The sequence below is a fragment of the Drosophila teissieri genome, unplaced genomic scaffold (assembly GCF_016746235.2).
Source record: "Drosophila teissieri strain GT53w unplaced genomic scaffold, Prin_Dtei_1.1 Segkk125_quiver_pilon_scaf, whole genome shotgun sequence".
Classification (NCBI taxonomy): Eukaryota; Metazoa; Arthropoda; class Insecta; order Diptera; family Drosophilidae; genus Drosophila; species Drosophila teissieri.
Window position 1 is genome coordinate 201,135 of NW_025224991.1, and position 72,089 is coordinate 273,223.

At 37.0% G+C, this 72,089-nt stretch overlaps 1 protein-coding gene across 2 annotated transcripts; it reads right to left on the reverse strand.

Annotated features, from left to right (window-relative positions):
- Positions 1-22,621: 22,621 nt before the first annotated feature.
- On the reverse strand, positions 22,622-57,426 carry LOC122625584 (eIF-2-alpha kinase activator GCN1). Of its 2 annotated transcripts, XM_043805670.1 has the most exons (4): positions 57,317-57,426; positions 57,162-57,264; positions 32,043-33,007; positions 22,622-29,494 (listed from the first exon to the last, which is right to left on the reverse strand). In XM_043805670.1, the coding sequence occupies exons 1-4, from the start codon at positions 57,329-57,331 to the stop codon at positions 22,679-22,681; spliced, it is 7,899 nt and encodes a 2,632-aa protein (XP_043661605.1). In that variant the 5' UTR covers positions 57,332-57,426; the 3' UTR covers positions 22,622-22,678. The 2 variants fall into 2 exon arrangements, with proteins under 2 accessions (XP_043661605.1, XP_043661606.1); XM_043805671.1 differs by lacking the exon at positions 32,043-33,007 and having other exon boundaries at positions 29,340-29,494.
- Positions 57,427-72,089: the final 14,663 nt, after the last annotated feature.

Consider the following 72,089-nt stretch of genomic DNA (forward strand, 5'->3'; position numbering starts at 1 on the left):
GCGGGTGCGGCTCTTTGGGTTAAAATAGGCAAGATTAGGAACATGTGCCAAATGACATTTTAAGTTTTGAAAAGCCTTTTCCTCGGTATCGCCCCATTGAAATTTGTTTTTTCGTAATAATTGGCGTAGGGGTTCCGTGTTCTCGGCCAAATCAGGAATAAATTTCCCAACATAGGTAATGAGACCGAGAAAAGGATTCAAAAATGGGTAAAGGGTATTTCTCTCGCTGAATTGCCCTATTTGCCAATCGCATATCCACGCATAGCCGAATGTCTCCATTCTCTTTAAATGCCAGTACGATGGGAGAGATCCATGAACTTGGACCCATAACTGGTTCGATTATGTCACGTTTAAGGGCTTCCTCCAGCTTAGCATGAACTTGGTCCTCAAAGGCTACCGGAATTCTTCTTACCGGCTGTTGCACCGGTCTAATCTCGGGATCTACGCACAGCTTTACTTTGACGCCTTTCCACTTCGGGAACGGTGTAGGCTCTTCAATGCGGTTGACATCCCAACCCAGGCGAAGGACATTGAGTTTTATAGCTGTGTCTCGCCCCAATAATGATTGTCGACCATTTTTTATAACGTAAAGTGTCGCAATCACTTCATTATATCTTCCAGCCGAAATGGGTGCCTTAAAAACACGAATTACCTCAAGCAATTGTTCAGAAGCATAGCCTCGAAACTGTTTTTCAGAATGTGATATTTCTTTGAATATTATAGTGCCTTTCTTTTGTAGCAGTTGCCAATCCGAGCTGCTGATGAGGTTGAATCTTGATCCTGAGTCAATAACTAGGGGAATTTTCTGGCCTCCTACCCGGCAGTATATAAGCTCTTCTTCCTCATCACTTGCTATTTTGAAACAGTTTGTGTTCTCCTTTTCCAATTTGAGGTCTGTGTTCTCGCCTTCCACACAACGAACATTCGTCTTACGTTTCTTAACATTTTCAAAATTACACTGAGAATTCCGTCTCTTCCGACCATATAAAGTATATATATTCTTGATCATGATCAATAGCCTAGTCGATCTGACCATGTCCGTCTGTCCGTCCGTCTGTCTGTCTGTCCGTCTGTCTGTCCGTCCGTATGAACGTCGAAATCTCAGGAACTATAAAAGCTAGAAAGTTGAGAATAAGCATACAGACTCCAGAGACATAGACGCAGCGCAAGTTTGTCGATTCATGTTGCCACGCCCCCTATAACGCCCACAAACCGCCTAAAACTGCCACGCCCACGCTTTAGAAAAATGTTTTAATATTTTTTCATTTTTGTATTAGTCTTGTAAATTTCTATCGATTTGCCAAAAAACTTTTTGCCACGCCCACTCTAACGCCCACAAACCGCATAAAACTGTTACGCCCACACTTTAAAAAAATGTTTTAAAATTTTTTCATTTTTGTATTTTTTTTTTTTTTAATAATTCTTTCTATTCCACTCGGGAACTTAGGGCTTCTACGAGAGCTTTCCATCTAACTCTATTTTGAGCTGTCTGTTTTGCACTTTCCCATGTAGTGTTTATTTGGGCTAGTTCTTGGTGAGCGGTTCTTCTCCAGGTTGCTCTTGGCCTTCCTACTCGCCTGCTTCCTTGGGGGTTCCAGTCTAGTGCCATCCTCACAATGCTACTCGGGTTTCTTCTGAGAGCGTGCCCTATCCACATCCATTTTTTCTTCCTTATTTGTATATGGATCGGGGACTCGTCTATAACGCGCCACAGTTCTGTGTTGGCTATTCTGTTTGGCCAGAATACCCCACATATGACTCTCAGGCATTTGTTTGCTGAAAGCCTGTAGCTTCTGCGTTATTTTCTTCGTGGCGAGCCATGTCTCACTTCCGTATAGCAGTATGGATTTCACACACGCATTGTAGATCCTGAGCTTTGTTCGTCGACTGATTTTTCGGTCTCTCCATATAGTCTCCCAAATGCTGAGCGGGCTTTGCCAAGACGACTGGAGACATCATCATCCACTCCACCACTGTTGGATATGATGGTGCCAAGGTATGGGAAACTCGTAATGAACTCGATTGGGTTCCCATTTATGTTGATGTTTCCTTGGCTGGAGTGGTTGAAGCGCATAGCTTTTGTTTTCGCTATGTTTATCTCGAGCCCAACGCTGCTGGCTATCCTGACGAGGTCGTCAGTTTTCCTCTGTATGTCGCCGAGTCTGTGCGATATGAGACATATGTCGTCTGCGTAGTCCAAGTCCTCAAGGTGTCTGGTGAGGTTCCACGAAATTCCGCGCTTGGAAGAGCATACTTCGCTCATTAACTCGTCGACTACGATGTTGAAGAGGAGTGGTGACAACGGGCATCCTTGCCGAATTCCGGTGTTCGTCTGGAAAGGTGCACTAGTTTTACCATTGTGCAGTACCGCCAGGTTGGCATCGTCATACATCGATTTGATGATGGCGATGAGGTTTGCAGGTACTCCTTTTCTTGCAAGTGCTCACCATATTGCTGCTCTTTCAACTGAGTCGAATGCCTTCTTGAAGTCGATGAACAGGAGGTAAAGCGGGGCTCTCCATTCCACAGCTTGCTCGGTTATTATGCGTAGTGTATTTGCCTGGTCTACGCAACTCCTGTGTGGTCTGAAGCCTGCCTGTTCGTCTCGTATTGTTGGCTCAATTTTTTCCTGGAGGCGTTCGTTCAGAAGTGTAGCTAAGATCTTGTAGCTGGTGTTGAGCAGTGTTATCCCTCTCCAGTTGTTGCAGTCACTAAGGTCGCCTTTTTTGGGAAGCTTCACAATGATTCCGTTTTTCCAGGAGTCTGGCACAACACTCCTGTAGTCTATGGCCACGTTTGGTGATGTGGTGTGGCTAATTCCCATGAAGTGTTGGCGCCATCTTCGGATTTGTGCGTCATCATTGGATAAGAGGTTACCTTCTAGATCTCTGACTGGTTTGTTCTGTCTGTGATGGGTTCCTGTGATCCGTGAGATCTGCTGGTATAACGAGCGCATGTTGTTCTCGCCGGCTGCTCGTTCTGCGTCTGCCGCAAGTCTATCCAGCTGTGCTCTTTTGTCCTTTCTGACCGACCTTTTCACCGCTCTGCATAGTCCGCGATACTCCTCACGGTACTGCGTGAGCTGGTCCGCCAGAGGCTTCAGGTGGTTCCTCCTTCTAATTAGGTCCCAGGTCCCTTCAGATATCCAGTCCGTTCTTCCGCGTTGTTGCAGGCCAAGTATTTCCTCCGCCGTGGTCCTTAGTTGCCTGCAGGTGTACTCCCATGGGTGGTCTTCTAGGGGGATCAGCTCTTCTCGCAGCGTGGACGTCATTCTCGTCTTCAGAGTAGAGTCGCTAAGGAGGTGCAGGTTCAGGGGGGGCGCACGCCGGTGTTGACTGTTGCCAGTGTTCCTTGAGTGGTAGCGGTTGAGCTTTATTGAAAGTTCTCCAATGACCAACTCATGATCACTGTCTATGGCTGCTCCCCTTTTGTTCCGTACGTCCAGTAGCGAGTGTCTCCATTTCCTGCTAATGCATATGTGGTCGATCTGGTTGCGCGTATTACCACTTGGAGTGTCCCGGAGTATTTGTGGACATCTTTGTGTGGAAATAATGTGCCACCGATGACCAGTTGGAATAGCTGGCAGAGTTCCACTAATCTCTCTCCGTTATCGTTGCGAGTCCCAGTTCCATGCTGGCCCATGACAGATCTTAGTCCGGTGTTGTTGGGGCCAATTTTTGCATTGAAGTCACCCATGAGGATGTTGATGTCACTTTGCCGTAACTTGTTGAGGGTTGCTGTAAGGGCAGTATAGAAGTCGTCCTTGGTGTCGTCGTTTGCGTCTTCCGTCGGGGCATAGCATTGAGTGATGTTAATATATCTAGCTCTACATCTGAACCTGGCGGTCATGATTCTATCAGAAATGGGTTCCCAGGAAACCAGTGCCTTCTTTATGCGCTTGGACACGAAAATTCCCACTCCATATCTGCTGCCGTCACTGTTGCCACTGTGTAGGACTAGATTGCTATCTGATGTTGTTGTTTCCCCACTGCCAGTCCACCTCATCTCGCTGATTCCAGCTATTGCAATGTGGAGTTTCTCCATCTCCGCCTCGAACTGTGCTAACCTAGATGGTTCTCTTAGAGTTCTAACGTTCCATTGTCCAATTCGTGTCCGTTTTGAAATGCCTATGGTCGTCATCGAATTTGGGGATCCGTTTATGTTTAAATTTCTCGTATTAGTTTCAGTAATCGTTGTAAGTTTTTCGACCGATCTGGTGATTGGCCAGATGCGGCTTATCCCAGTGGTGGGGCTGCCACCTGTCGCCATCGGGAAGTGGCGCCTACGGTGTTGTGTTGTTATTCGTAGAAAAGCGAACAGTCTGGTAACGCGATCGCCCTGCTGGGTGTTGTTGCTGTTCGCAGAAAAACAAAGGGTGCGCTTGGTACTATGTGGGTGCCCCCCGTTTTTTCTCCCATGTAATGAGGAGGGGGGTGGGACGGTGTGGCAAGTGGAAGTTGCCGAAGATTGTTGTAATAGGCAGTTATGTGGAAGAATACTTTCTAAAAGTTAGAAAAGCATTTTCAGAGAGGAAGTTTATGTATGGCCATGCTCTCGTCATGGGTGGGGTTTGAACCCACGACCCCGTGGCTAGCAGGTAGTTACACTATCCACTACACCACGAGGCCCCACATTTGTATTAGTCTTGTAAATTTTTATCAATTTGCTAAAAAACTTTTTGCCACGCCCTTTCTAACGCCCACAAACCGTCAACAACTGTCAGTGTTCAAATTTCTTCTTCGCACTTCCACTAGCTGAGTAACGGGTATCAGATAGTCGGGGAACTCGACTATAGCGTTCTCTCTTGTTTATAAATATTTTCAGCTCAACGACGGCGTCGCAGGGTGAGTGAGTTTTATTTGATTTTCCCCTATTTTTCTATATAATTTTTATTTAATGGTCGATCATAATTTGTTTTATTTTTTTTTAAACTTAAACCATGCATTATTTCTTATATTTTTTATTATTTAAAATACTATGATTATACCCGTCACTCGTAGAGTAAAAGGGTATACTAAATTCGTTGAAAAGTATGTAACGGGCAGAAGGAAGCATTTTCGACCATATAAAGTATATATATTCTTGATCAGGATCAATAGCCAAGTCAATAGCCGTCTGTCCGTCCGTATGAACGTCGAGATCTCAGGAACTACAAAAGCTAGAAAGTTGAGACTAAGCATACAGACTCCAGAGACATAGACGCACGCAAGTTTGTCGATTCATGTTGCCACGTCCAATCTAACGCCCACAAACGTCCCAAAACTGCCACGCCCACACTTTTGAAAAATATTTTGATATTTTTTCATTCTTGTATTAGTCTTGTAAATTTCTAACGATTTGCCAAAAAACTTTTTGCCACGTCCACTCTAACGCCCACAAACCGCCCAAAGCTGCTACGCCCACACTTTTGAAAAATGTTTTGATATTTTTTCATTTTTGTATTAATCTTGTAAATTTCTATTGATTTGCCAAAAAACTTTTTGCCACGCCCACTCTAGCGCCCACAAACCGCTAAAAACTGTCAGTGCTGAAGACTCTTCTTCGTACTTTCACTAGCTGAGTAACGGGTATCAGATAGTCGGGGAACTTGACTATAGCGTTCTCTCTTGTTTTTTTTTCTTTTGGGTCTGTCGCCGAACACCATGCCGATCCTAGAACATAAATAGTAGCTACCTTAACGTTAGCTTAAGGGACAACCCATATATTATATTTTCTCCGGTGTTGTCAAGGTAGGGAGGGTGTAGAATAGGGTAAAATTAACACCTCATACCCTAGAGTCAATCGGAACCGAATGTTTCTGTCAATAATCAGGTATCTATCTTTTTATTGGGACTTACAATATTTATTTCATTTTTTTTATACATGTCCTGTTGATTTTTGTTCAGTTGAAACCGTGCACTTAAAGTATTGTGAAAATTGCCGAGCTCTGTCATGGCCCTGGCTGCTCAGCTAGGAAGAATTTAAAGGGCTGCACACTACAGACTTAAAATCATGGGGAGCTCGCAATTGAAGTTTCACAAAAGGTGTTATTTACTCAAATAATTTACGCCCCCTTACTGAAGAAGAAATCAAAAAGGAAATAAAGGCATAAAACATATGTGACGTCAAAAAAATATAAAAACAAGAGAGAACGCTATAGTCGAGTTCCCCGACTATTAGATACCCGTTACTCAGCAGCTAAATTTAAAAAACAATAAATATGCCTTTATATATGTACGTAATTTTTCGCCGCTCGAATTAGCTTCCGATTAAAATTTTTAAATCGGTACCCAGGGAACACCACGTGGAGGCCGTTGAGTTACAACGGGGTCGTTCAAACCAAAATCAGTTTTGGGGACCTACGAGTCGACTTGAGTTTTAAAACTTTGAACAAATTATAAAACTCCATGTTCCCCAAAAATTTTGTTTGTCCGTAGCATACGGAGGCATAGATATTGTTATTATTAAATAAAATAATTAAAAAAGAAATTAAATTAAATTAAATTAGCAAACTTATTTAAAATATTAATTATTTTTTTAGGTTTTTTTGTTTTTACTTATTTTTTTGTGAGTTTTTTTTTGTTTTTGTTTTAAATTAAATTAAATTAAATTATCAGACTTATTTAAAAATATTAATTATTTTTTTAGGTTTTTTTTTTGTGGTTTTTATTTTTTTTTGGTTTTTTTTTTATTTAATAATAAATACATCTAATAACTAAAAAATTCAATAATTTTTTTTTTGGGGTTTTTCTTGTTTTTTTTTAATTAAATTAAATTATCAGACTTATACAATAATATAAATTTTTTTTTGTTTTTTTTTTTTTTAATTTAATAATGAATACTTATAATGAAAATAAATACTTATTTAGTTTATATTTAATAAAATAACTACAATACCTAATCTGCCTCCCTAACGCTAACTAATATACCACTGTGGTAACTATATGTGGTCTCAAATGTGCGCGCAGTGGCCCTATTATCGAAAATATTTGAAAACGCCCAATCAATATGCGTATTGCAATTGGTTGTAGACAAATCCAAATCTAGCAAAGAACTAAAACCCTTTACATCTACTAAGAAATCGAAAATTTGCTTGAGGCAGCCAGAGATGGAGTGGAGGCACAAGTTAAAATCTCCTAACACTAAACAATTACTATTTAAAAATGTGTGGTTCTGAAATAACTCCTTAAATTCAGTTTCAAACTTCTTTATGGGATAGGTCGGACTTTTATATAAAACTAGAATCCCTAAAGATCGGTACTTAAAGATAGCAAACTCAAACACTGGAGAGGCTAAATTTAAAGGATTTGAAAAAAAATCGACCACTTGAGCAAAGACTAACATTCTCAAATAGTTCGTTTCGAATAAAAACGAGAATGCCTCTTTTTGGTCGGGCTCCGCTAGCTACTGACTGGCAATCTAATCTCACTGCTGTGGTAAAGCCAGGAATTTCATATACTTCATTTGAGTATGTGGATGCTTCAACGAAGCACAAAATAGAAGACCTAAGCATTAGCCGATCGGAACAAACATCGCTAATGTGGCAGTGTAAACTTTCCGTATTATGGAAAAAAAAATGAAGGTTCGGACTATTGATTAAACAATCGAAATGGGTATTTCAGAAGCTCTGCTTCTGAAGCTGAATCCTGAGCGGATCTTGGGGGGACAAAAGGTCCAATAATGAAGAGACCTGCCGCAGTTGTTGCTCTACTACAGGCTACATACAGCGCAGCTCTCTGCATGCTGGAGTTAGTGTGAACTACCACTTTACTGTACGTAGCTCCTTGACTTTTATGAATAGTAATTGCTTCTGCAGGAACCACTGGAAACTGCTTTCGGTCAATTGTAGTTGCCTGATTAGAATTAATTTGAAAACTTTTTATTATTTTCATAATCGGCGTCCATAAAGCCTCCTCACAATGTCTGCGCTTGGAACGCGCATTTACTCCTATGCTTTCATCTAAAAATTGTATCCAAAGAAGATCTGGAGTGTTGGACGTACTGAAGCCTATCTCCCTAAGGACACCAGTGGCTCCGTTTACGAGACCATCTGATGTATCTACATTGACCGTCATCATATATTTGGCAGTGGTTTTTAAAGTCAGAGAGGTACACAATCCTTGTGTCTCAGATGTTTTTAGGGACCTAGCTTGTTCCAGACATCTGTTCCTCTGCTCTAAGCTTATTTGAGCGGACTTAACTGAGTCTATAGCTTCCAAGAGAAATTGAGCAGTGGGAATCGAGTTAAGCTTCTCCCTATTGTACCGATCTGTGTCCTGATTACTTGTAAAAAGGTGAATTGAGTCATTTGGAATTTGACTTTCATCGGAAATTCTAGATCTAAGCAAGCTAATATCATCAGACGTCATTTGGCCGGATGCCATGTTATTGAGTGCAATAGCAAACGGTTGGTCATCTCGCTGTCGCATTATTTCTGTGAGTTCAAAAAACCTAAAAGGACTCCACAGATACGATCCAAATATAGCACTGTATGGATCATGCGCCGGGGGCTGAAAAATCCAGCGATCACATACGGGCCGCAACTGTCTAAGATCGCCGAACACGATAACCGAAATACCTCCGAAAGGAGTTTCAACATTAGAAAATATTTGCTTTAGGCGAGAGTCTAAATGAGAAAACATTGTTGGACTTAAACTTCTAAATGCGGACCCAGCCTGATTTACAGGGAGAGAGAACATGGAATGAAGAGTGGATCCTCCGATTCCGAAAGCAGCTTTGCCTGTGGGAGCACACAGTAAAATTTTTACCGAAGTTGGGTCACATCCTACTCTACCATTATACTCCTTGGATAGGGACTGAAATAACGTTGATATTAATCTACTTTTGCCGACACCTGCTCCGCCACCTATGAACTCATAAAAGGTTCGATTTGACCTTGCATTATGCAAGACATGAGTAGGAAAAGTTTTTTGCTCCAAATTTAGAGATATAACTAAATTGACTATGTTTAAAGGGGATATAAGTGGCGGAAGCTTTATTACCCGGATATTACTATCCGGATCAACATCTAACAAATTGTTGTTCAAGTTTAAAACATTAATTTGAGGAGATATTTCAGGAATAGCTAATGCCCTAAACTCCTCATTAGGTTCGACCACCTCTTCTTCATTTTCTTCTATACTATCTGCTTCCATGGCCCTTCTAAGCGCGTCTTCTAAACTATCTATGGCATTATACTTTTCAAAGTTGGCTTTAATAGCCTCTTCATTCTCCTTATAAAATTCCTCGCAATTTCTTTGAATTAAATCTACCTGTTCGTTTCGCCATGGAGAAAAGAGCATAACTAATGATCTAAAATAGTTAATCCTATCTGTATTAATATTAAATGGCCTATACCTAATAATACTGGCCTTATTTCTTTCCCTAATAAAACCGCTTCCATCTCGGAGCGGAAAATATACATCTCCTAACACTCTCACTATTTGCCCTCTGACGAGTACTTCTACGGCTTTTCGAAAACTCAAAATTTGCTGAAAAATCGGCTAAACACAGGCCTTCATGTAAATCTGGTCTTTGTTCGTATCAATCCAGCAATCCTTTCAGAAATATCTCAGTTGAATTCTGAGCCATATTTTGAAGGTCGCGTGTAGGTCTAAGCATACGAACTCGTTGTTCTGGAGGGAAGGTGTTGATATGAACGCACTTATTACTGGCTTCGGACAACGCCATTCCCAGACAACAATACACGGCTTCCTGAGCAGAAATCTCAGTGCCTGAAATAAACTTGTGACCGAGATACTGTAGCTTTTGTCGAATGCTTGAATTGCCTCTTCTAATGTCATTAGCTGCTTCTCGCATTAACTTCGAAATACCCCGTTGGGATTTGTTAATATAATTAATAATGTAGCTACAGCAAGCAAAAGGGTCCAAAATTAACTGGATATCCATATTTGCCCTTTGCATAGAAAGAATGTGTTTATTATAAGCATTTACTTGAATTTCTGCAAATGTTCTGTGGTTTTTTCAAACTAGACCTAATAGCATAAATGTAGTCCTCGTAACTGAGGCTCACATGGTTGTGAGAAAGAAAATTTTCAAATATGCTTAATTGGCTAGTCATGTCATCTGCATGATTGCAAAGTAGAAAATCTCGAATTTTTTTGAAGTTTTCGTGATGAAAAGAATTTTGAGTTGCTTCGGGAAGTGGATTTAAAATTTCCGTCTGGGGCATTGGAGGGTATGGAATACCGAAACGACAAATAGATTGTCCCCGCACTTTTTTAAGACACGAATGCCCGTGCTTATGCTTTTGGTATTCAATATACGGAGCCAAATCTGGGTTTGTAAGATCCACAGTTACAAACTGATCAATGAAGGCTATTACAGTACGTATAGACTCTTCATTGTTTAAATCCACTTTTGGGGCATCTTTCAGCCAAAACATGCCGTGAATATGAGGCGAACCTCTCTGTTGAAACTCAACTCGCCAGTAATAGGTAGTAACGAAATTACTTCCAAAGACACCCCCTGGCTTTTTCATAAGTTTTAAAACTTCTCTATACCTGTAATCAAAATATCTAGCGCACGTCACTGGGTCTGTTCTTATAAGGCGCGCCTTTTCCCTAAGCTGCAAACTTGAAGCTTCTTCTTCACTTATATTAACCCTATCTACATTGCGCTTGAGCAGTACTAGCAGCTCTGGCCACCTAGTTTCAGCGGCCGATAAAGTTATGAAAAAAGTTGGCAGCCCAAATTGGCGAATCATGGCCATGACCTTTTTCTTCTCATCTTCCCAGTGAGCAGGAGACGTGCGAATGTCCCTAAGGATCCTATATCCCTCATCATGACATATGAGGTTGCCCATAAAATCTTCATTTACGACGTTAGCAGCTGTTATGGCACTGGAGGCACTCCGCTTACGTAAGCAAGTTGAAATATTATTTCGAATTTTTATTAATTCCAACTTCTTATAATTGAAGAATAACTTATCAGTTCGACAACCTCGTCTATCTACATTTCTAAGTTCTGATCTAACTATAGTTGTGTAACTTTCTGAAGATGGTCTTTTAATGCCAGCATATATGCTAGGGAATGCCAGTTCTTCAGAATCCACATCGAGAATTACGTCGAGAGGCTTTTGGCCCTCACCTGGAGCTATTGTAATTCTCGTCATTCCTACAGTATGTGTCTGGTTATTCTCAAGCAAAGTTTCTTGTCCTCCAGGATTTAGTTCTTCGGCTTCTGTATTCTGATCAGAATTACCCGCCTCCGAGTTTTCATCCTCCTGCTGGATGGCTAGTTGTCCCTCTACAAAGGCTACATCAGCTTGAGATGCTATGAACGGAACAGTTTCGGATGTGAAGTCAGAGATCCACTGCTCGTTAACTGACACATTGTGCTTTCTATAAAGCTCTGTATTAACTAAATACCTAATAGCGTCAGCAATTTTGGCAGGCCGTATGGTTTCTGCCATGAAATCATGTCCATATTCCATTCTTCGTTTGAGGTGGAGCTGTATTACCTCAGCCTCATTGAAAGCTCGTGGAAGAGACGTCACGATATTGCTTACCGGAATTGGGACATTGACAACTGCTCCTTTAATAGCACTTTGACGCTCGTGACCTATTGATTTAATTATCATAAATGGAAGGCGAGGTGAAATCAGTCGTTCTTCCAAGGGAGTTAGGCCCCTCAAAGAGTTATGAATTTCTGGGAAATCTAAGCCATTTGAAATGGCCCCTTTGGGCTTTCGGCCGGCTTTAATGTTGCTGTGACAAGTTTTGCAAAACTTGAAAAGATTACCAGTGAAAGCAAGATGTCTTGCATTTTGGTATATCTCTTCCCTGAACTCGCAATGTTCTTCCAAATATGACCTAGAAAGCTTACTTATTTGCTTGGGGAACCACAATCCTTTGCAACAAAAGCAAATCTGATCTGGGCCAAGCTTAACATTCCTATTGAATGTAGCTATGTGAGCTTCTATTTCAATGGGTCTGATTCTAATAGTCTTATTTTCTTGAGCTATATCAAGTCTAATCTCCTGACTTCGAAGTGCATTCCGAAGATTTTCTGCTTCCCTATTTCCACTTAGGCTTCTATACTGACTAACTCTTTGACTTATATTTCTAATTGCATCGATCGTTGCTTGTCGAGCAGCTAATCGCGCGCTACGTCGAGCAAGTATATTTCTCGCCTGCTCGACTGCCCTACGATCCCTACCGGCCCTAGCCCTAGCTCTGTTAGCCCTGTCACGCTCTCTTTCTAATAAGCGTTCCTGTGTATCTCTTGCCAGTGCTCGACGCAGGGTATTTGCTTCTTGCTCACCCGCACGATACACGATATCCAAGCGCCTTCTTCTATGGTTGGCAGTGTTTTGTTCCTGCTCCATAACCCTAAACTCGCTAATTTGTCGCCTTTCAGAACGACGTCGAGTATCGGCTGCTTGCTCAATTGCGCGAAGAGCGGGATCAAAACGTCTAATAGAACGGCGCCGAGTATTGGCTGCTTGCTCAGCTGCGCGAAGAGCAGGATCCAAGCGCCTTTCCCTACGGCCAGCAGTATTTTGAACCTGCTCCACAGCTCGATTCTCGCTGATTCGCCGTCTTATAGAACGGCGCCGAGTATCGGCTGCTTGCTCAGCTGCGCGAAGAGCAGGATCCAAGCGCCTTTCCCTACGGCCAGCAGTATTTTGAACCTGCTCCACAGCTCGATTCTCGCTGATTCGCCGTCTTATAGAACGGCGCCGAGTATCGGCTGCTTGCTCAACTACGCTTATATTGATATTAATGGAAAAATGTAAGAGAATATATAAAGATTAAATGTGAAAAAATAAATAATAATAATAATTTAAGAAGTCTTTAAAAAGACTTAAGACTTAATAATAATAATAATTTAAGAAGTCTTTAAAAAGACTTAAGACTTAAATTATTATTATTTGAATGTAGTATAATAATATAGTATAGTATTAATAGTATTATAAGAGCAAGCAAGCGTGGGCGATATTAGGATAAAGAAAAAACCACAAAAAAATTGATACTTAGCAATGAGCGCAGCGACGAGACAGCAGCGGGCCAAACGGCAGCGACGTCAATCGAAGCAGCAACAGCACTCACGACCGCGTTGCAATTTAAAAATTTAATTTTACGTTAATATATGAAACTTTGTATTCAAAATGTAAAAATGGAGCTTAACACTTATTGGTTGGCAAAAAAACGTTAAGAACTGGAAAAATCAATTAAAAATCGTACTCGGCTCTAAAAAGATGTTGTAATACCCAAATTTAGTCATCGACTGACTCCCTTTTTCTTTATTTTCTTTTACTATTTACTTTTTCAAGAAAAGCGCGGGAAAGCACCGTAAGCTAAGAGCGAGTTCTTCCATATAGATTTTACATTATCTAAGAGCAATGCTCTTATTCAAATTACATTCTATTCAACACTAGATCAATATATATTGTATTATTGAAGAGTACCTGAGAAAAGCCAAATAACCATAACATATGATTAAAGGCTTAATGATTGTAGCGCCTGCCAGCTCATAGGAAAACAAACTTCAAGCTTCTAGAATTTAACTTTTATCTTACCAAAAGGAAATAGTTCATGCATATATTTTACTATAGTAAAAGAAGATAAATAAAAGGTCAGAAAGGAAAAATGGCACATATTGATAATATCATGTTTGTTTAAAAACCGAGTTTCTCTCTTTATAAAGAGTGCGCATCAATTTCTATTTTCAAAATGTCAACAGAGACGTCTCTCTCTCTCTAACATTCACCTGCCACGCACTTGTAAATAACGTGGAAAAGCGCCCTAAGAGAGAGAAACTAAGAGCGAGATTTAACACTAAAATTCTTTTCAACACTAGATCAATATATATTGAATTATTGGGAAGTGGGAAAGAAAAGCAAAACAACATATGATTTCATTAATTTATCATCATATATCAGCTACTCAGATAAAACATTGCTCCCATCAAAATTATATAATAAGATAATATTTAAAAAGATATTGATATTGGGCTTATTTCATAGAGGCAGAACAATGATATTTCAAAGGGTGTATTTAATAATACGAATATTTTATTTGTGCACAAAATAACGCTTGAAGCATTTTTGCAGTTTTGAATATTGTTAGCGTCTGCCAAAAGGTCGCTGCAGCGATCTATTACGTCATCGGCTGGCTGCCTCTGACGGCTAGAACATGCTACTCCTTGAAATCTTACATTCTTAAAAACTTGTAATGTAATGGAGTTTTGGGGAGTCTGTGGGCGTTAGAGTGGACGTGGCAAAAAGTTTTTTTTTAGATCGATAGAAATTTGCAAGACTAATAAAACAATGAATAAATATCAAAACAATTTTCAGAAGTGTGGGCGTGGCAGTTTTTGGCGGTTTGTGGGCGTTAGAGTGGGCGTGGCAAATTTTTTTTTGGCAAATCAATAGAAATTTGCAAGACAAATAAAATTATGAAAAAATATCAAAACAATTTTCAGAAGTGTGGGCGTGACAGTTTTGTGCGGTTTGTGGGCGTTAGAGTGGGCGTGGCAAATTTTTTTTTGGCAAATCAATAGAAATTTGGAAGACAAATAAAATTATGAAAAAATATCAAAACAATTTTCAGAAGTGTGGGCGTGACAGCTTTGTGCGGTTTGTGGGCGTTAGAGTGGGCGCGGCAATTTTTTTTTTGGCAAATCAATAGAAATTTGCAAGACAAATAAAACTATGAAAAAAGATCAAAACAATTTTCAGAAGTGTGGGCGTGACAGTTTTGTGCGGTTTGTGGGCGTTAGAGTGGGCGTGGCAACATGAATCGACAAACTTGCGCTGCTTCTATGTCTCTGGAGTCTGCATGCTGAATCTTAACTTTCTATCTTTTATAGTTCCTGAGATCTCGACGTTCATACGGACGGACAGACGGACAGACGGACGGACAGACGGACATGGCCAAATCGACTCGGCTATTGATCCTGATCAAGAATATATATACTTTATATGGTCGGAAACGCTTCCTTCTGCCTGTTACATACTTTTCAACGAATCTAGTATACCCTTTTACTCTACGAGTAACGGGTATAAAAACAGAATGAAGTTCTAGTCGATACTGGTTTAGTCATCCTTTCGCCTCTGTCTCAACTCCAGAGAACATAACAAGAGAGAACGCTATAGTCGAGTTCCCCGACTATCTGATACCCGTTACTCAGCTAGTGGAAGTGCGAAGGAGAATCTTCAACACTGACAGTTTTTGTCGGTTTGAGGGCGTTAGAGTGGGCGTGGCAAAAAGTTTTTTGGCAAATCGATATAATATTATAAGACTAATACAAAAATGAAAAAATATCAAAACATTTTTCAAAAGTGTGGGCGTGGCAGCTTTGGGCGGTTTGTGGGCGTTACAGTGGGCGTGGCAAAAAGTTTTTTGGCAAATCGTTAGAAATTTACAACACTAATACAAAAATGAAAAAATATCAAAACAATTTTCAAAACTGTGGACGTGGCAGTTTTGGGCGGTTTGTGGGCGTTAGAGTGGGCGTGGCAACATGAATCGACAAACTTGCGCTGCGTCTATGTACCTGGAGTCCGTGTGTTTAATCTCAACTTTCTAGCTTTCGTAGTTCCTGAGATCTCGACGTTCATACGGACAGACGGACGGACAGACGGACAGACGGACGGACAGACGGACGGACAGACGGACATGGCCAGATCGACTCGGCTACTGATCCTGATCAAGAATATATATACTTTATATGGTCGGAATCGCTTCCTTCTGCCTGTTACATACTTTTCAACGAATCTAGTATACCCTTTTACTCTACGAGTAACGGGTATAAAAATCGGCTACGGATCAGATAAAGTCCGTGCCTACATACATACCTTCGCTGCCACAATTGCTTCCGCTTCGGACATATCTCCAACGTATGCCGCCACAGTAAACTCTGCATCAACTGTGCAAGCGATTTTCACACCAATCCAGAAAATGATAAAACTTGTTCTTATGATAAAAGCTGCGTTAACTGCAAAGACGCCAAGATACCCGACAGTAACCACTCTTCAATTTACAGAAGATGCCCGATTTTTGCCAAGCAGCAAGAAATCCAAGCCATAAAAACTCTAGAAAAAGTCGACGTTAAAAAGGCTATTTCAATCTACAACTCTAGGCACGCCCACGACGGATCAATGTACTCCAGTATAGTTAAGACCAACCTATCAACTAATTATAATAAGAAAGACAATCCCACTAACCACGATTCAACGCATTAACCTGATTCAAGCGCATCCACTGCCAGCAATTATTGCTGCTCGAAAACCTATACAATGATATTACACCACTAAATACCACTAGTGAAATCAAACACTTTTCCACCTCTCCTACAACTACCCCTCTCAACTCCCCCGTTAAAATATTTCCCAAACACTTATCTAATCGTGCGAAGACCCTACTTAAGGCGAAAGAAAAAAACACTTTGAACAAGAATTTACCTTCCGACGCACTTACAAGACGATTGATGTCAACTTCTCAGACGTTGACCTGTCACCCGACAACTCATATGTTGACACTTAATGAGCTGCCGTAGTTCACGGAGTCCGCTCCCCTTTCCCCACCGAGCGCTCCTCCCGGTGCCGGCAAATCAATCGATTTGCGCTAGGCGTGGGGACTGAATTACAGACATTTACATACCATCTTAACTCCGTCTCTAATAGCATTTCTCTAATTCCCTACCAATCTTATGTCTGGCTATGTCAATAACTACTGTGAGCTGCAAACACTAATAAAAGAACATCACCCACATATATTAACTTTGCAAGAGACTCATTATACCCGTTACTCGTAGAGTAAAAGGGTATACTAGATTCGTTGAAAAGTATGTAACAGGCAGAAGGAAGCGTTTCCGACCATATAAAGTATATATATTCTTGATCAGGATCAGTAGCCGAGTCGATTTGGCCATGTCCGTCTGTCCGTCCGTATGAACGTCGAGATCTCAGGAACTACAAAAGCTAGATAGTTGAGATTAAGCATACAGACTCCAGGGACATAGACGCAGCGCAAGTTTGTCGATTCATGTTGCCACGCCCACTCTAACGCCCACAAACCGCCCAAAACTGCCACGTCCACACTTTTGATAAATGTTTCGATATTTTTTCATTTTTGTATTAGTCTTGTAAATTTCTAACGATTTTCAAAAAAACTTTTTGCCACGCCCTCTCTAACGCCCACAAACCGCCCAAAGCTGCCACGCCCACACTTTTGATAAATGTTTCGATATTTTTTCATTTTTGTATTAGTCTTGTAAATTTCTATCGATTTGCCAAAAAACTTTTTGCCACGCCCAATCTAACGCCCACAAAACCGCCAAAAACTGTATGTGCTGGAGACTTTCCTTCGCACTTCGAATAACTTAGTAACGGGTATCAGATAGTCGGGGAACTTGACTATAGCGTTCTCTCTTGTCTTAGATTCAACTCAATGTACCCTATTCCCATAAACTAACTTTTTCTTACACTCAACTCATCACCTCCTTATGGTGGTGTTGGAATACTTATTCAAAAGACAATCCAGTTCAATAAAATTTTTCTCCCCACTGATCTCGATGCAATCTGCATTGAGATATGCTCCCAAAAAAAATTAATATAATCTCCACTTACCTCCAACCAAAATCCATGTTTAATATCAAAAATCTGCAAGCAGTACTGCTCCCTTCAAACAACAAGCCAACGCTAGTTACTGGGGATTTCAACTCGTGGCATAGAAGCTGGGGTTTCCCCACTAACAACAAAAAAGGAACCATCCTGGAAAAATTCATTATGCAGTGGAACTATATCATTCTTAATGACAAGAGCCCCACACACTTGAGCACACACAACACTCTCACACACATAGACCTCACTCTTTGCTCAGCAGAGCTGGCAATACATGCAGAGTGTTGTGTCCGCAACAGTATAAAATTAGTGTAATCATTCCCATTCTCAAGCCTGACAAAGATAAAACCGACCCATTATCATACCGCCCAATTTCGCTTAACTCTTGCATGGCCAAACTTCTCGATAAAATTGTGGCCAGAATGCTATGGTGCTTTGTATCTAACTACAAACTTCTCCACAATAGCCAAACAGGATTTAGGAAAGGCAAATCAGTTATGGACAGTCTACTCTTTATAGACTATATTTTTAACAAAACCTTGGTTACCAAGAATCATCTTTCCATTATTTCGCTCGACTTTTGCAAAGCATTTGACAAAATTGGTCTACATGCGATTATCAACCAACTATTAAAGTGGAAAATCATTAATTATGTTCGCAATTTTATGACCAACAGGAAGATAAAAGTTAGAGTTGGCAAACATTTCTCCAACACACTGCCACTCGATAATGGTATCCCACAAGGATCACCTTTATCAGTGGTACTATTTGTCATAGCTTACCAAAATCTTATCGAGTTGATAGCATTGCACAAAGAAATACAAATAAGTGCTTATGCTGACGATGTCAACTTGCTTTTTAAAATTAATAAAACAAAAAATGGGATATTAAATTTAGATATGCTATACAATGACATAGCCAACTCGTGCTCTTATTCTGGTGCTATCCTTTCACCCGAAAAGTGTAAGCACGTGCATATATGCAACAAACACCATTGCAGATACGATGTATCTTTTGGCAGGTTTCATCTCCCCAATGTTACCTCACTCAAAATTTTAGGCCTGATATTCAACAACAGACACAAGTGGAACTCACACATAGACCATCTTATCGTTGCTCTGCTGAAACGGCCTTATATTATTAAATGCCTATCTAATCCAAAATACAATTGTAGCACACTAACACTAATTTCTGTAGTGAAAGCTTTAATAGTATCAAAAATTGATTTCGCTTTACCATTCTACGGAACAGCCCCAAAAAGTGTCCTAAATAAAGTTTACTCAACTTTACATTCAGCTATTACAATTGCTCTTGGTGCCGTTCGTTCAACACCAACACGAAATTTGCTGTTTGAGGCCAACATTGCGCATCTCGCCATTAGACAAAAGCTCCTTACCACCAATATATTTACATGAATCATCAATAGCGCAGATGCGCCCATTTCTAATATTATAAAAAAATATAAAACCCCTAAGGAGGGTAAAAAACGGTCTGTTTTATACAAAATTATAGAATCGCACAAACACCCCGAAATACAATTAAATCATTCAAAAAAACATATCCAAAAATCACCGTCTTGGGAACTTAACTAAAAAGTCATAAATACCTTCCTTAGCTACCTGAATAAAAACGTTACATCCCCCGAAACGTTCAGAAAAGAATTTGTCAGAATACAGGCCGAACTCAATAGCAATAACACATCCTTTATTTACACGGATGGGTCACAAATAAAGGATATCACTGGCTTTACAGTGATAACCAATTCCAGCATCTTAAAAATGGGAATTCTTCCAACCTATTCTACCGTCTACACAGCAGAAATAATACCCATTTATGAAGCCATCAAAACAAATCGTGGTAAATACATAATTTGTTCAGATTCATTATCATCCCTCAATGCTATTAAAAACATCTCTAATCATTCGTATAATGCCACCGAAATTGGAAACTTACTAATTAGACACTTTCCAAAGTTCACTCTATTGTGGATTCCCAGCCATGTCAACATATTATGACCAACACAATAAAATATGTACATATGTATATCAAATCAAGACATTAAGTTATAATAAGATATATTGTAATTAGCATTACATTGCACTTCTGCAGCTGAAGGCCTGAGTTGCCATGGCTCGTAAATCTCAGTGGCCTAGACTTTCCAAGTCTTTGTCCACCTTAATATAATAATAATTATATATAAGGCCAAGCAATCTATAAGAATATCCTGAATCCATGACATAGTTTTGATTGCTAGTACAAAAGGAATAGGGGTGGAATAGTTAGGAAAACCTAATCAATCCAACGGAAAAGGTCAGATGCTTTGACTTAAATAAATTCAATTTGTTTTCATTTCGGGGCTGGCCAGTCGAGGCCCACATTGGGCACAAAATTAAGATTAGCATACAACCTACAATGGTAATTGCGTAGTCTTGCCACTCGAGCTGATGGCGTGTGTATTCAAGAATAGTCGTACGTGCTGGTTCCGTGCTGTATGTTCGGTAAAAAGGTGGGGTTCCAATTAATCCTTGTGTTACGCACTCAAAAGTTTATACATTTTAAATAAAAGCCATGTGTGGATGGTTGGATCGATCGAAAGGAAATATTAAGGGTAGATAGGGAAATTAATGGGGGAATTATATCTTTTCTTGATACCCTAAATTGAGAGATAGCATCTTAGGGTATCTGTGCAGCTTTACTGAACAGATTTTGAGGCTCAGTTGTTGCCCACCCGACCATGATTCGGACAACTACTTCATTCCCACTACTTCCTCCCATTCGATGCACGACTCCCATTTATATAGATTACTAATGGGCCCTATGCGCTTCGCCGCATGCAGTCTTAAAATTCAATGAAAAATTCCTAGAATTTGTTATATGAAAGTCATTTATTTTATTTAAAAATTTTTATTTTCAATCCAAAACATTTGGACAAACTATATTTTTCTTTTGTCCATTTGGAGCAAATACAAATAAAGTAATGCCAACTCTTGAACAGGCTACGTATAGCTGCCCATGAGAAAAACACGGCTCTTTCAAATTCAACCCGCATACTTGAAGCGTTTGTCCGTGTGCCTTATTGATGGACATGCCAATACGCGGTATGAGCACCACTTCTTTCGCTTTTCCAGTCAATATCGTGGCTTCAATTAAATTCGGCATCAATTTTTTTACAACCAATCTTGTGCCATTGCACAATTTTGGTGCATTTAAATTCCGTAGTAAAATAATTGATGAGCCGATTTTTAAGTTCAAAAAATGCGTTGGCATACCAGGCGGTTCTAGGGAATTTAAAAATTCAACTGGATAATTCACTGCATCATCTTCTTTCATTGCGCTATCAAAAGATTTATATGATATCAGTGCGCCTGGCAATTTTTCTTGAATGTGAAAATTGATTTCATTGACATGTACATTTTTTGGTGACAATATTGCTCGTTCTGTCAACCAATCGTGATTTCTGTGATTTTGAATTATATTTGGAAAAACGCTTTCTATTAATTCCCCTTTAGATTGTAGAATTGTACAAAAATTGTTTGGCAAAGTGATCAAGCCATTTGTATTTGGAACTTTGCCACTTCCGATTTCTAATAATTGCTTCGAAAACCTTTCTGCAGATTGATCATAGTGCTATTGAACACGCATGTTTATTTTCAATGTCAATTTTTGGACATATCGCCACAGGAAATAATACTTCAAGCAAGCATTGACCTGATCCGCTAACGTTGCACGTGGAATGACGGGCAATGTTTGTCGGAAATCTCCTGACAAAAATATTATTGCACCACCCAAAATTTGTTGATTGCGACGTAGATCTTGCATTGTTCTGTTTAATGCTTCCAGAGATTTTTTATGGGTCATTCTTCTGCTTCTTCCTCCTCCTTCTTCTTCTGACTTCTTCATGCTCCTTATTCCTTCTTCTTCTTCATCCTCCTTCTTCCTCCTCCATCTTCTTAATCCTTCTCCTCCTTCTTCCTCCTCCATCTTCTTAATCCTCCTCCTTCCTCTACCTTTTTCTTCTTCCTTCTTCGTCTTCCTCCTCCTTCTTCTGAAAACCTGCGTGATTGTTGATGCTTTAGTCTTCTTGCTTTATTGCGTTCGGCTAGTGTATCTTCTAATTGATGAAGAAGAAGGAGGATGAGGATGAGGAAGTCGAAGAAGGTGTAAGTGGTGAGTTTAACCTCAAATGCACGGTACACATAATTAACACAGTTCAACTTACCACCTCAAAAACAAATGCCTGCTGTTACAATTTATTTATGAACCAAATAAAGTTTGTCTCATGAATTAAATAAAACGAAATGAGCAGAGAAGAATGACATCCTATGTTTTAAAAATGGCGCTGCATGTAAATAACGGTTTTCCCGCTTTTCATTTGACTTTTTCCAGAATTAAACTATCCTATCTCTCAAGTTGGATCGAACTGCCATGGTGTGCGAATTTTATTGTAATCGGTTGAGTGGTTTAGGAGTCCATTGAGGACAAACATTGTGACACGAGATTTATATATATTAAGATTTATATATTTCCTCGTTTCTATACTTATTTCTATATCGATTCAATCGAGTCGTACATTACACGGCAAGCCCCCTCAGTTCACGGTCTTGCCCTCTTGGGCATGTAGTATTGTAGTATTTTTCGTCAGTATTATATTATTAACCAAATCATACCTTGTCCATACGCTGTGCTATAATATCGCTCCCAAGCATTCTCCAACCACGCATCGATTGGCGACTTCGTGTTGTCCGATCATACTCAATGCTCCGAAGTGCATGGAGCATTGAAGAATCATCGGGGTCTTTAATTCTATTATACATTTTATAAAACAATGGATCTGTTCTAGAATAAATTGCCACTAATTCAGGCAATGCTTTTCCAGCTTTTATTCTTTCGTTTCGTTTTTCATCATGTTTTGCTATAAGAAAAGTGGTGTGTTCTGTTCAAAGCAATATACTAAAACTACTTACCCAATATTAAATACAATGTCGATTGTAACATTTTGTTGATATTAATTCCTTTTTTATACTTTACTTTATTTACAAAAAAAATTTTAAATACAGCAATTTGTATAAGAGTTCAAGATATTTTTGGAACGGTTTTAAAGTAAATTTGTTATGTTTGCAGTGTGTCATCCAATTCTTCATCTTTTATTATTATAGACTGCGGAGATGTGCGTTTTAAAACTTTTGAAACTACTTCATTTAACGAATCTCTTGCACCAGATTCTAATAGATCTGAAATTTTTATAAAGATCGTATCGTCAAATCTTAATCTTAAAATGGAAATTAATGCTAGTTCTGAATTTGATTTCACATAACCATTTTTTTCTTTAGTTCCATTTACCAGCATAGGCACCAAATATTTTAAAACATCAATATTACTTTGATTTGCTGACAAACTTTTAGAAAGGTGGGTACAACTTTTTGCAACAAGCTGTTTGACATCGTTGCTAGAATGATTCATTGCTCTAGCTAACGCAACTACAATATTAATAGGAAGTTCGTTTTTATTGACAAGGTAATAGTCCAAAAGGTAAGTGCCAGCTCTTACAGCATTGCAAGCAATTGGCACTTTTTCTGATAAAATATTGATCAAAACAAATGATGTAATCTTTTCGGGCAAATTTGAAAAAAGTACTTCATTGGGGCACTCTTTTAAGGCTACAAACAATACTATTGTGTGCCCATGTTTTACTATAAGATCATCTGCATTATTCATCAGTATTATATTATTAAACAAATCATAGACTTGTCCAGACGCTATGTGCTTTAGTATCGCTCCCAAGCATCCTCCAACAGCGCTTCGAGTGGCGTCTTCGTGATGTCCGATCATACTCAATAAGGTAGCATAAATTTGTTTCTTTATTGCTTCAGACATTTTGTCTCCAGATCGACTTACAATACTGCGAAGTGCATGGAGCATTGTCTCTCTAACAGAAGAATCATCCGAGTTTTTAATTCCATTATGAATTTCATTAAATAATGGATCTGCTCTAGAATGAATTGCCACTAACTCAGACAATGCTTTTCCAGCTTTCATTCTCACGTTTCGATTTTGATCATGTAATGCTTTAAGAAAAGTGGTCTGAAGTTGTGGTAAAAACTGTTTTAACAAAACACCAACTTTATGAAGTAAAATTGACAAAGTTTCCAATACTGCAGCCTTAACCGCCGCGTTAAAACGGTCACCTAGTATTCGAATTAATGGACCTGTTATGTGTACTACTGAAGGCTGCAACGATTGTGCGTTTGTTAGAAAAATAACTTCACCGAGTCCTTGTGCCGCGTTTTCTTTTTCCTCTGGTAGTCCATTTAAAATTGCTTCCCGAAAAACAGGTAATAACGGAGTAATTCCTTTTGGCAGGCAAAAACCAGGAAGCTCTGTTCCATTCAGTTCGCTTGCTGCAAACCTAACGGCCTGGCGAACATCAGATACGTGAGATATTTGTTGCGCGGCATTCATGCCTTTAATTACAGCGTTGAGGGCCTCCCAAGATTTCTGTAGTATATCTTTATCACTTTCCACCAACAACTTCAGTAAACATCTTAAAAGCTGAGGAATGTATTGCGAATAGTTCCCGGGCGAATGAATACAAAAAGCAGATAGTAAGCTTGCTGCAGACTTCCGAGTGCAAAGGTCAGAAGAATTCGCTGAAATCAGTAATGTATCCATTATTGTCCTAATTCCAGTTTCATCTGTTACTGACAATATAACCGTTTGGCAATACTCGTTCTCCTGTGCTTCGTTTGAATACCCGTAGGCGTCCGATAAGGCTTCTAATAATGCTGATAATATTTTAGGCAAGTATTTGATCAATGCTTCTCCGGCGACAGATACTAGTATAGATAAGGCTTTTGTATTTACTGGTGGAGATGTTAGTTGCGGCACAAGATACGGCAAAACAACTTTTGATTTAATCGACATAACCTGTCTTAGGCCGTCTAAAGTATTCTCAGCAATTAAGGGGTCGGGATCTGAAAGACCTTCCAGCATAAATGGCAGAATTTCATCCAACGCCCGAGATCCTACTGTGCTATGTAAAGACTCAAATGTTTTTGCTGCTGCTTCTCGAACTTCAGGTAAGGGATCACACAAAGCCTTTCGGACTGTAGGGACCAAACTGTCTATAAATGTAAGGACCATTTCTTTTGATGTAGAACCCATTATTTCAGACAAACCAATGCAGACTCCTTGACGTTGATCAGAATGATCCGAGTTGAGACCATTTTCAAGAATAGGAATTATTTCAGGTAAAACTCGTTCTCCAAGTTTTCTTACCAAATCCCCCAAAGTTCGCGCCGCCACTTGCCTCTTATCGTAACTTGTACTTGCCAAACATCCAAGTAGTAAACCGAACAGTGTTGGTAGAATCTCACGCAGAGTGCGCGGAGTATTTGTCACAACCACTTTCCATACATGAAGAGCAGCCTGTCGCACCATCAATGAAACGTCACTACGTCCCATGTAGAGCCCTGACAATACTCTATTTCTACGTTCATCACCCAAAAAGTGAATAATAGCTGTATGTGAATGTTCCGTACCAAAATTATCATCTTCACTTGCTGTTTCCGTAGTCATTTTTCCAGATACCCCAGATATTCGATACAATAGATCTCCAAGTAATTGAACAGAACTATATCTAATCCGCCAATTATCATCAAACAGCCCTTTTTCTAGTTCAGGTAGTAAAAGTGCGACAGCAGTTTCTGCGTATAAATTAACAATTCGTTGCCCCGCCTTTAAAGCAGTATCACGAACATATTCGCTTTCGTCCGCTAAAGCCTTTAGAATCGGATTTATAATTTGTCCGATATATGGTGTAAATTCTTCTTGAAATGCTCCAGGCATATATATAAACATCATTATATATCCATCTTTAACATGTGCAGCAATGTCTACGCGTTCTGCAGTAGAAATTATTTCCGGCATAAGTTTATGCATCTTTTCAACACCAAGTCCTCCAACTACTTCAGATAGGCCTTGTGCTGCTCCACTTCGATCCACACTACTAGACTCGGAAGTTAGAGTTTCCATTAGCCAGGGTAATAAATTTTCAAATGAACTTTCTCCCATACCTTTAACCATAGCACCAAGCGCACGAGCTGACACAGCTCGGACTTCAGGGACTGGATCTAATAATGATGATTTTAGGCCAGGAATAATACTTGGTAAGTAAGGCGCAAGATCTTTTTGGTCTGTTAAGGAATACATGTTTCCTATTATTTGTGCAGCCATTTTTCTAGTCTCTGTGGATCGGTCCATGAAGGCACGTTGCACCACTGGCATAATTAGAGCTAATGAGGGAGCATCAATGAAGTGAATAAATTTAGTTTTTAGCAAACTTTGCAAACAAGTAGATGTATTATTTGATGGATCTTCCAATGCATCCAAAAGCACGGGAACAATAGCTTGAATTTCAGGATTTTTAATAACAGATCCAATTACCTTAAGAGCCTCTGCACCCGATTCTTGTACTTTAGTGTGAGAATCTCCCAGGACTTGAATTAGTTTTGGTACTATACTTGGAAGGCATGATGAAAGTTGCTTTGGTGCACAGAATGCCATTGCACCTAACAATTCAACTGATGCTGTTTTTGTTCTCCATGAATCTTCGTCAAGAGCTTCCAAAAGTGACGGGAGTACTAATTTAACTCCATGAGCGGAGAGTTTTCTCATAACTACTTTAGCTGTATCATCAGCTGCCTGTCTTACGTATTGGGATGGATCACCAAAACATTGTAACAAATGGGGCAACACATGAACTATATAAGGTTCAAATAAACGCCCAAGTGTAGTACACAAAACTTCAAAAGCAAACAGAGCTCCTTCTCTGGACTTATAATTTTTTTTTTCTTGAATGAAAGCGGTCAGCTTTGACATTATGTCTAGTTGCTTTAAGGATAAAATTCCAAGACCTTTAACTATGCCGGCAATGCCATACGCAGCTCCACGTCTTTCACCATATTTCTCAGACTTTGCCAATGAGTGTAACAATTTTTTTATCATTGACGGGGCCTCATCCTTTACTGATGGCATAAGATGAGGTAAGCAATTCGATACCGCTTCCTGAACTTGTTGCGATGGAGTAGACAGTGCTGTTAATAACCTTTTAACTATGGGGTCAATTCGATTGTCATCTTTCTCTAAATGCCGTGCTAACGAACCCATCAATATCACAACAGCTTGACGTATGTTATCGTAACTTTGGGATTTTGGCGCTTTATCCAGAAAATCTTCGAACACTGGTAGCAAATTTACAATGGTTTTATTTCCGTGTAAATCAACTATTTTTAATGCGGCAGCTAACATTTCCTTATGTACAATATCTTCTCGGTCGCCGAGTCCTTGTGATACCATAAAATTCATAATGTCGTTTACATCTTCAATAGATAACAGGAATGCGATAGTGGAGAATGCAATAGCAATACCTCTTCGTGGTTTCCATTGATCGATTGCAGGCTCAATTTCGCGGTCGAATTGATCCATTACGGGCGGTATTAAAGACAACTTTTCTTTGTAAATAAAAAATAACTTCTTTATAACGCATTTTATTAAAACTTCATCACCAACTAATAGGGGAATTAGGGATTCTGAAGCGGATTTTTGAATGCACGTCTCCGGGTGTGTGATATCATTTATAATATCGACATATCCGGGTAAAGGGAATTTGGCAGTGTTCCACAAAAATAAAGCCAGTTCTCTATTTTCTTCCTCTGGATCATGTTTTGCTATCCAAATTCGATTTATAATTATTTTTTCCAGACTGTTATCCACTTTAACGTGTTTAACAATTCCATTTACCATTATTTTAAGGGATTGTAATGCCACCTTTCTTACAGCGTCGGAACAATGTTGCAAGGCTTGTAGAAATATGCTAATAATATGGTTATCCGGACTAGAAGAGCAATTATCACCACTTGAACACATTGCAACTTGTAAGATGGCACCTGAAGTTTGCGCTTCCAGTTTATGGTTGTTTCTTAAAAGATTTAACAAAATTTCAAACATACCAAATCTAGGCATAAACTCTGGCTTACAACAAACTGCAGCGCTTGTATGAAGAGCTATTATCTGTATTCCTTTAGAAATAAGATCAAAATTCGAATCAGTATTTAAAAATATTAATGCACGTTTTAAGAACTCGAAGGCATATGCAAACGATTGCGAGTCAAGAAAGTTTGATTTAACGTGATTGTCAAGGTCAATTATTATATCATTAATAGCTTGATTTATATTTAAAGCTTCAAATTCCTCTTTTAAAATACATGACGGACTTTGAAGTTTGATTGTCGCTACTGCGATGGCACGCCCAAGTTTTGGCTGGGAAGTAAAGCACAGACTACGTAAGAATAGGTACAGGTCAGTAAGAACCTCGGCACACAGGGGACTTTTAGAAGCATTCAATATGCCGTCCAATAAAGAATGAAAATGTTGGGCAATTTGTTCTCCATTTCCAGAACACGATGCTTTTAGCAAGCTTATTTTTGAAATTAGTTTTTCATAAAGCAAGGTAATTCTTAATTTTATTTGCTGTTCTTTTTCCATTTGATTTTTAATTTGTTCTTCTTGTTTCTGAGTATACCTTATAGTTTTTAATTTGCCTTCTTTTTCCCTTTTTTCGTCAATTTCACGCCGAAGTTGAATCTCTTCTAATTGTTCCTTGTAGCTGTAAACTTTATTTTCTCTTTTTATACGAACTGTTTCATATTGTGAGTCTATATGGGGTATTACACTTTTATCAAACAACTCGCCCTCCGGAGTTAAAAATGTTAAATATTCCTCATTAGAAGCATTATAGTTAGAAAAGTTACTAAGATAGTTCTTTAAATTATTTACAACTTTTGGAACAATAAGATTCGGACAAATTCGAACCAAAGCTGATATTGTATTCTCGTATTGGGCATTAGCTATATAGTTGTCAATGTATTCATTAACAATTTCATTTGTTTTAGCTAATATAACAATTTTGGCATCCAAGTTAAAATGCTTTTGAATGGTTGCTTCCCATAGGTATGGCTCATTTGATACAATTGCAGGGTGATGTGATATAAGCAATAAATCTATAGCAACGTCCACAGAATCTTCATAAGTAATATGTTTTAAGCTGGTTAAAGTGAGAAGTGCGTCTACATACACATGATTTGAAGTCCCAAACTGATCCATTGAAGTCTCCACGTCCGTTTCAATATTAACTAAATTAATACGTTTACCGAACTCGTGTAAGGCTAACTTTACGAACTCAATACCGCTTGATGCGTTTATTATTTGTTCAACCTGCCTAGCAGTATATACTCGAACTTTTACTGAATTGCTACATAAGTTATAAACTAAAGTTCGAACTAAAGGTTCCAGTTTGCCTCTAATTTTTTCAGGATATGAAATAAGCAATATTCTTGTCATTAATGATATATTGCATAACGTGGTAATAGGAGCTATTCCAGTAAACTTTACATTATAGAAAACTAGTTTTTTCATATCAAACACTGTGTTCCAAAAAAAGTTATAATTTTCAGACGGTTTTTCCAAAATAAGCATTATACAAGCGATGCACGCTGCTTCAGCCAAATAACATGATTGTGATGAGTTTTGCAAAGCTTTAGTATAAAATAAAATAAGATCCGGTATAATAGAACCATAGTTATTAATTTCCGCATTTTGAATTGATAATAGAAGCCATTCAAGATAACTTTGCCGAACAATTTGATTTGTGTTTTTCAGCCGTATTCCAGATTTGAAAATATTGATAATAACATTTGGTAACTGGTGTATGAATTTGTGAGTCCACAACCCAAACATATCCAAAGTACAGCAAATAACTTTTTCTTGTGTTTCACACTCCAGTGCTTTCCGAAATAGGGTAACAGCTTCATTTAAAATGTTGGGCATATGATCTTGATCTATGTTGTTAAAGCTTAAATTGCCAGCTCCCTGAAATATAAAATGCAAATATAGTTATAAAATTGGAAAAGGAAATAACATTTCATCAATGGTTATCTTTTATTTGGTAGACCTACCAACCAACCAAATTCTAAATTATTTGATTTTCAAGGGGCAAGTTGTTTGTTACTTGCTTGCTGGTGTGGATATTTGGGAAGCCCTTTCAACTCAAACTTTTGAAAAACATTAATTTCGAAAAGGAAAAATCAACTTATATATAAAATATATAAAAGTTTTAAGAATTAAAATAAGAAAAAACATGAATGAATAATAGACAAATGCTCAAAACTTCCTTTAGAGGCTGAAAATATTGTATTTTTGCAGTCGGTTGCTTCAAAAATAAGGAGAGTTCTTTTAAAATCCATTTAATATTTATTTAGAGTAATGCCTGAGATAATAAAACATACACTTTTTTTTAAATTGCAAAATGTAATTTAACAAATTTTTCTAGGATCTTGTAAGTCATATTGCCACTGACATCGAAATACTAATTCGAAAACGCAGAAAAAAACAAGAGAGAACGCTATAGTCGAATTTCCCAACTATCTGATACCCGTTACTCAGCTAGTGGAAATGCGATGGATAAATTTCAGCACCGACAGTTTATGGCGGTTTGTGGGCGTTAGAGTGGGCGTGGCAAAAAGTTTTTTGGCAAATCGATAAATATTTACAAGACTACAAGTGTGTGCGTGGCAGCTTTGGGCGGGTTGTGGGCGTTAGAGTGGGCGTGTCAACATGGATTAACAAACTTGCCCTACGTCTATACCTCTGGAGTCTGTATGCTGAATCTCAACTTTCTAGCTTTTATAGAAGCTTTCTAGCTTTTATCGTGAGAACTCGACGTTCATACGGACAGACAGACGGACGGACGGACATGGCCAGATCGACTTGGCTATTGATCCTGATCAATATACTTAATATGGTCGGAAACGCTTCCTTCTGCCTGTTACATACTTTTCAACGAATCTAGTGTACCATTTTACTCTACGAGTAAAGGGTATAAAAACACGAATGATTAGATTAGCAAATTTACATACAAGAGCCCACGGACGTTGGCCCATCCCTATCTAGGGCGTTGCAGCCATTGCAAGACCCGGCTTATCAAAATAGAAAACCATCCACTTCCGATTGCTCAGGTCTGCTAAAAAAAAAAAGAGAGTTTATCATTTCGTGCAGATCACAAAACCAATAGGAAAAACTTACACCGTCTACACCAGTGTTATGACGGCCTCGTTATAAACTCTTCAGAGTTAAAGATTAACACAAAGAATATTAAAACAAAAGGGAGGGGTAAAACTCATTCGGTGAGTAAACATGGTAATTATAATTCGGCAATTAATGCTAGATGGAAACACTTACGCAATCTAATCAATCACGGGAGTAGACTGCGCTTAATAAGGAAGAAATCTAGTCTGGATCATGGGAGCTTATGCTCTCCCTAGAGACCAGAGTCGTCCACACCAGAAGGGTCAGAGGCAGCGGCCAAGAGTCAGTAAATGCTGCACTCTGACCGATCGCTTATCTAAATGTCGCGATTATCATATTATACAACCAAATCTTTTTCTTAGTTCTACAAACGCTAATAAAGAGCTAACACATTCCGTTCTGACATATACATATACGCGACAGACAGAACGCGTTTGTAATATATATAATGAATTGAAATATTCTTTATACAAGTACAAACAAGAAAAACGCTATAGTAGAGTCTTTATATCAGATACCCGTTACTCAGGTGCGAGTGCGAGGGAGAAATTTTTTAATTGTTTTGCCAGCTTCATAGAATTGTAAAACTAAAAAGAAATTTTGATACTTTTAAAATATACAAAAAAAAAACAAGAGAGAACGCTATAGTCGAGTTCCCCGATTATCAGATACCCGTTACTCAGCTATTAAAAGTGCGAAGATGAGACAACATACGGATGGACAGACGGACATAGCCAGATCGACTCGGCTATTGATCCTTATCAAGAATATATATATGTCGAATTAACGTTGTCGTTTTCGTTATGGTTAATTATTTTCTCGATTTTAAGTACTAGCGTTGAAAAACCTCTATGATTGTAGATGGCGAATATTCACGTTTGCACTGCTCAGCCGTTCGTCTCAGACTCCCCGTTCGCAAGTCTATTTGACAGGCATTCGGCTTTCCTTTCACTTTCTCGCAGTGCGCACGAGTACACGCACGACAATCGTAAATTCTAGAACTGTAACTTTTACCCCATAGGCAACTCTACCTATTAACGACAACCCTATTAAAGATTGTGCGGGTATTTCAAATAAACCATTTAATCTCCGACATATACATGTCGGAAACGCTTCCTTCTGCCTGTTACATACTTTTCAACGAATCTAGTATACCATTTTACTCTACGGAGTAATGGGTATAAAAAGTTAAATTTCTCCCCCGCACTGTTACTAGCTGAGCTATTAATAATCGTGGAGATCGACTTTTGCATTCTTTTGTGCATTCCTTCTATTTTATATTTAGCAGATAAAATTATATAGTTGTTAAAACATATGTACATTTTTAAATTACCTGTAGGAGATTTATTCTATATTCGATCACATTAATTTTGCCGTCGGATCCATTTAAAACAGAGAAAATACGCTCTAGTAATTGTTTTACTATATTCCAGTCAGAGCATTTCGTTGACAAAAGTTTTAAAGATTCAAGTGACTCTTGTCGTGCGATGTCACCCTTACTGTATAAATTTTGAATGAGAACTATTCCAACCTTATGAGCATAACGACTGCAGTCAAAACTCAACATATTAAAAATTAATCCAATGCTTTGAAGTGTATTTTCTGGGCTTCGCAATATTGACCTTTGTAAAGATGGATAAATGTAGGAATCAAATTCAGTATCGGTGAGTGATTCCAATAATGGACTGCAAGCTGTAATAAGGGACTTGTCCGGTTTGGTTTTGCATGATATCATACTTTTTACGAAGTATTCGGATAGCTTTTCTGAATATTGGTTTAATATTACGGCATTATAGTTTTTGGATTTAAATTTAATCATTTCCATGAACAAAATTGTAACATTACTAGTTGCTTCCATTTCAAATAATATGTCCATTGTTTCATTAAAAATTGCAGTATTATCCCATAGATCGTACAATATTTTTGTTCTTGCGTCTGTAACTTTTTGGTTTGGCGATATTACAGTTATTTGAAATAACAACGACTGATATTCAATCAATTTTTTTTTCTCGGTTTTAAAGACATTTGATTCACGTAGTGCTTGTTTTTGTATGATAGATATCCATCCTAATGCTATAACGGCCAATTTACACGATTTTTGAGGGGGTACACTAGCGAACTCTTTAAATATAAAAGCTTTAAAGACGTTTAACATATGTTCAATTGTTAAATCATGATGAGTAGTTACAAGGTCTAATATAAGATCTCTAACTATCAGTTGCGATGTAGGATCCTTATATTTCGTTATCGTAGTTCCAATCACTTTACATATGCCACGAATTATGGTTGAATTTATACCTTAAAATAGAAAATATAATAATTATTACTACGTCCAAAATAATAGTGTAGACGCCTATCAGAGCACAAGACCTCAGTAACTAACTAATAAATAAACATATTTTTGATATACATGTGTCTCGTGTTTCGAATTATTCCAAGAAACATTTCAGTGAGACCGAACGATTCATGGTGGGAATTAGGAGGGAAACCTGCACATAATTGATATATATTTTGGCATACTTTTAAGATATGCAGCAGAAAAATATAAAACTGGTTTAAAAAAACATGTAATTTTTGGTAAATTCAGGATTCTGTTTTTCGGATTAGCAGTCTAAACGAAAGAATCAGCGGTACCACGGCAGTCCCGCAGACCAAGGTGGCCGACTTACGAAGCGAACTATGCAACATATGCAAAAGAACATTGCTGCAGACGTTGAGCCTTAACTTTATTAGTTCTATATATATATAGTGAGCACATGCCTACACAATACACATACAACATGTACACCCTACACTACTCTGGATGTACTCAACAGATACCAGATAAGAATAAGACTGTCATATGATCCTCAAGACAAGGTTGAGTGGAAAAACCCAATCTCCTCATAAGTCACCCACTGGTAGACTAAACATCCGTTGCATAATTTAAACATTCCTTGCTTAAGCCCTTGCACCATCGTCACGTTCCCACGTTCAAAGCTCGACCTCGCAATCCCGAAAAACAGAAGTATTAGATTGCAATAAACAAAATTATACGAATCTAAGAGCACTTGTATCCAAGAGCGAATGCACTTGAATCCAAGAGAAAAGTCAGCAACTCAAAAGCTCTCTCTCTTCATTTGATCAGATCCCTAAGGTCTAAATTCCATATTAGAAAAGCTCGACACCGAGGAATGAACGTCAATCAGAGTAATTATCAGAGTTCCGTTTGAGGCCTAATTATAATCGGTCGGTGTTCTTCTTAAAAAAATAATATTGTAATCATTCAGTAAAATAAACTTATATTTTTTTTACATATGAGTATTGCGATTATTTAATTGGTAAAATAAAGAATCTGTTAAATAAAGAGTCCTCTTAGTACGGTACTGATCCATTGAAGGATACGCAATACAACTAGCTATCCAGGATCGGAGAATTAAAAACAGTGATTCTAAAATTATTTTGAGATCCGCAAAAGAATCTATGTGAAAGTAGTATTAAAAAAAAAATACCGTGTGGTCAGTAACATATGCAAATCAATTTAAAAGAAAATCCCGTGCGGTCGGAAACAAAATTAATTACAAATTTTTAATTCCGTAATTTAAAACCAAATTTAAAATAAACTCCGTGTATCCAGAAACTTATACAAATACACCATGGCAGTTCAACAACTGTCGGAAACCCACCTAAATCAATTACTGAATCAAATTAAAGAACTGAACTACTATGATGGCACACCTGGCAAGCTGTCTGTGTTTGTTAACCAGGTCGAGCAGCTACTTAACCTATACCCTACCCAAGATGCCAGGCAGGCACATGTTATCTACGGAGCAGTAAAACGCTTACTAGTGGATGCAGCATTGGAGGTCGTGACCCAAGAAAGAGTAAATACATGGCTGGATACAAAGACGGCCCTGGAGATGGCATTCAAGGACCACAGGCCCTACATAACACTTATAAGACAACTGGAGGATACATCATACCCCGGAAACATCTGTAAGTTCATCGAGAAGCTCGAATCACAATATTGGATTATGTTTGACAAGCTAGAATTAGAAAGCGACCCTGTCGATAAATCAAATTACACTGAAATGTTAAAAAGAACCGTTAAATCCGTAATAGATCAAAAATTGCAAAGATACTATTTATAAATTAAAACAAGCTTCAATGGAGATTGGCCTCTATGACGCCAGTCCAGAAAATCAGCGTTCTAATAGATCAGAAGGGAACAAACGCAGGAACAGGGGAAATCATAGTCAAAGCAATAATCAAAGATATTACAATAATAGAAATCATAATTACAGCCATTATTATCCTGGAATGAATCAGAATAATAATACGCAACCTCGAAATTCGAATCAACCTACGACAAATCAAAATCAGTATTTCACTCATCTCATACCGGGTAATCAAGGGGAATTTTTTTAACACGTTTAGAAGGGAGTTAACACAAGCCCAACAAAACAATCCTCTTAACAATTCCCTTAATTTCCAACCTTCAACCTCAAATAATACTAACGGTCAGGGGCCGATAAAAAGGCAACGCGAGAGTCAAAGTGGCCAAAGCAGAATGGATGTAAATTTTCATCAAACTGCCTCGGACACTCAAGTGACACAGGAGGACGTACCAGTCCCCATGTGCGAATAGGTTATCATAACAAAATTTACAAGGGAATGATCGACACAGGCTCATCAATCAATATCATAAGGGAAAATTTTGAAAATTTAGAAGAACAAAAAGAAGATTTAACAGTGTATTCCATAAAGGGGAAATAAAATTCAAGAAAATCATAATAATGAAGCCGACTTCAATATGTCCGCCTGTTCAGAAATTCTATATCCACAAATTTTCCGACAATTATGATTACCTGTTAGGTCGAAAGTATCTAGAGGATACGAAAGCTAAGATCGATTATGATAACGAGACGGTAACTCTAGGTTCAAGAACTTTTAAGTTTTTGTATGGAGAAAAGAAGGGCGAGACCGCATCTAAATGCCTCGACCCACAACAAAACGATTCTGCTCCAGTGGAGGAAATCAATCCAAAAATGCAAAAGGTTAAGACCACACCTAAGTGCCTTAAACCAAAGCATCAACAACAGAAGGAGACCGCATTACCAAAATGCCGCATTTCAAAAGTTGTTAGTGACACAGTGGACAATGATCTAACACATCTTGATCGATCAACAATGATTTACGCGAATGTAACGAGTATAGACTCGAGCATCTAAATGTAGAGGAAATTGAATGTTTAAAAAAGGTTCTATACGAATATAGCGACATTCTGTACAAGGAAGTCGAAAATTTGACCTTCACGAGTACAATTAAACATGTCATCCAGACTCCAGTATACCGTAAACCTTATAAGTACCCCCAAAGTGTTGACCAAGAAGTCAACAAACAAATCAAAGAAATGATAGAACAAGGGATCGTTCGCAAATCGAAGTCCCCTTATTGTTCTCCTATTTGGGTGGTTCCCAAGAAGGCAGATGCCTCTGGGAAACCAAAATTTAGGTTGGTAGTTAATTACAGGAATCTCAACGAGATAATTGTTAATGACAAATTTCACATTCCTCGAATGGATAAGATATTGGATAAATTGGGTAGATGCTAATATTTTACGACCATTGATCTAGTTAAGGGTTTTCACCAAATCCAGATGGATGAAAATTCTATTGCAAAAACTGCTTTTTCAACTAAGCATGGGCATTATAAGTATACACGTATGACTTTTGGCCTAAAAAATGCTCCAGCTACTTTTCAAAAATATATGAATAATCTTTTGGAAGATTTGATCTACAAAGATTGTTTAGTCTATTTGGACGATATTATTATTTACTTCACTTCATTGGAGGAACATATTTTATCTCTAAAGAAAGACTTTGAGAAACTGAGAGACGCCAACTTGAAGTTGCAGCTAGACAAATGTGAATTCATGAAAAAATAAACTGAATTCCTGGGACATATAGTCAAAACAAATGGCATTAAACCAAACCCAATCCAAACTAATGCAATCACAAATTTTCCGTTACCTATTACACCTAAACAGATAAAATCATTTTTGGGATTATGTGGGTTCTATCTCATGTTCATTCCTAACTTTGCCAAGTAGTTAAACCCATGACCCTCAAACTAAAGAAAGGTGCTGTAATAGATATCAAATGTAAAGACTACATCGAATAATTCGAAAGACTAAAGGTTTTGATAACTTCAGATCCGATATTAACCTACCCTGATTTTTCAAAGCCCTTTTCTCTAACAACTGATGCGAGTAATGTTGCTATTGGTGCAGTGCTATCACAGAACCATAAGCCCGTTTGTTACGCCAGCAGAACGCTGAACGAACACGAAATCAACTATGCTATTATTGAAAAAGAATTGTTAGCTATAGTTTGGGCGACAAAATATTTCAGGTCATATCTATTCGGCAGGCCAATGGAAATAATGAGTGATCACAAGCCATGGCTCAATAATAGCAAAGAGCCGAGCATGAAATTACAAAGGTAGAAAATCAAACTTAATGAATTCGATTATAAAACAAAATATCTCCCAGGCAAAGAAAACTATGTCGCGGATGCTCTTTCCCGCACAAAGATAGAAGAAGTCATGGTTGGCGAAGTCGCAAACAGCGCAGACGCAACTATACATAGTGCTAATGAAGATAATTTAAATTATATATCCAAAACGAAGAGACCAATCTAGACAAATTAAGATAGAAAAAGGCGACAGTGACACAACAAGTGTAAACCACTTCTTTCAAAAACTAAAGATTAAAATAATCTATAAAGAAATGACACGAACTCGCCAAAACTCTCATTAAGGAATATGTGTGCACCAAGAAAAGTGTAATTTACTTCCCTAATGATGAGGATTTTCTGATCTTCCAGAGGGCAGCATTTACCGAAATCATAAGCCCTAACAATTTCACAAAACTATTGAGATGTACCATGTTAGATGTTAGCTTCGGCTAATTGATATATTAATTTATGCGAAATTTAAGGATTTAATCTTAAAGAAACATAAGGAAGTTTTACATCCAGGTATAGAAAAAACCATTAATTGGTTTAAAGAAAAATACTATTACCCGGATAGTCAAAAGCTAATTCAAAATATTATCAATGAATGTGAAATCTGCAATCTGGCAAAAACAGAACATCGAGACACAAAATTGACATATGAAACAACACCAGAAATATTTAACACAAGGGAAAAATACGTGATACATTTTTATCTCACGGGAAACCAGATCTTCCTATCTTGGATTGATATTTATTCGAAATTTGCTTCACTAGTTAAAGTAAAAAGTAGAGATTGGCTAGAAGCGAAAAGAGCCATTACTAAAATATTCAATGATATGGGAAAGCCTCAGGAAATTAAAGCGGACAAAGATTTAGCTCTTATGTGCATAGCTTTGCAAAACTGGTTAAGATCCGAAGGCGTACAACAACCAGCAAAAATTGTGCATCTGATATAGAAAGATTTCACAAGACCGTAAATAAAAAGCTGAGAATCATCGGTAGTGAACAAAATATTAAAGAAACAATCTTATACGTCTATAATCATAAAACTAAACATAATAGTACCAAACGATCTCCGGCAGACATTTTTCTATATGCAGGCAGTCCAGACTTTAATGTAGAACTAAACAAAATCGATACGATCGAATATCTCAATAAGAATAGGCATGATTTTGAAGTTGATATAAAATATAGACAGGCTCCACTCGTAAAGAGTAAAATCACCAATCCGTTTAAAAAGACAGGAAGGATTGAACAAGTGGACAGTAAACATTTTGAGGAAACAAACCGCTGCAGGAAAATCGTTCATTATAAATCTAAATTCAAGAAACAAAAAAAGATTAATAAGAGCAAATACGATAATTCCAGACCAAGTACACAACATATTTCTTATAATGCTTAGTTGCATGTTACCACTCATTACCATCGTCAAATGCAGCAATATCGAGGTAAACCCAATAAGTGCGAAGAATGGATATCTTATATTCCAAACCGGAACGATGTAAATTCCAACCAGCTACGAATTCTACTATTTGAGTATAAACATAACAAAGACAATGCGTATGTTCGAAAATCTAGTAAGCGAAGCAAACGACCTCAGATACCATATTTAGTAGATAAACTAAAACGGGAAATAAATGGATTAAGAATTTTTAGGTCTTTTGAACGTAGTAGGGAAGACATATATTTATAATGTATACATGTATTTGTAATACATTAGACGAAGACGACATGGACGAGCTAGAGGAAAAAATTAATAACATGTTAGAAGACTCCGTGAAAACCTATGATCTAAACATGATTATCGATGTAATCAACAGCGGTATAGACATAATTAATAAGCTCAAGGTGAAGAACAGAACCAACAAATTGCGATACTGATATTTAACCTATAGCAGTTTACAGAATACATAGAAGATATCGAGTTAGGTATGCAATTAACCAGATTAGGAACCCAAAATTACTACAACACGATTATTTGAAACACGTAAATTCGGAGAAAATGCTAAAGATAAAAACATCAACTTGGCTCAAGACAGACACGAACGAAATTTTGATTATATCCCCACGTTCCTAGCGAGGTCACTAGAGTTCCGATATTTCAAATAGTTCCGTACCCAGATGAACATAATTATATTCTAACACCGAGCAAATATTCGATAAATTCTATATATTCAATAACCAAGTATTTCATAAAGATACAGATAAATTAATATTCGACAAATGTATTTTTGGACTTATCAAACAAGAGCAAACTCACTGCAAATACATTAAAACCCATAGAAATTTCCAAATAAATTATATAGAACCAAATATACTTTTAACATGAAATATTCCTGAAACAGTTGTCAATCAAGATTGTACAAACAACAAAATATTAATATCAGGAAACAACATTATTAAAATTAACAAGAGAGAACGCTATAGTCGAGTTCCCCGACTATCTGATACCCGTTACTCAGCTATTCGAAGTGCGAAGGAGAGTCTTTAGCACATACAGTTTTTGGCGGTTTTGTTCGCGTTAGAGTGGGCGTGGCAAAAAGTTTTTTGGCAAATCGATAGAAATTTACAAGACTAATACAAAAATGAAAAAGTATCGAAACATTTGTCAAAAGTGTGGACGTGGCAGTTTTGGGTGGTTTGTGGGCGTTAGAGAGAGCGTGGCAAAAAGATTTTTGGCAAATCGATAGAAATTTACTAGACTAATACAGAAATGAAAAAACATCAAAACATTTTTCAAAAGTGTGGGCGTGGCAGCTTTGGGCGGTTTGTGGGCGTTAGAGAGGGCGTGGCAAAAAGATTTTTGGCAAATCGTTAGATATTTACAAGACTAATACAAAAATGAAAAAATATCGAAACATTTGACAAAAGTGTGGACGTGGCAGTTTTGGGCGGTTTGTGGGCGTTAGAGTGGGCGTGGCAACATAAATCGACAAACTTGCGCTGCGTCTATGTCCCTGAAGTCTGTATGCTTAATCTCAACTTTCTAGGTTTTGTAGTTCCTGAGATCTCGACGTTCATACGGACAGACGGCCAGACGGGCGGACATGGCCAGATCGACTCGGCTACTGATCCTGATCAAGAATATATATACTTTATATGGTCGGAAACACTTCCTTCTGCCTGTTACATACTTTTCAACGAATCTAGTATACCCTTTTACTCTACGAGTAACGGGTATAAAAAGTGTACCATGCAAATAGATGAATTCCTAATTTCTAATAATCTGGCAGATTTTACACAAACGATTTATATCACCAACAATGTTACACGTTTAGAACCAATAGTTCACTTACAAACAAGAGAAATGATAAAATTCCATGTAAAACATTACACCTTTTTCCAAATTATATGCATTACAACTTTTGTCATCATAATAATTAGTTTGACTCTGTATTTAGCGTATAAGTTTAAAAATATACCTAAGAAAATTATTGTTAAATATTGTAAATAAAAAGAAGAACACCCGCACCTTGAAAATAACGACAAGGAAATAGTTCAACCAGAAAACAATATTATGATATACCCAAATTTAACGACCTGAGTACAGGCCAAAGTCAATGATTGGGGGAGTGACACATCCATAAGTCCCTAAGACTAGTCCCATGCCTACACAATACACATACAAAATGTACACCCTTACACACCCTACACTACTCTGAATGCACTCAACAGATACCAGATAAGAATAAGACTGTCAAATAATCCCTAAAACAAGGTGGAGTGGAAAAACTCAAACTCCTGATAAGTCACCCACTGGTAGACTAAACATCCGTTGCCTAATTTAAACATACCTTGCTTAAGCCCTTTCACCATCGTCATGTTCCCACGTTCAAAGCTCGGACTCGCAATCCCGAAAAACAGAAGTTTTAGATTGCAATAAACAAAATTATAAGAACCTAAGAGCACTTGTATCCAAGAGCGAATGCACTTGAATCCAACAGAAATGCAAAGACAATTAAAGTCAGCAACTCAAAAGTTCTGTCTCTTCATTTGATCAGATCCCTAAAGTCAAAAGTCCATATTAGAAGAGCTCGACACCGAGGCTTGAACGTCAATCAAATCAGAGTAATTATCAGAGTTCAGTTTGAGGCCTAATTATAATCGGTCGGTGTTCTTCTCAAGAAATAATATTGTAATCATTCAGTAAAATAAAGTTCTATTTTTTTACATATAAGTATTGCGATTATTTAATTATATATATATGTATGTATAGGGTTTTTTTTTCAATAGGGTTCAGTTTGGCCATCTTTGATATCAGCTGACATCCGTCGAGTTCTTTGGGTTAAGTTTGGTTTGGCAATTCATGATGAATAGGTTAACAGCTGATCAGCGATACAAAACCGATGAATTTTAATTCGAAAATCAGACGTACTTTGTGAAACCGTTTTGCACCGTTTGCTTCGCCCGTTTTATGGTGCACAAAATTGGCCATCAAATCAGACTGTGTGCAATACTATCGAGATGTTTTGCACCCAATTCACTCTTTTGGACCTCCGGCCACCGCCTAGACTTTGTAGACTGCGCACTGAGGAAAATATGGCGGCCGTTTAGGCCAATGTAACAAAATACACACACATCGATTCGTCCCCGTGCGTCAAGAATTGAACTTCCGGGATGCGATTTCTGAAAAACACACTTGTTGGCCATTTGCCCGTAGTTATATTCCATTATTAATGCCATCGAATTATCTTTCAAATAAAAAAAATTCGGCCTTCTACCGCAACTTGTGCACATTTTCAATTTTCAATTTCATTTTTCAATAATTTTTGAAACGATATAAATTTAGTTGTATAAAGTAATCAATTATTTTGAAAATCAAAGTTTTGGTGCAGGTCAAAGAAGCTGGGTCCGCAAAAATTTTTGAAATTTGAAAGGTGGAATCGTTTGACCATGTTTGACCACCAATTAATTTTTTTTGACCACGTCCAGTTTTCATATGAAATTTCGAAAATTTTCGAACTTTAAAAAGTTGACTTTTTTGAACATTTTTTTTTTAAATCGCAATAACTTGCTGTTTGACTGAAAAGCTACATAGTTAGAAATTAGTCGTACGTTTCGTTGCTAGCAAACTGGTTCATATACATGCAACCCAGAAACAAATGTATTATATAAAAAAAAAACAAAAAACAAATATGTGTTTGCTTTACCATATTATTATCCAACCTAATTTGGAGTTTTCATAAGCATTAAAAATATGTTTTTTCATTTTGTATTCAATTTGATTTTTTCAGAACATACACATACACATTGTGTATGTTGGTTATAGGCAAAGACACCTCCGGTCTTTGATCGTTTCTTGGGAGTAAGAAAGAGAAAGATTTCCAATTGATTTATTTTTAAGAAACAATAAAATTAATAACAAGACAATTTTTAGAGGTGGAAAAAAACAATTTTTAAAGGGTGGTCAAACGATAAAAAGCATTTTTAAAGGATGGTCAAACGATTTTGTTTCAAAATATTTAGTTTTAAGAGGTGGGCAAACGAAAATATTTTTTTTAAGGGTGGGCAAACGAAAAAAACAATTTTTAAAGGGTGGTCAAACGATAAAAAGCATTTTTAAAGGATGGTCAAACCAAAGACATTATAATAACAAGATGCGTAACGGCCATACATTGGTTTTGCACTATGCAGCCACTTTTTTGGTGACGACCAAAATTGCTCTCTTTTCGCTCGCCTAAAATTGAGAGCGTAAAAATCTAAAAATAGAATTGTCTTACTTGTGTGAGTTAAAACATTAAAGGAGATAGTGTGTATGTGTGCGTGCTTCTGCTAGAAGACGATTTTCGGGCCGAAATCAATTTTGATCTAAGAAACGAGTTCGATTAATGTTTTGGTCAATTTCGATTCAAAACTATTATGGTTTGAAAGAAGTTTTTTTAATATTCAATTGATAAAATCGCCGCTCGAATTAGTTACCGGTTACATACTTATATTTATATTGATAATTATTAATATGTAATATATTTCCGTACTTTACCAATGCAACAAGACGACTTTAATTGAAAAAGAAAACGAATAAAAACAAAAACAAAAAAAATTGGCGCGCTTTTCTGCCTACCCATAATTGCGCGCTGTTTTAAAAACAAGAAAATGAAATATAAGAAAATAATTTAACTGAATCTTAGTTGCATTTTAAATACTGAAAATTGATAATTTTCATACTAGTAATTTGACTAAATAACTACAGTAAATAATTAAAACGTATACAAAGTAAATTATTATTACTACTGTAATTTAAAACAAAGAAAGCACGAAGTGCGGACATAAGCACCGAAAAATCATTGTCTTCTTATATTTTTCACACGTCGCACGCTGAATACTCTAAAGACAATTATTCTAATATAAAGTCATCTTTTAAAATTATTATGCATTTTTTTGTACATAGATTGTGCTATTATTATTTCTGTGTTGAATTTGAATAATTGTTATGTTAAGGCAATGCAAGACTAGAGTTTATAAGTGGTGTCAATTTATAAAAAATAATATAGAACTAAGAACTAAGAACTTCTAAGATGAAGGGCATATTTTGTCATTTTTACAATGCATGTGCATACGTGTGCACCAATACAGTGGTCAGCTGTCGCTGTAGGCGTACAAGAGAGCTGCTGGCTCTAGAGCTCTCCGCTCTCTGGCTTTTGAACAAAATTTCGAGAGAGCCTGGAGCCACTTGAAAAGCCACGACGAAAAAATCGTGTTCAAATAAATCGTATGGCGTTACGCATTTTGTTATTCTAATGTCTTTGGTCAAACGATTTTGTTTCAAAATATTTAGTTTTAAGAGGTGGGCAAACGAAAATATTTTTTTTAAGGGTGGGCAAACGAAAAAAACAATTTTTAAAGGGTGGTCAAACGATAAAAAGCATTTTTAAAGGATGGTCAAACCAAAGACATTATAATAACAAGATGCGTAACGGCCATACATTGGTTTTGCACTATGCAGCCACTTTTTTGGTGACGACCAAAATTGCTCTCTTTTCGCTCGCCTAAAATTGAGAGCGTAAAAATCTAAAAATAGAATTGTCTTACTTGTGTGAGTTAAAACATTAAAGGAGATAGTGTGTATGTGTGCGTGCTTCTGCTAGAAGACGATTTTCGGGCCGAAATCAATTTTGATCTAAGAAACGAGTTCGATTAATGTTTTGGTCAATTTCGATTCAAAACTATTATGGTTTGAAAGAAGTTTTTTTAATATTCAATTGATAAAATCGCCGCTCGAATTAGTTACCGGTTACATACTTATATTTATATTGATAATTATTAATATGTAATATATTTCCGTACTTTACCAATGCAACAAGACGACTTTAATTGAAAAAGAAAACGAATAAAAACAAAAACAAAAAAAATTGGCGCGCTTTTCTGCCTACCCATAATTGCGCGCTGTTTTAAAAACAAGAAAATGAAATATAAGAAAATAATTTAACTGAATCTTAGTTGCATTTTAAATACTGAAAATTGATAATTTTCATACTAGTAATTTGACTAAATAACTACAGTAAATAATTAAAACGTATACAAAGTAAATTATTATTACTACTGTAATTTAAAACAAAGAAAGCACGAAGTGCGGACATAAGCACCGAAAAATCATTGTCTTCTTATATTTTTCACACGTCGCACGCTGAATACTCTAAAGACAATTATTCTAATATAAAGTCATCTTTTAAAATTATTATGCATTTTTTTGTACATAGATTGTGCTATTATTATTTCTGTGTTGAATTTGAATAATTGTTATGTTAAGGCAATGCAAGACTAGAGTTTATAAGTGGTGTCAATTTATAAAAAATAATATAGAACTAAGAACTAAGAACTTCTAAGATGAAGGGCATATTTGTCATTTTTACAATGCATGTGCATACGTGTGCACCAATACAGTGGTCAGCTGTCGCTGTAGGCGTACAAGAGAGCTGCTGGCTCTAGAGCTCTCCGCTCTCTGGCTTTTGAACAAAATTTCGAGAGAGCCTGGAGCCACTTGAAAAGCCACGACGAAAAAATCGTGTTCAAATAAATCGTATGGCGTTACGCATTTTGTTATTCTAATGTCTTTGGTCAAACGATTTTGTTTCAAAATATTTAGTTTTAAGAGGTGGGCAAACGAAAATATTTTTTTTAAGGGTGGGCAAACGAAAAAAACAATTTTTAAAGGGTGGTCAAACGATAAAAAGCATTTTTAAAGGATGGTCAAACCAAAGACATTATAATAACAAGATGCGTAACGGCCATACATTGGTTTTGCACTATGCAGCCACTTTTTTGGTGACGACCAAAATTGCTCTCTTTTCGCTCGCCTAAAATTGAGAGCGTAAAAATCTAAAAATAGAATTGTCTTACTTGTGTGAGTTAAAACATTAAAGGAGATAGTGTGTATGTGTGCGTGCTTCTGCTAGAAGACGATTTTCGGGCCGAAATCAATTTTGATCTAAGAAACGAGTTCGATTAATGTTTTGGTCAATTTCGATTCAAAACTATTATGGTTTGAAAGAAGTTTTTTTAATATTCAATTGATAAAATCGCCGCTCGAATTAGTTACCGGTTACATACTTATATTTATATTGATAATTATTAATATGTAATATATTTCCGTACTTTACCAATGCAACAAGACGACTTTAATTGAAAAAGAAAACGAATAAAAACAAAAACAAAAAAAATTGGCGCGCTTTTCTGCCTACCCATAATTGCGCGCTGTTTTAAAAACAAGAAAATGAAATATAAGAAAATAATTTAACTGAATCTTAGTTGCATTTTAAATACTGAAAATTGATAATTTTCATACTAGTAATTTGACTAAATAACTACAGTAAATAATTAAAACGTATACAAAGTAAATTATTATTACTACTGTAATTTAAAACAAAGAAAGCACGAAGTGCGGACATAAGCACCGAAAAATCATTGTCTTCTTATATTTTTCACACGTCGCACGCTGAATACTCTAAAGACAATTATTCTAATATAAAGTCATCTTTTAAAATTATTATGCATTTTTTTGTACATAGATTGTGCTATTATTATTTCTGTGTTGAATTTGAATAATTGTTATGTTAAGGCAATGCAAGACTAGAGTTTATAAGTGGTGTCAATTTATAAAAAATAATATAGAACTAAGAACTAAGAACTTCTAAGATGAAGGGCATATTTTGTCATTTTTACAATGCATGTGCATACGTGTGCACCAATACAGTGGTCAGCTGTCGCTGTAGGCGTACAAGAGAGCTGCTGGCTCTAGAGCTCTCCGCTCTCTGGCTTTTGAACAAAATTTCGAGAGAGCCTGGAGCCACTTGAAAAGCCACGACGAAAAAATCGTGTTCAAATAAATCGTATGGCGTTACGCATTTTGTTATTCTAATGTCTTTGGTCAAACGATTTTGTTTCAAAATATTTAGTTTTAAGAGGTGGGCAAACGAAAATATTTTTTTTAAGGGTGGGCAAACGAAAAAAACAATTTTTAAAGGGTGGTCAAACGATAAAAAGCATTTTTAAAGGATGGTCAAACGATTTTGTTTCAAAATATTTAGTTTTGAGGTATGGAAAATGCTTAATTCCTTAAGTGCTTATATTTTCTAAACTAAAAGTTTTTTCAAAATTCTAAAGGGTGGTCAAACGTGGTCAAACGATTAAAAAAAAAAGTTTGAAAATATTTAGTTTTGAGGTATGGAAAATGCTTAATTCCTTAAGTGCTTATATTTTCTAAACTAAAAGTTTTGTCAAAATTCTAAAGGGTGGTCAAACGTGGTCAAACGAAGTTATTGCGATTTAAAAAAAAAAGTTCAAAAAAGTCAACATTTTTAAGTTCGAAAATTTTCGAAATTTCATATCTTGAAAACTGGACGTGGTCAAAAAAAGTAATTGGTGGTTAAACATGGTCAAACGATGGTCAAACGATTCCACCTTTCAAATTTCAAAATTTCGATTTTTGCGGACCCAGCTTCTTTGAGCTTTTTGGTGCTGTTAGTTTTGTTTTTTATATTCAGGCATGTAATCATTTTTTTTCGAATTGGATTTGGGCAAAATCGTACGATTTCGTTTTTAGGTGCTCTGGTTTTCGCAAAATTTGTGCAATCGTTTTGCTATCGGAATGTTTCGAATCTTATCGCTTCTTGCTGCGCAAACACCTGTTTAATTTTATTTCTCTAAATCAAACAACATGAAATAATGCTTTTTATATTTGCAATTGCTTGATTTGTAGCCAGGGGAAGGCAGAAATTTGAGGGCTTGATAAAATCTAGAGTTGCCACCTTTTTCACTGTTTTAAATCCGATGTTCGGAATTACTTTTTTACAGTACTTCGACCATTTGGGTACTTAAATTAAGTAGCATTAATTACAAATAACACTTTTGGCCCTTCTTTTAATTAATTAATGATTTCTTTTATATTTTATAAGTACTTTTACCTGCCTGTTTCGTTCCACAAACAGTATGGCAACCTTCGCGATAGCTTTTGTTGACTTATCGACCATTTACCAAAACGTTAATTGTTGTCGACGGCTACATTTTGTTTGTCAAATCTAAGGTGGGGTCAGGAATTTTTTATAAAATAACTAAGTGGCAGAATGATTTTGTGGGGATGTGGAATTAACATCAATAGACCACTGAGTTAACTACTTTATTCTCTTAGTAAAAAAGATCTGATTTGATATAAAACAAGAAAGAACGCTATAGTCGAGTTCCCCGACTATCTGATACCCGTTACTCAGCTAGTAGAAGTGCGAAGGAGAGTCTTTAACACTGACAGTTTTTGGCGGCTTGTGGGCGTGGAAAAAAGTTTTTTGGCAAATCGATAGAAATTTACAAGTCTAATACAAAAATGGAAATAAATCAAAACATTTTTCAAAAGTGTGGGCGTGGCAAAAAGTTATTTGCAAAATCGATAGAAATTTACAAAGCTAATACAAAAATTAAAAAATATCAAAACCTTTTTCAAAAGTGTGGTCGTGGCAGTTTGTGGACGTTAGAGTGGGCGGGGCAACATAAATCGACAAACTTGCGCTGCGTCTATGTCCCTGGAGTCTATATGCTTAATCTCAACTTTCTAGCTTTTGTAGTTCCTGAGATCTCGACGTTCATACGGACAGACGGACGGACATGGCCAGATCGACTCGGCTACTGATCCTGATCAAGAATATATATACTTTATATGGACGGAAACACTTCCTTCTGTCTGTTACATACTTTTCAACGAATCTAGTATACCCTTTTACTCTATGAGTAACGGGTATAAAAAGGCATTTGTTTTTCATTTCGGCCAGACAAAAGTGCCCGTTTTACAAATCGAAAAAATCGAGCATGCCTGATTATTTTAATTATTTTTTCAAAAACAAAATAAAAATGCCTATTGTTTTGCCTCAACTGAATAGGTTTGACCACTAAAACTATTAAATAAAAGTATACATGTTCGTTTAAGAGTTTATTTGTGACTGACTTAATGACAATACATAAGTAATGCGCAATTCATAATGCGCTCACGAAAAATATGCATAAAGTAGAAGGGCGATTAGATCCCGGTATTTTCGGTATTAGACATTCGCATTGTACAGAGAAGTTCTATTTTCAACACTCCTCAAGGCGACATGTCTTTACATAATTACTTAAAATAACATATTTCTGACAAACATACATTTCAATTTATATTCATTTTAATCCTAACTAATTAACAAAGTTTGTATGCTTGATCTTATTTAAATTTATCGTATAAATATCGAAAATTATATTTTCTGTTGTAACATACTTTATATCAATAACATTTTTCTAATTGTCTAACAAAGTGATGCCTAATATCAATATGTGTGCTTCTCCTTTTGGACGAAACTTCTTGCTATGTGTTTTATTTAACACGATAGCCTTGCAACCAAAAACTGTTAGATGTGATACATTTGGTTTGGTGTTGTGTTATCCAGTGTCGATGTTTCCGATCTTTTCCGCAAGTATGCCGATGTCATTACAGCTTCTCCTCAAACGTTCACCTACTCCAGCATGAACCAATATGCTACGAGCCATTTCAATGGGTGTTCTATTGGCTTGTTCTGCAACTCCATTTTGTTGAGGAGTGTAGGGGACAGTTACCTGCCTTTGTATTACCAGGTATTCTTCAAACCTTTTCGAAACATATTCTCGACCGTTATCGCTACGAATCCCTTTTATTTTCTTTCCCGTTGGCATCTCAACCAACGTTTTAAACTTTTCGAATACCGCGTCTAATAGCGTTTTATCGTCAATGAATGTTGCAAAATCGGCCACCACCGTTTGTTTTTGTGTTCATTGGACCACATATGTCCGTGTGTATAATTTCTAAGATTTCATTATCATTTCACATTTTTTACATCTTGCACTTGGCACACGTTTCGCACACGAACTCGTTCATATTAAATAATTTTATTTTCAATCCATATACTATGTCTTTGTTGATCATTTTATGCAAACTACATATTTAAATTCAAATGTCCAAGCCGATTATGCCACTTAATCATTTGATGCTGTTTTACATTCATTGCAAAAATTCTTTCAGTTCAATTTTCAAAAAAATACAATTCATTTTTGCGTTTTGCAACAAGTAGAGTGTCTCCGTTAGTATATATTACTCTCGCTTCATTTTTATTGAAAAACCTTTAATTATTTTTCTATACTTCTTTCAATATTCTTTTCAATACAAAGTTTCGGCTTCCACGTAATTGTTACCTGCTAACATTATTTTTTCTTTGTGATCGCGCATTGATGCAAACATTGTTTTTTCAGTACACAAATAGGACCTCTGTCAAGGCACCTTTTACTATTATTGTCTATTTGGTTTTTATGTGCACCGAAAATCGAAAACGCTTTTTGTTTGCTTTCGTTCGAATTTTCTCTTTGCTATACTATTTTTTAATGATTTTTCTTTCTATCTACACTTTGCAGCAATATGACACCGCTTGCCGCATGACCCACATTCCCCGCCTTTTTTCGCATTCCCTTTTGCATATTGTTTATCTGTACCCGACGCGAACATCTTCTGTTCGTTTTCAATTACCGTTTTATTTGTCTTGACACATTTTAGACAACTAGAACATCATAAATTAAAAAGGACATTGCTTTGGAGTTTTTTAATATTTGGTATACCCGCCAGAAGGGTATACTAGACTCGTTGAAAAGTATGTAACAGGCAGAAGAAAGCGTTTCCAATCACATAAAGTATAAATATTCTTGATCGGGATTAATAGCCGAGTCGATCTGGACATTTCCGTCTATCCGTCCGTATGAACGTCAAGATCTTAGGAACTATAAAAGCTAGCAAGTTGAGATTCAGCATGCAGACTCCAGAGAACGCAAGTTTGTTGACCCATATTGCCACATCCACTTTAATGCCCACACTTTGTAAAAATGATGTCATATTTTTTCATTAGTCTATTAGTCTTGTAAATTTCTATCGATTTGTGAAAAAACTTTTTGCCACGCCCACAAACCGTTGAAAACTGTCACGCCCATATTTTTGAGAAATGTTATATTTTTTCCTTTTCTTACTAGTCTTGTAAATTTCTCTCGATTTTCCTAACGTTATAAGCGTTATGAACCACCAAAAACTGTCAGTGTTGAAATTTCCCCTTTCACTAGCTGAGTAATAGGTATCTAATAGTTGGAGAACACAACTCTTGTGTTTTTAATTTCACGCAGTAGAAAGTTTTAACCACCCTTTTTTATTGCTTCAACTAGAGTCCCAAGGTAACTAAATTGTCTTCCTTCTTCGTATACTCTCCTTGACAAAAGTATCCAAATGTTTTTGATAATGCTGATTTCCGGGGAGTAAGGCGGCCAGTTTGACATTTTGATCCTGCCACTCTTAGAGCGATCAATACAAATTTTTTTAACACATAATTAGATTTTACTTTTGTTATTTATTATTATTGTAAGCTGTGTGCTTAATTTGTAAAAACCTAAGCTACAGGATGGGTAACAGCCATAGCTTCAGTGGCTTTCGGCTCAAAATATTGATATATATCCTTGTCCTTCACTGTTTCCTACATCGCATCTATGTATCTTCTCGCGAATCGAGTGATACAATACACGGCCGCGCCCCTAGGTCGGTTGGGCGGGAGAGGTGGTCGTGGGACTCGTTTGTTCAATAAAAACAAAACCCGTTGCAGTCACAGAAAAATAAAATGATGATCGATCAATGGAAACACATCTTTAAAGTAGCTGTAAAGACAGCGCTTAATCATAAAGCTTAAATATTTGAAACAAAAATGAAATAACTGTCTGGTCAGATATATGGCTTGAAGTTCCCATCCCATAAAGTAGAAGCAAAGACATTAGAATAACCAGATGCGTTTCGCCATATAATTTTTGTGCACACAATATTTGTGTGCTGACTCAAGGCTCCCTCGAATTTTTGTTTAAAACCCAGACGGAGAGCTCTGGAGGCAATAGCTCATTTGTACGCATACCGCGTACATTGCTTTAACATGATACTGCACAGTTCCACACCAATGTATGGGCGTTACGCATCTTGTTATTCTAATGTATTTGGTAGAGGTGTGGTAAAAAATTTCTATAGTGGAGGGAACAAAATGCGATGAACCGTTTCCATTGTAAAATCTAAGCCCAAATGTGAAAATCTCAAGTACTGTAATTTTTTAGGTGTAAATCCTCGCTAGCGTTTATAACTCATGGTATTAATAAAATAAGTTTAAAAAAATTATTTAAGGAATAAAAAACCAAAAAATTTACTTAACACTCTACATATTTTTATGTTGTAGAGCACTTGGGAATTGCTTTGGTTGATTGTTTTTTGGCTGAATTAAAAAAAACTGCATTTTTACGGAGCACCCCTGATAAACAGGATTGATAAATATAATCAGGTCGACGAAAAAGTTGTCTTAATATTAAACAAACCCCAGAAGAATAAACTTTATCCTTTGTACTCTGAAGAAGTCATTGAGGCAGACCTGGAATCGATTCTCAATATATGTTAAATAAAAACACTACAATTCCATTCATGAAATTAATTTTAAACAATGATTTTTCTTTAAGGCTAAGGCTAGGAATTGATATTCTACCTATGAATGTTTCATGGTGACTGCTATTAAAATAAATGACTGTTAATACTCGGATTGCTTTCCAGTAACAGATGGGAATGTCACAAACTGGGATAAATTTGGGCACCACTCCACCAATATTACTCCAAAAAAACTTTACGAATTCGAAAAAAACGGCTACAATTGTCTTTAATACCGGACTTATAGATTTAGTGGGTACTTTCAAGCTCATCTTAGGAATATGCTGAGCATAAACATGCAAGAGTCAGCGATAAAAGCCATTGCAGGTAAAACAGGATGACTGGAAGCAGATTACATTTAAACAAAACGAATTGATAGACCCGGAGCTCTATCCACATTTTCGAAACCATCATAGCCAAAACTAGAATAAAAACAAGAGAGAACGCTAAAGTCGAGTTCCCGACTATCTGATACCCATTACTCAGCTGGAGGAAGTGCAAAGGATAAATTTTCACACTGACAGTTTTTGGGGGTGCGTGGTCCAGGGTCCGGGGTGCAGGGTTTTGAGCGGATTGTGGGCGTTAGGGTGGACGTGGCAAAAAGTTTGTTTTTGCAAATAGATAGAAATTTACTAGAAAATTAAAAAAATATCAAAACGTTTTTCAAAAGTGTGGGCGTGGCAGCTTTGGGCGCGTTTTGGCTGCGTCTATGTCTCTGGAGTGTACATGCTGAATCTCAACTTTCTAGGTTTTATAGTTTTTGAGATCTCGACGTTCATACGGACGGACATGGCCAGATCGACTCGGCTACTGATCCTGATCAAGAATATATATACTTTATATGGTCGGAAACGCTTCCTTCTGCCTGTTACATACTATTCAACGAGTCTAGTATACCTTTTTACTCTACGAGTAACGGGTATAATTAATTATATGGAAAATATAATATTCTCAATAAAATTAGGAAAAGTAAACTTAAAAAGCCCAGTAATTCCGGATAAAATTGATATCAAAGAAATTAATCACGAAAATCGCAAAAATTTTAGCATTACCGATGTCAAGAAGAATTCCAGATAAAGACATTTCAAAATAATGTTGAAATACATGTCCTTATAAATAATTCGAAATATAACTTATGTAATATGTAAAAACAAAATTTCAGTCCCATCGATTTACGAAGGAATACTTATTATTAAAGATGTTGTGCCTTGTGCCCAGCCTTCTTAGTGTTTGGTGTTTATTTTGAATACAACCAGATTGATTACCTTTTTAATCTACGAGAAACGGGTATACTAATACGAGCTTTTCAAAAGCAACATTAATAAAACAAATAAGGATTTCTAGTGTATAACTAACAATAATTGCTAACTTTGTAAGCATAGAATTTAACTAAAAATAAATTATACTGAAGGAATAATACGAAGGAATAAATATAACAAAAAAGAGAACGCAATAGTCAAGTTCCCCGACTATCAGACAGTTTTTGGCGGCTTGTGGGCGTTAGAATGGGCTCGGCAAATAAGTTTTTTTGGAAATCGAGAGATATTTACAAGACTAATACAAAAATAAAGAAATATAAAAACATTTTTCAAAGGTGTGGGCGTGGCAGCTTTGGGCGTTAGAGTAGGCGTGGCAACATGTGTTAACAAACTTGTTCTGCTCTCTGGAGTCTGCAATCTCAACTTTCTAGCTTTTATAGTTCCTGAGATCTCGACGTTCCTACGGACGGACATGGCCATATCGACTCGGCTTTTGATCCTGATCAAGAATATAAGCTTCCTTCTGCCTTTTACATACTTTTTAACGAATCTAGAATACCCTTTTACTCTACGAGTAAAAAATACGGGTATAAAAATAGAGAATATATGCCTTAGTCTGATTGAAACAGACTCAAAAATAAATTACATACATATACGAAAACTTTGTAAGCATAGAATTTAACTAAAAATTAAAAATACTGTAATATAATTACAGTAATCAATAGTAAAAATAGTAATAAACCCTTTATACAGCTGCGAAAAATAAAATAACAGCACTTGCCCAGTAAAACTTTGAATAAGTCTCCTACCTACAATTTAGGGTTTAAAAGGAAATACCTTTTTAGAAAGGTTAAACAATTCACTTCTTAGGAAATGAAAAAGAACTACAATTGTTTTATTTATTGTTATCTTAAATAAGGAACTTTGTTAAGAACGACAAAATTAGTAGAAAAATAAAATAGCACCACCTCATAAAAAATGCTTAAATGTTCTATTTTAAAATTTTGTTCAATGTTTAACAAATGTATGCTTCTTAAAACTACACCTATCCCACTAATTTATTATTAGGTAGTGTATCCCATATTACCAAAAACAGGTGCGCAACTTTTTGTCATGGAATCAACCGGGTCCTTGCACCGTTTTAGGGGTATTTTGCTCCTGGACGCCTTAATTACAACCCAAAGATATTCGTTGTTAGTTGTTATAAGCTACAACAGCTTTTCTCATATTTGACGAAGGATTTTCGATGGGATTGCGGTCTTGAGACTGCAGGCCACTCCAAATAGGAACAGATTTATTTTGGGACCAATCCTTGGCTTTCCTGCTGGTGTACTTGGGGTCTTAGTCTTGTTGGAATACCCATTTCAGCGGCATATCGTATTTGGCAAGGGTAGCATCACCGTCACCAAAATATTTAATAATTATATTAAATATTAATATTATATATTAATATATTATTAATATTATTATTATTAATATTTCCATTTAAATAATGGAAAAAACTAAACTTTATTATTTAATGGCGAAATATTTTGACATTTAGTATAATGAAGGTGACAATTTTACTTTTACACATGAAATCCAACACCTTATAAACATACAGTTGTCACATATACGAAATATTCGACAAGTTAGAAAAATAACATTGTTTTACAACATGAGATCTGTCTAAATTGTTATGTCAAATTAAAATGGACTCAGACTCTATTCAGAAAACAACATTCCCCACTAAGAAGGGGTGTTATGAAATGCTACAATGCCTTTTGGTCTTAAAAACGCAACCGCGAACGGGTTTTATAAAAAATTTACATAGTTATACTTTTAACATCCACATTAAATCTTCGTAGATCAGATCTTAAATTTAATTTTAATTTTTAAAACAAGAAACTAAATTTTAAGAACATACTTATAATAACAGCCGAAAATATTTAAACCAATCCAAATTCCAACCATTTTCAGACCATTCTGGATTTCATTATACATTTATAAAAAATATCGCAATTATTACAAAACATATGACTCTTTACAATAAGAAAAATAAATATAAACGATCCTAGTTATAATTAGGCGTTTGAGAAAAAAAAACATTTAATTAGTAACAATCCATGTCATACATAACTAGATTTTAAAAAGAAGTTCGATTTACCTACAGATGCAAGCGATTATGCATTTGGTAATGTATCATTGCCAGTGGAACTTATTTAATAAACACCTTGTAGTTATAAGTCTTATCAAGACTAACAAACTTTCCCATTACTATTAATAAAAAATGTACAAAGATAAATTTAAAATGTACTCAATTTTTATAAAAACAATAAAGATGCATTTTGAAAGTTTTAACGGTGCTATATGAAATGAATGGTAAATTCGTAGTTTTGAGTCTGCAATCATTTGAGATTTATTGTACATTGTTTATTAAGACACTTTGTCTAACTTTGGGAAGCGGATGTGCTAAATGCAAATGGTATTTTGAACAGTTATTTTGATGAGGAAATGTTTGGTATAAAACTAATAACTGTAGTAGATGTTTTGCCTTTTTATATGCACATACAGTGACTCTAACGTGTATGTTCTTAAAAAAAATCGTGCATTTATTTAGTTTTTGGTAAACGGAAAGCAATCCTCCGTGAAACTTCGACAGTTTATTTTTAATCAAAATTTTGAAAATAGCTCGTTATAAGCCTCAAGATAAAAAGAAGCGCAAGGTAAGACCCTCTTCTGGGGACACACACCAAAATGATAAACATCCTTTTTTTTTGCAAAACGACGATCTACACTTGCCAGAAAAATAGATTACAATTACATTAATTACATACATTAACAAAATATAAAAAATTAATATAAAGTTGGATACCCCTTTGGGTGACGGGGCAATGTTTTACCATTCTTTCAAAATCACTTCCCTTAACATTTTTTTTTTAAGTTACAGTCTGTAGGCGGATCCTACGCTCCAGGAAATCCCATAGATGCTCTATGCTCTACGCAGTCCGGCGACTGCAACTGGTTTTTAGCGTTGTACAGCAACCAAAGCTTCACGTTACGTGCAGTATGCTTTGAGTTTTTTGTCTTGCTGGAACCAGAAGACATCACCCAAACCAACTTTTCCTTCTTATCCAGCAAATTATCTTTTAAAACTTGCAAATAAGCCATATGATCCATAATAGAGTCTATAAAATCAGAGTTCGAGGACGAAACAACCACATCAACAATAACAATATCTGCACGCTTTATCTCAACTTTTATAAGGACGGAAATGTCCAGATCGATTAGACTAGAGATCCTGATATGTATGTATGTATACTTTATAAGGTCGGAAACGCTTCTACTACCTGTTACAAACTTTTTAACGAATCTAGTATACCCGTTTACTCTACGAGTAACGGATATAATAAAAAGTTAGCATGATAAAAAAAAACCCGGCACATTTGGTTCTTGTTGAATATTTTTTTTTCGTTTCTATGATTAAGAAAATAGTTTTGGTTTATTGAATATTTCAATATTCCTAGTTAAAATACTGCGTTTCCATTTTGATGTTACTTTTTTAGTTTAAAAAAGTTGCAAGCAAATGTATGTATGTAATTATCGCCCGACGTGTTTTTACAAAAAAAAAACAAAAGCACTGTGGTAATAAGATGTACATACGAACTAATATGTTATACGATTTAGGTTTATTTTAATTGATTTGATTATAGAATAAAAATTAATTCGATTTTCTAATTTCTTACCAGAATGTCTTAAAACTGAGGATACATTTCGAAATAAAGTTTGTCGTTCTTCAACAGGCACGTTTAGAACTCTGCCTGGTAAATCTCGCAAAGCTCCAGATAACTAGACAAATAAAAGGGTTATCAGTTGTTTCTTAAATATTACTAAGTATTACTTGTTCGTCCACCATATTTTAAAAACGTGTATTTTACTGAATTAGAAATACTTCTTATATATGTGACCGCGGTAACCTCAACAGCAGAACGGAAAAATAAGATATAAACATATGTGTTAAAAGTGGAACTTTGGTAATAAAACAACGCTGCTTCTACACTTTGCGGAATAGCTACCAATACCCAAATCACACTTTTAAATCTCAAAGATAAAACAAAAAAAATATTGTGGCTTAGTAGAAATAAAATAACATATTTTTTCCATATTTCTGATAAAAGTTATTCGAATTCTAGAGCAGCTGAAAGACATTATTGGCCTCGCCATTTAAAAACGCCATGGAATGATATTTCCGGAATGATATTTCCGCCGCTGAAACGTATCGAATAGTTTAAATGGTCTGTGGCCTAGTTATTTAAAGAAAAATATAACACCACATAGATGAGTCCTCCAAAGAATTTTATGTGATAAATTCACTTCTAAACAAGGTTTTTTCTTATTATTAAAATATAGTTGGCCAATACAGTTGGACTATTAAATTAAAAAACAAAATTTTCCAATCGGAACGTTTAAAATATAAGTTAGTATGGAGCCCAAAAATGTTGCAACACAGGACGCAAATCTTCAATTCAGTAGTCTAAATGAATGACTTCGGAGTCGCTAAGGGATTGGGGAATACATTGGGCATGAGGCGCTAAGTCAGCGGTGACACGGTAGTCCCGCTGACCTAGGCAGCCGACAGCGGCGGATGCAAAAGTACGGGGTCAGCATTCTGCCCATAGCGCTGTCATTAGTTCTGTTCGCCGCTGCCGACGTCGGGCATCTGCCCAGCCCTCTTTGAATCTATTTCATTAGTTCTTAATAGGCTCGAATTCAAACAAATTATGCAAATCAATAACCCAATAAACGGGTGTGGATATCATTTCATAGCTCATTCTTCCACTGTGATCGAAGGGGAAATCGGCCAGTCGGGAGTAGGGACTTTCACTTATAAAGTCAAAAGCCTCTTTAACATCAAGGAAAACTGTAGAGCACTAGTGCTTCAACTGTTTTTAAAGGCATTACAAATGTGCTGAACAACTCGATGAGCCTGCTTTTGGGTCCCATTATGATGTCTAAATTGGTGACTGGGAATGGCGTCGTGCACGCTTCTTACTCCCATTATTCTACATTAATAGAGGAACAAAACAAAACCAACCAATGTAACACAATTACAATCAGTCTCTGATCAGCATTTGTTGCGAGTACACGCGATTTCTATTCGGATATGACTCTTCATTCCTGTTTAGAGTGCAGTGGCGAAGATACTGTTACACAACATCGAGACATCGAAGCGTTACTCTGTTCATCCCTTTGTCGTCGCATTTTTCTTACGGCTTGTGTTGATTTTCCAGAAAACGCTATAAAATTACCCATTAACATGACAAATCTTTTTTGGCATTGTTATAGCTGTGTAGTTATCAATGACTCGCACACCAAAATTGATGGATGAAATTCAAAAACTAAAAAGTCTTTATCTTAAGTTAAATACGAAATTAATCATCGATTAACGTCAATATAAACCATGATAAAAAGATAAAGGAAGGTACTAACCCTATAGCAACAACAAGTCATCAAGCCAGCCCCTTATTGGATCATAAAACCGAAGTTCGTCACAAGGTGGTTAATAAACGGCTTAATAAAAAGAAAAGGCATATTATTGTGTTGGCGTCTTCTCGGGACCAATTTTTTGTTCTTCTTAGCAAGCAGTTTTTCCGTATTGGCGAGTTTACGGTATCCACAAAGCCGGAGGCATTGATTAAAGTAGTTATTAAAAATCAACTTTATCAACTTTAAACTTGGTGTTCCTGAACAGCATTATCAAGCTGTCTGTTTGAGTTTTGGCCGCAATCGGTTAGAGTGAGTCGTTTCATCCATAGGGAGAAGCAGACCTCTGACTTGGCGGTAGTTAACTTTTCTGAAAAATTTCTTTTACGGTCCCAGCAAGACGCCACCAAAAAAACCGCAGTAAGCCACCTTCTGTCTTCTTTTGGATCAAAGTTCTCTTCTGTTTGGATTACATTTCCAACAACAATTTCAGCGATCAGCATTTTGCCGTCTGCCCTTCGTCTTATTCCTGAATCAGATGTCATGAACCCAACTACCTCTTTAACAGGCCCACATTGATAACATCTTCTATATTATTGCTGGACTTGCAGGACTCCGATGGATTATTTGTGGCGGGTGATTTTAGTTTGGGCTCTGATGTATGGACATTTGACTCGCATTCCTCATTCATGGTTTCTAGCAATGTACACCTGTCTCATAAAATTATTGTTATTGATGATTTTTATGATAATAATGTTTTTTAAAATTAATAATGTTTTCAATATCTCGCGCAAGTTACTTGATTTAATTTATACCAGTTCGGTTTTAAGCTCCTAAATTGCTCTCTTCGAATTTACTATTTCCTGTTGTGATGTACATCATGTTTTAACATTGAGTTTTTAAATTTTCTACCGTCTGTTTATAAAATTCCGAAATGTAATCTAAGTACTAAAAACTTAAATGAAATTAAAAATTTCCTTTTCTCATTATATATAACAACTTCTTATTAGCCCTCTGATTGACTCTTGACAGCTATACTTCAACCAAGGTGCGTCGTTCTTACAAGTTGCCATGGTACACAAAGACCTTCAGAAGATAAAAAAATTTTAAAATCAAATTTTATAAGAGGTTTGTCCAATGGGGTAATCCAGTTGATAGGAAATGTGAGTTCCTGAATAATCGGTATATCTCTAAAGATGAAAATAGCCTCAGGACGAATTTATATATATTTATATAATTTGGCGCTTTATTAATTCCAAAAAAAAATCTTCGTCAATACCTTTTTTGATATATGGCAACATTTCAGCTAACTCTGATTTTTACATCTGTAACCTATTTGCTATCTATTTTTATACCCGTTACTCGTAGAGTAAAAGGGAATACTAGATTCGTTGAAAAGTATGTGTAACAACCCGCATAAATGAAACCAATTTCACTTCAGTAGAACTGTATATGTAACTGCTTGTTTATTTACTTATTTTCGAACACAATAATACGCGTCCGTATCTGCCGGTTCATACTACTCATCATCGGCTTTCCTGAAAGAGCAATGGTCTCTCTCACTGCTTGGCTGGCCGCTCTCTCGCACGGGCTCCCACATCCCTCCTTTGTTTACCAGCTTGAGCTTCAACCCAGGTCCAGATGATGTGCCAACTTGTGGTCAGCCATAAGGTGTTGAGGTGGAACCTCTACTTCCGTGCCTGTTGGCGGTAAGTCCAGAAGGTCGATACTTTTCCTGGCGTCCGGAATCTTTTTAAGATGGCTAGCATCTCTGATGATTGTCTTTCCCCCACCTGAAATCTTAACAATGTTACCCTTACGCTCTAAAACTTCATATGTGGTTGTGTCATAGTTGGGTGTTAACTTGTTTGGAAAAACAACATTCTTCATTAACACCTGATCGCCAACTTCAATATCTACCTCTTTCACCCCTCTTCTTTTTTCTGCATCTACTTTTCCCTTATGTTTTTGCATACAATCATTATCTTTTTTTCTTGAATCGTGGACTTCGCCCAAAATGTCTTGGATGTTAGGAATTTTGTCACGAATCATACGATTGAACATAAGTTCTGAAGGAGAGGTCCCTGTTGTGCTATGTGGGGTAACATTATGCATTAGCATGAAATCCTGAATCTTTTGTTGAATATTTTCCTTATTCAGATGTGCAATTTTTAGTCTCTTTACTAATGATCGATTCATATTCTCGACCTCGCCGTTCGCTTGAGGCCAATATGGAGGGATCCTTATAAGTGTAATGCCATTCGTGTTGCAGTACTGTTCGAAAACCGAACTAATATATTGTCTTCCGTTATCCGTCCTTAGATACTTTGGGGGCCTCGTGGTGTAGTGGATAGTGTAACTACCTGCTAACCACGGGGTCGTGGGTTCAAACCCCACCCATGACGAGAGCATGGCCATACAAAAACTTCCTCTCTGAAATGCTTTTCTAACTTTTAGAAAGTATTCTTCCACATAACTGCCTATTACAACAATCTTCGGCAACTTCCACTTGCCACACCATCCCACCCCCCTCCTCCTCATTACATGGGAGGAAAACGGGGGCACCCACATAGTACCAAGCGCACCCTGTGTTTTTCTGCGAACAGCAACAACACCCAGCAGGGCGATCGCGTTACCAGACTGCTCGCTTTTCTACGAATAACAACACAACACCGTAGGCGCCACTCCCCGATAGCGACAGGTGGCAGCCCCACCACTGGGATAAGCCGCATCTGGCCAATCACCAGATCGGTCGAAAAACTTACAACGATTACTGAAACTAATACGAGAAATTTAAACATAAACGGATCCCCAAATTCGATGACGACCATAGGCATTTCAAAACGGACACGAATTGGACAATGGAACGTTAGAACTCTAAGAGAACCATCTAGGTTAGCACAGTTCGAGGCGGAGATGGAGAAACTCCACATTGCAATAGCTGGAATCAGCGAGATGAGGTGGACTGGCAGTGGGGAAACAACAACATCAGATAGCAATCTAGTCCTACACAGTGGCAACAGTGACGGCAGCAGATATGGAGTGGGAATTTTCGTGTCCAAGCGCATAAAGAAGGTTTCCTGGGAACCCATTTCTGATAGAATCATGACCGCCAGGTTCAGATGTAGAGCTAGATATATAAACATCATTCAATGCTATGCCCCGACGGAAGACGCAAACGACGACACCAAGGACGACTTCTATACTGCCCTTACAGCAACCCTCAACAAGTTACGGCAAAGTGACATCAACATCCTCATGGGTGACTTCAATGCAAAAATTGGCCCCAACAACACCGGACTAAGATCTGTCATGGGCCAGCATGGAACTGGGACTCGCAACGATAACGGAGAGAGATTAGTGGAACTCTGCCAGCTATTCCAACTGGTCATCGGTGGCACATTATTCCCACACAAAGATGTCCACAAATACTCCTGGACATCTCCAACTGGTAATACGCGCAACCAGATCGACCACATATGCATTAGCAGGAAATGGAGACACTCGCTACTGGACGTACGGAACAAAAGGGGAGCAGCCAACAGTGATCATGAGTTGGTCATTGGAGAACTTTCAATAAAGCTCAACCGCAACCACTCAAGGAACACTGGCAACAGTCAACACCGGCGTGCGCCCCCCCCTGAACCTGCACCTCCTTAGCGACTCTACTCTGAAGACGAGAATGACGTCCACGCTGCGAGAACAGCTGATCCCCCTAGAAGACCACCCATGGGAGTACACCTGCAGGCAACTAAGGACCACGGCGGAGGAAATACTTGGCCTGCAACAACGCGGAAGAACGGACTGGATATCTGAAGGGACCTGGGACCTAATCAGAAGGAGGAACCACCTGAAGACCAGCTCACGCAGTACCGTGAGGAGTATCGCGGACTATGCAGAGCGGTGAAAAAGTCGGCCAGAAAGGACAAAAGAGCACAGCTGGATAGACTTGCGGCAGACGCAGAACGAGCAGCCGGCGAGAACAACATGCGCTCGCTATACCAGCAGATCTCACGGATCACAGGAACCCATCACAGACAGAACAAACCAGTCAGAGATCTAGAAGGTAACCTCTTATCCAATGATGACGCACAAATCCGAAGATGGCGCCAACACTTCATGGGAATTAGCCACACCACATCACCAAACGTGGCCATAGACTACAGGAGTGTTGTGCCGCCAAGTGGGAGTAGCAGGATACCCTCTGCACCCCCGAATGTAAGAGAAATCGTGAATGCAATAAAGAAGCTGAAGCACAACAGGGCAGCTGGCGAAGACAACATTCAATTGCTTCAAGTTGACACCCAACTAATGGCTGAAACATTGCATCCACACTTCTCACGCATATGGGAAGGCGAGACGGTGCCAGACTCCTGGAAAAACGGAATCATTGTGAAGCTTCCCAAAAAAGGCGACCTTAGTGACTGCAACAACTGGAGAGGGATAACACTGCTCAACACCAGCTACAAGATCTTAGCTACACTTCTGAACGAACGCCTCCAGGAAAAAATTGAGCCAACAATACGAGACGAACAGGCAGGCTTCAGACCACACAGGAGTTGCGTAGACCAGGCAAATACACTACGCATAATAACCGAGCAAGCTGTGGAATGGAGAGCCCCGCTTTACCTCCTGTTTATCGACTTCAAGAAGGCATTCGACTCAGTTGAAAGAGCAGCAATATGGCGAGCACTTGCAAGAAAAGGAGTACCTGCAAACCTCATCGCCATCATCAAATCGATGTATGACGATGCCAACCTGGCGGTACTGCACAATGGAAAAACTAGTGCACCTTTCCAGACGAACACCGGAATTCGGCAAGGATGCCCGCTGTCACCACTCCTCTTCAACATCGTAGTCGACGAGTTAATGAGCGAAGTATGCTCTTCCAAGCGCGGAATTTCGTGGAACCTCACCAGACACCTTGAGGACTTGGACTACGCAGACGACATATGTCTCATATCGCACAGACTCGGCGACATACAGAGGAAAAGTGACGACCTCGTCAGGATAGCCAGCAGCGTAGGGCTCGAGATAAACATAGCGAAAACAAAAGCTATGCGCTTCAACCACTCCAACCAAGGAAACATCAACATAAATGGGAACCCAATCGAGTTCATTACGAGTTTCCCATACCTTGGCACCATCATATCCAACAGTGGTGGAGTGGATGATGATGTCTCCAGTCGTCTTGGCAAAGCCCGCTCAGCATTTGGGAGACTATACCGCATATGGAGAGACCGAAACTATATTGAAACCCCCAAGGAAGCAGGCGAGTAGGAAGGCCAAGAGCAACCTGGAGAAGAACCGCTCACCAAGAACTAGCCCAAATAAACACTACATGGGAAAGTGCAAAACAGACAGCTCAAAATAGAGTTAGATGGAAAGCTCTCGTAGAAGCCCTAAGTTCCCGAGTGGAATAGAAGGAATTAAAAAAAAAAAAAAGATACTTTGGGAAACCCAGTCGGCGAAATATATTTTTTTCATGGCCCCGATAATAGACTCGGACGATATGGACTGTAGGAATTTTGGTTCCATGTACCTGGAAAAATAGTCGATAAACACGAGAACGTATTTTCCGTTGGGAAGTGGACCTAGTAGATCACTAGCTATGGAACTCCATGGGCTCGTCGGAAAAGCTGTTCTTTGCATCGGAGCTGGACGTGGTGGTTGAGAAACAAGCATGCAATCTTTGCATGTTTTTACAAAGTTTTCAGCATCTCGATCGATATGCGGCCACCACACCTTAACTCTCAGTCGTCGCTTCAAATTCGGTTTGGCGCCAGCTAGAATTTGTTGATGGAAAATCGCATAGTCGGGACAGGGCATCTGAAATATTTTCCTTACCCGCTCTTTAGATGACTTTGAATTTAAAGGCTTGTAAGCGTAAAAGCCATCGCTCAATTCGAGCCGGAGGTTTAGAAGTTGGCTTGAAGATGGTCTCTAACGGCTTGTGATCAGTGACCAATTCGAATTCCAGTCCAGCTAAATAAAAATAGAACTTTTCGACTGCCCGGTTTCTTTTTCGGTCTGCGAGTACCGTTTTTCAACATCCGATAGGCTGCGACTTGCAAACGAAATGATCTTTGGATCACCGGCTGTGTCGAGTTGCAATAGTACTGCTCCTAGAGCAACTGGACTTGCATCTGCTATAAGGCGTGTCTTCTTATTCGGGTCGAAATATATTAAAGTTATGATTATAGTTCACGTTTATGTTTACTATAATCCAGCCCTTCAGCCAATCAGTGAAAACACAATTAATTTATTCTTGTTTGATACTTCCTTTATTAAGCCACCGAACCGCACTCATTAGTAGTCTGCAAGCGAATAGGACGATAACTTTATAATGAGCATGTAAGAGGCAACAACGAGAGAGAACAAAGAGAGCGATAATAGAGCGCGTTCTCTCCAAGATCTCCCATCACTATCGCATACACACAGATTTGCATAAGTGTGACTTTTGTATTTTCAACACGCCACCTCAAAAATCACACTGATACAAACTGATTTAAAATTAAATGAAATAAAAAATGACTTTCAGACGAGTGCGTTTCTAATGGCTGTATTCTTATTCTTTTCTTTTTTCTCTGGGGCTACTTTTATTGAACCAGCATTTGCTGCAAAGAATTGGGGAAACCCAGTAAAACCCAATCAGTTCAATCAAATAATTTACACTTTTCAAATCTTACAAGTTTCAATTAAATAAACATAGTAATAGTTAGTCTAACAATAGTTTTGGTTTGGTTATGAATATATACATATATATAAAAGATTTAAACTTCATAAAAAATAATTTTGCTCCTTCAGATTATTTTCATCATTCAAGAAGTAATGATTAGACTAGTAATTGTTTTGATTTGATTATGGTTATAAATTATATATATATACATATATAAAATAAATAATACATTCAAACTTCATATAAAAATTCATTTTTCTCATTCTGATTAATTTCATCATTCAAGATTCAGTTAGATAAACAAAGTAATGATTAGACTAGTAATTGTTTTGATTTGATTATGGTTATAAAATATATATATATACATATATAAAATAAATAATATATTCAAACTTCATATAAAAATTCATTTTTCTCATTCTGATTAATTTCATCATTCAGTTAACCCCAGTTGGTCTCGCAGTGCAGTGAATCTGGCAGTTGGTAGTGGCTTTGTCAGAATATCAGCCAATTGGGAATCTGTGGAAAGATACTCAACGAAAATTAGTTTGTTTTCAATTTGTTCTCGAATAAAATGGTATTTGATATCTATGTGCTTAGTTCTCTTGTGGCAAGTAGGATTATTGGCTATGCTTATACAACCCTGGTTATCCTCGAAAATAACTATTGGACTATTTAATTCTAATTTCATTTCATTTGTTAATGATTTTAACCATAATGCTTCCCTTACTCCTTCGAATAAGGCCATATATTCAGCTTCGGTAGATGACGCAGCAACAGATTTTTGTTTCATAGTACTCCAGCAAATTGAACAATTTTCAAACATTTTAAATATATACCCTGTAGTACTTCTTCTATCAGTCTCATCCCCGGCCCAATCAGAATCAACATACCCAATAAGAATTTTATTTACATTTAAATTCCTTTTAAATGATATCTTTAAATTTACAGTTCCCTTTAGGTATCTTAAAATTCTTTTAAGGCATTGCCATAATTCTCTATTATTGTAGTTCGTATATCGACTTAAGATGCTTATCGATGTACTTAAATCCGGTCGTGTACATAACATTATGTACATTAAACAACCAATCAGATTCCTACATGGTGCATCATAAGACTCCTCCACTTGCAAAGCCTCATAATTTATTTTGCTTGGAAGAGGAGTTCCAACTGGATTACAATCTTCCATATTGAATTTCTTTAAAACATTTTTAATATATGCAGATTGACTAAGACAAATTTGATCACTCTCTCTTTCAATTTTTATGCCAATAAAATATCGTATTTCATTTAGATCAGTCATTTGAAACTTATTTAAAAGATATGTTTTAAATTTAGACATTCTTTCAGAATCACTAGTAGAAATTATTATATCGTCAACATATAAGAGTACATATATATTTTTATGTATATCTCCTTCATCTAAAATATATATACATCTGTCTACTTCTAGGCTCCGAAATCCAAAACTTTTTAATGCACTTTCAAATATCTCAAACCAGCATCTGGCAGCTTGTTTTAGACCATAAATGGCTTTATTAAGTTTACATACTTTATTTCTTTATTTATATTTAGGTAAATTACCATTTTCATCTTGTTTTATACTAAATACCCATTTGCAATCTACTATATTTTTCTCCTTAGGCATTTGCACTAAGCTCCATGTATTATTTGCAAAATGAGAATTCAATTCATCTTTAATTGCATCCTCCCACAAGATTCTGTCATCACGAGTTTTAATCTCTTCATATGTATTTGGAATATCATTTGAACACATTTGAGTATTCATCAGACACTTTTCTAAAAATCTATATGATAACTTTGGTTTGCCTTTAATTCTCTCACTGCGTCTAATTTCTTCTTGATTTATATTTTCTTTTATTTCATCACCAGTTTCAGCCACTGGATCGGTATTCTCGAGACAAGTGGAATTTTCGTTTAGATTTTCAACAGACTTCGAATCCGTAGATTCACAATTTTCCTGCAATGGAAAATTTAACTCTTCATTCTCCTCAATTGGAGAATCACAATCATGTTCTTTCACAGAGTCATTTTCATTTGACTTCGAATCCCTAGATTCACAATTTTCCTGCAATGGAAAATTCAACTCTTCATTCTCCTCAATTGGAGAATCACAATCATGTTCTTTCACAGAGTCATTTTCATTTGAAGTCACATATTTCATGTTCATTTCATCCACCACTACATCTCTAGCTGTCATAAATTTTCTCGAGTTCTCATTCCACAACTTATAGCCATTTGGCTCATATCCGACAAGTATAGTTTTGATCGATTTCTCGTCAAATTTTCGCTTTCGCACTTTATTTAGTGCATACACTGTCGAGCCAAATATCTTTAAATATTTTAAAACCGGCTTCTTTTTATGCCACATCTCAAATGGTGTTTTTCTCATATTTTCTAAAGCTCTACTTGGGGACCTGTTAATTAAATATGTTGCTGTCAAAACAGCTTCACCCCAAAAACTTTTTTTTAGTTTAGTACAGTTAATCATAGAACGAGCTTTTTCAGTGATTGTTCTAATCATCCGCTCTGCAACACCATTTAGTTGTGGGGTATGAGGAACCGTCAAATGATAGCTGATACCTTTTTCTACACAAAATTCACGCATTTCATTAGAGAGATATTCCCTTCCATTATCAATATATAGGTTAACCATTTTTAGATTGAAATGAGCCTCACTCTTCGCTACGAAATCTTTAAATACAAAAAACACGTCCGATTTATAAGTTATTAAATACGTCACAGTATAATGTGTATATTGATCAATAAATACTACATAGTAATTTTTATTGTCAATAGTTGAGGGCGTAATCGGGCCACATACATCCGAATGAATTACAAATAGTGGGCGTTGAATATTTTCTTTATTTTTGCATTTTTCAAATTTTAGTCTTGATTGCTTTCCGTTAATACACGCCTCACATAATTTACTACTATTTACTATTACGTTTTTTATAAGTTCACTATCTTCAAACAAGCCATCTCGCTTAATTTCTAAGAATTTTCCTACACTTATATGTCCCAATCTTTCATGCCACAAGCGATACTCTACATCATTTGATATTACAGATGTGTATAATTTACTATTTAAATTAAATTTAACAGTCGGTACATTATACTCACATATTCCTTTGAATACCAAGTTACCGTTTTTGATTACTTTAATACCATCCGTATTAAACTCAACGGACATTCCAGCATCTATCATCTTTTTTACGGATAGCAAATTGTGCGGGATTTCCTTACAATACAGCACGTTGTGTAATGTAATGTTGCTTCCAGAATTGTTAAGTTTAACTTGTCCTTTCGCAGTAGCATATACAAATTCTCCACGCTTTGCAATCTCAATAGCCACGTTTACATTTAAATTCTCATACTCCGAAAATAAATTAATATCATTCATTAGGTGGTCTGATGCCCCCGAATCTAATATAAAATTGACTTCATATGGCTTTTCCATGTAATTTGCTAATTTCACCATAAATGCAACTGCGCATTTTCGCTGTGTTGCTACCTTCTGCTTCTGTTTCTCTCTAACTCCTGAATTCATCAGAAAAGCAAACGCACGTTCTGGCTGTGTGCGTGTTTCTGCCGCCATCTGAGCCTGTCTCTCTCTAACACTATTTCCATCGGGAATATTCTGGTTTCCTGCCTGCCTTTTCAATAGAAAACAATCTTTTTTTATGTGTCCCAATTTCTTGCAATGAAAACATTTTAGTTTCGGCTTATTCTTAAAAGGTTTCTTCATAAATTTCATAGCTTTATTTTTGAATGTATTTTCCCTATGCTCTCGATTGCCTATAGCTTGCAGCACTTTAGCACTTGTGTCTTTGTTAATTCCTCTTAATTTTATTTCATGATCGAGCAGGCGTGTCTTTACGAAGTCTAATGTTAAATTGCTCTCAGTAAGAGTTTCTATAGCTGTTATTACCCCTTCATAGTTGGTCGAAAGGGTATTAAGCAGATGAGCAACTTTGTCCATTTCGTCCAACTTTGCTCCGGCCGCAACTAACTCCGTTATTAAATCATCAAATAAATGAAAATGGTTCACTAACTGAGTATCACCCTTTAATTTTAAAGAGAATAATTGCTTGCGTAGTGACAGTTGAGATGCCAAGCTTTTACGCTCATAAATAGAATCCAATTTTTCAAAAATCTGCTTTGCCGTATTGTCATTGTTGGCAAATTTTAAAAAAGAGTCACTCAGATATTCTATTATGATCCCCTTTGCGTTTCTTTCTGCCCATTTTACTTCCTCGCTTATTTCTGTTTGTTCTTTATCTATTACATCTAGCAAATCGTTTTCCTCTAACAGTGCCCTTATTCGGAACTTCCATATAGAATATTTTTCACCATTGAACGGTTTTATGTTCCTTTTTCCTTTATCCATGTCTTTCCTTTCCTTTTCTTGACTAAAACTAACTGTTCCTCCTCTTTTTTTTCTTTTCTATTTTCTGATTGCTTTGCGCTTCTTAGAATCACTTTTTCGATGCTGCACCGCTTTTAATACTTAACCAGAATTGTTCACCGTTTCTTCGTATTGTCATACATACACATGTATGTATTTCGTAGAATTCGTATGCATTGATTTTCGATTTTATTCGTTGTTCGTTTTTATTTTCACAATTAATTAATTTCACTGTTAGGCCGAAAGTGTGACTGGGCCCATAACCTATTAAAGTTATGATTATAGTTCACGTTTATGTTTACTATAATCCAGCCCTTCAGCCAATCAGTGAAAACACAATAAATTTATTCTTGTTTGATACTTCCTTTATTAAGCCACCGAACCGCACTCATTAGTAGTCTGCAAGCGAATAGGACGATAACTTTATAATGAGCATGTAAGAGGCAACAACGAGAGAGAACAAAGAGAGCGATAATAGAGCGCGTTCTCTCCAAGATCTCCCATCACTATCGCATACACACAGATTTGCATAAGTGTGACTTTTGTATTTTCAACAAAATATGATAAACCTGGAATTTTCGCCAAATGGTGCTTTAGGTCTTCAAAAGCTTTTGTTTCTGTCTCGCTCCAGTTAAATTTGCTTTCTTTTTTTAGCAACCGTCTTAACGGATCAGTACGATTGGCCAAATCGGGAATAAATTTCCCAACATAAGTAACAAGTCCCAAGAAGCTGCGTGTTTCCTCTTTGGCTTGGGGATGCATGAGAGGATCGTTGTCACCTTCTCCGGGTCTACTTCGATGCCTTTTTCCGATAGTATGTGTCCCAGAAATTAAACTTGTTGTGTTTTCCATTACATTTTTCCAATACATTTTTCCTCATTCAAAGATACGTTATTTACTTTTAGAATCTCTCTGATCTTCTGAACGGCGTCGTCGTGATCTTTTTCATTTGTTCCAAAAATAATGATGTCGTCAATATAATTCATAACGTTTTTGCATGGTGCTAACAGCTCTTTTGTACCTGAACAAACCCATGGGTGTAATGAAAGTGGTTATGTATCGGCTGGATTCGTCTAGCGCCAATTGATGATATGCGCTTTTTAGGGCTAAGCGGGTGAAGTATTGTGCGCCCCTTAGTTTCGTCATAAACGATTCAAATACAGGCAGCGGATAATTTTCCCTTAAGATGTCTATGCATATCCTTAAGTCGCCATTTTTTTTAAACGCTATGACCATGGGTGATATCCATTGAGAATGCCCTATTACTGGTTCGATTATATTAAGGGCAACAGCCTCTTCCAGTTTAGCAATTACTTTATCCTCAAGTGCAATTGGTATCCTTCTAATTGGTTGCTGAATCGGTTTGATATTTGTATCAATTGATAATTTTACCGGCGGCCCCTTCCATTTTGGAAACGAAGTTACTGAATCGATTTTCTTAACTTCCAGTCCGAGGCGTAAAACTTTAAGTTCCAGTGCCGTATCTTTCCCCAGCAGTGATTGTGTTCCGTTTTTTATTACAAAAAACGAAGCCATCACCTCAGGGTTCAAGCCAATTGATATAGGGGCTTCAAACACACAAACACACACACACATGAAGCAATTCGTGTGAAGCATATCCTCTAAATTTATTATTTGAATTTGGTCGAACGTTGAATAAAACTGCCTTTCCTGTCTGGAGATATGACCAGTCTTTTGGGCTTATCAGATTGAATTTGGATCCCGAGTCAATTACTAGGGAAACTTCGCGCCCACCAACTCGACATTTAATAAATTCATCCTCCTCATCACTCTGAATTTTAAAACAACTTTCTCCAGATTTCAAATCGCGTTCTCCCTCTACCCGACGTACCTTGGTGCGTTGACGTTTAGAGATTTCATTATGCCCTTGAGGTCTCTCGCGTTTTAAGTTTGTTCTGCATTTAATGGCGAAATGACCAATTCGTGTGCACTTGTTGCACTTTTGATTTTTGGCTGGGCACAAAGAACTGTAACTGTCGTGGCCTTTACGGCCACATCTACTGCATTCGATGGATTTATTAATGTGCATGATCCCTGTTGAGATTTTTCTTATACTCGGCT

Excerpts from the sequence above, each read along its gene's own strand:
- LOC122625584 (XM_043805670.1), bottom strand. Across the intron at positions 33,008-57,161 it reads CTCAGTTTTAAGACATTCTG|GTATAAATTCAACCATAATT; the intron begins GTAAGAAATTAG and ends TTCTATTTTAAG. Across the intron at positions 29,495-32,042 it reads ATAGAATAAATCTCCTACAG|GGAGCTGGCAATTTAAGCTT; the intron begins GTAATTTAAAAA and ends TTTATATTTCAG.